Genomic DNA, 72,089 nt, shown 5'->3' on the forward strand with positions numbered 1-72,089 from the left:
GAATTAATTCAACAAAGTACTAGTAAATCTTGGCAGAAAATGTGATTGCCTCTGCTAGGAAGCTGAGACTTGGTCGTAGGTAGATTGTCCAGCAGGACTCCAAAAATACATGGAAATCTACTCAGAGAAAAAACAACTATGTTCTACAATGGCCATCTCAGTCTCCAGACTTAAACACCATGAAAGTGCCGTGGCTGAACTGTGCATCCCAAGGATATCAATGATTCTGAAAAGTTCTGCATGTAGGAATGGTCAAAAATCCCTTCAAATGTGTTCTCTAACATTAACGCAAATTATAGGAAAAGACTCATATACGTCATTTTTGCCAGAGGTGTTTGCACAAAGTATTAAACCAGGGGTACCAATAATTGTGGAACCTGTTTTTTAATAAATAAAGCACACTACTTTACACATGTTGGAAAATAAATCTTATGTCAATAACTATATTCTTTTTTTTAGTTTACAGCAATCTTTGTGCATATTTATATACATATTTGCCCACTGTATTTGCATTAACAAGCTGATATACATGTCTGCCTAATAACATTTTACCAAAATTAATGCATGAGAATTAATACATTAATAGGAATATTTATATTAGTTCAATTTTAAATTTTAAATTCAAAGGGGCATATTGGGCACTTTGGGAAAAAGTACTCAAACACCCCCCACACACACGCCTGATAATGGCCCTATGTCTACAAAAGACTAATCTGAGAAACCATAAGGTAATTTCAGTAAGTGATGCATATCAACCAATATATGAACCTTTCCATTTCATATTCCCATCGAGACACACTAGCAAACGTCTCTTATTTCAATCATTAAATGTTTTGTCGCGCACTATGTCGACACAATGGAGCCTGGCAGTCTTCTTTGGCTGGGTGGTCTCTTTGCCTGTTCACACTTCACAAAAGGCTACACATGTGAGAGAGGGTGGTCTGTGTTTCAGGAAAGAGTAGCCAGAACTCAACATGTAGCTCAGGTTTAATAGTGTATGTCACCCATGTAGGGCTCCAGCGATCTGGCTGTCAAACGCGATACCCAAACTGTGGGTTTTAAGTATCAATAAGTGCTGTCTCGGAATGCGCTGGGATCAGTTGAGCCTTTCTTCTTTCCTCCTCAGTGACAGAGAGGGCAGGATGAATGATGATTTAATGTTGCGTGGGCCATGGGCGGGCAGTGCAGTGGGTATGCTCATGTGGGGATGTGTTCTTTTACCGAAGCCATCCATCGGGGCATCATTATAAATAATATATTAAACCTCGGCAGGGGATATCTAATTTCAATTTCCCTCCCTGCCTCTTTTAAAATAAGCAGGGGAGCACCCTGCTGAGCGCACGTGTGTTTGTGTGTGCATTTGTCAGTGTGTGTGTACATGTGTGGCTGCTCTATGCTCTGGCTGTGTGTGCTATTGTGTGCCTTGCTTGGCCCAGCAGAGGGAGAGAGAAAACCCTGGCCTGTCCATCTTGTCTTGGGCACCTGTAGACCTGTCTATTGGCTGTATGTGGGTCACAGAACACGTGTGGATTGTATTTTAAATGCACGTCTGTGGTGTGTAGGGACAACTGTGGGTGTGGGTTTTGGTGGGGGGGGTGGGTTTCATAAAGGTACAGCTGATGTGAATTGTGTACCTTTACAAATATGCTACCAAATATGAACATTATGTGTTCCAATAAGCTCAACTATTAACAATATATTGCAGCAAATGTAATATTTATATAGAAGAAGGATTCAGTTCATAAATTGACAGTTCCAAACTATCCTCATTCCTGAAGTATTCGTAGGTGGTACAGTGCTTCCAGGTTAACATATTTGCCATATACAGTAAGGTCCAGAATTTTTGGCACCCTTGATAAATATGCCCGAAAGCTACTGTAAACTAAAAGATAATACAGTTATTGACATGAGCTTTATTTCCCAACATGTGTAAAGTAGTGTGCTCTTCAGTTCAGACCACAGGCTTTTGATGGGATTTAAGTCTAGAGACTGAGATGACCAAATCTCAGTTTCCTAACAGAGACAATCAGATTTTCACTTATGTCCTTTTCCTGCCAAGTTTGCTACAATTCTGTATGTTTTACATTTACATTGTTACTATTGAACCTTACAGTGCAAAATGGCATGTTTTCAGGGAATCTTGGTTTCTGTTGTGTATTAGTTTATTCTCTTTTTGTCTGCTTTTGGTTATCTCACCTTTATTAGTACACAGGAGTTAGATTGCGTAAATTTGTTCCTGAACTTTGCACTTTGAGTTGCACCAATGCAGTGCTCAACCCTCAGCAGGCTGTTTTGTGTGGCAGTCTACATAGTGAAATCTGAAATCTGATTGTCCAACTTAATCAGCAGAGCAACCTCAATCAAGCCACTACATTTCACACTGTTGCCATAACCCCACAGATTCAACGTGCCATTGCACTACCATCATAACACGTCAGAATATTGTTACATGATTAGTACGGTCGGGATGCTGATGAAGTGGGAGCCGTGTCTGGAATTGCTGAGAACCAGACACCATTTATCACTAGCAAATCAACACAATTTGTGTTTCTTCCTGTTCTGTAAAAGGAGTTCCAGCTGCTACAGCAGGGAACTTGGTTTCCTGCATGATTGTCTATATGTAAGAAGATAGAGTAAACAAGCCCTTGTGTTGCAAAACTTAGTTTATAGATTTCATTCAAACTTGACTAATTTGTTGAATAATTACATGAACAGCAAATTAGTGAACTGAATTTTGTGATAGCTTTGGAACATATACTCTCATGATTAGCCAGACCTTAAAGTAGCAATCACCAGTAATGTGCCTTCTATGCACGCCATGGTTATATGTAATGGTCTGTGCCTGGTTTAATCTTATTTGTTTATCTTTTATTAATCCAGGAGAGGACTAAGATTTGCCTGTATTTTTCATGGGGGCTGTTCAAGATGCCAGTTTTCATGCATATTTCATGCATGCTTACATATAAAAATATATAAAAATAAACAAGATGAGAAATGACAAGAGCAAAAAACTGTAACGTTAAAACAAATTACATTTTGTTAATATGTATGAAAAGATACATAGACACACAGAATACTTCTTTTTTTGTGAATTACCGTGGCTTCAGGAAGTAGCAGTAGATCCCTTCACTGCATACTTTTTTGTGTCAAATTTAATTGATAAAATTGCCATTTTTGCCCATTAATCTGCACTCACTAACTCACAATGACAAAGTAAAAACATGCTTTTAGAAATTATTGCAAATGTATTAAAAACTGACATCTCACATGTATATAAGTATTCAGGCCCTTAATTCAGTACATTGTAGAAGTGCCTTTGGCAGCAATTACAGCTTTGAGTCTTCTTGGGTAAGTCTCCACAAGCTCTGCACACCTAGGTTCATGCACAGTTTAACCCATTCTTCCTGGCAGGTCCTTTCAAGCTCAATCAGATTGGATGGAAAGCGTCTGTGAACTGCCATCTTCAGGTCTCCCCACAGATGTTCTATGGGCTGGTCTGGGCTTTGGCTGGGCCACTCAAGGAGAGTCATAGACTTGTACTGAAGCCACTCCAGCATTGTCTTGGCAGTATTCTTCAGATCATTGTCATACTGAAAGGTAAACCATCGCCCCAGTCTGAGGTTGTGTGCATTCTGGAGCAGGTTTTCCTCAAAGACCTCTCGGTATTTGGCTGCATTCATTCAGCTTGGAGTTCTGCCAGACCAGATAATCTTCTTCTCATGTTTTCAGAGTCCTTTAAATAAGGTTATATTTACTCAAAAGTGGCCTTCATCTAGCCACTCTAACATAAAGGCCTGATTACTGCTGAGATGGTCATCCTTCTGGCAGGTTCTCCCATCTCTGCAGAGGACTTCCAAAGCTCTGTTAAAGTGACTGTTGATTTCTTGGTAACCTCCTTTACCAAGGCCAATCTTGCGTGGTAACTCAGTTTGGCCAAACTGCTAACTCTAAGAAGACTCCTGTTGGTTCCAAACTTCTTCCATTTCACAATTATTGAGGCCACTGTGCTCCTGGGACAACTCAAAGCTTTACAAATTATTTTATACAATTGCCCTGATCTATGCCTCACCACAATTTTACTGTGGAGGTCTACAGAGGACTTCATGGCTTGGTTTTTGTCCTGACATGCTTTTCTAAGCTAAGTCCAATCAATTCAATTGACTCCAATACAATTGTAGACTCATCCCAAGGATAATTAAAGCAAACAGGATGCACCTGACCACAATTTAGAGTGCCACAGTAAAGGGTCTGCTCATCACCTGGCTAATACCATCCATATGGTGAAGCATGGTGGTGGCAGCATCATGCTATGGGGGTGCTTCTCAGCGGCAGGGACAGGGAGACCAGTCAGAATTGAGGAAAGGATGAATGCAGCCAGAGAGGTCCTTCTCCAGAGTGCACGCAACCTCAGACTGGGGCCAAGGTTCACCTTTCAGCACGACAATGACCAGAAGAATACTGCCAAGACAATGCTGGAGTGGCTTCGGGACAAGTCTCTGACAAGTCTCTGACTGTCCCAGCCAAAGCCGAGACTTAAACCTCATAAAACATCTGTTGGTTGGTTGTTTGGAATTATATATTCCCACAATCAGTGTCATCCCACTCGAAGTAGGCACAGGGAAAAGGCCCAAAGTGTTTGTCTTGTTATTTGATTGTTGTATGGGCATATTTCCACAATCACAGTGTTTTTTATTTTATTTCTGTATCATTTGTTTACAGCGTCTTCTACAAAGTACTGTATTAAGGGTCTGAATATAAAAATAAATGAGATTTCAGTATTTGATTTTTAATAAATTAGCAAAAACAAACAAACATGTTTTCACTTTGAGTGTGTGCAAAACGTCAATGGGTCTGTCTACTTTTTCATTTTATGAAGCCACTGTACATATTTTGAATTGAACCATAATAAAACAACCTACCTAGCTCATGCACATTATGTGACATTACATAATGTAAAATTCTATTTATTTTAAGTGTAATGACTGAATAAATGATGAATAAATAAAAAGATTTCAGCAATGTTTTAGACATACAGCTGAGTACACTGTTCCATTTGAATCAGGAATATGGTGCTGAAGTTGGCATTTGAACTTTCGTTATAAATGTCAATTATTTGTGATGCATATTTAATAGAAGAAAATCGTGGTTTGCAAATAAAATTTGAATTGAGCAAGTAATATCTGGATTGGTGATACCGTGCAAAATTATGATATGGCTAAGAACCAAATTAACGATAAAGTACTGTACCAGCCTTAGGCACGTTTAAAAAAATCTGTAAAATAAAGATGCTTTCAAAGATAATGAAATGTACTATAACTTAAATATTAATATTCGTCATATGAAAGCTTAATATAATACTCAGCAACACAAATTATAGGACCATTTTATATTTTTTCTGAATTCATTTAATATCCCGCTTTTTGTTAGCTGCTGTGTCTAGCATGTAAAATGGAGTCCGACAGTTGATCTGTCTGTCCTGTACTAACCCCCAACTGATAAAATGAATATAAATCATTCAAATATTTTAACCTAAAATTAATAATCTCATTACATGCACTATATGTCCCAGTGAATGACAACCAACATAACAGAAACACATGAACCATTAAAAAAATTCATACACTCACTGAGGACTATTGGGTAGACCTGTAGACCAGCTTGTTAATGCAAATATTTAATCAGTGAATAATGTAGCAGCAACTAAATGTATAAAAGCATGCAGACATGGTCAAGAGGTTCAACTGTTCAGACCAAATGTCAGAATGGGGAAGAAATGTGATCTAAGTGACTTTGACCGTGGAATTATTGTTGGTGCCAGACAGGGTGGTTTGCAGAGAATGGTGCAAAAAACAAAAAACATCCAGAGAGCAGCAGTTCTGTGGGCAAAAATGCGTTGTTAATGAGAGAGGTCAGAGGACAAGGGCCAGGCTGATCAAAGCTGACATGAACATGACAGTAAAGCCAATAACCACACAATAATGGTATGCAGAAAATCATCTCTATACACCTCTTAAGTAGATAGGCTACAACAGCAGAAGACCAATAAGTCTAATAAATACCTAATAAAGTGCTCAGTGGGTGTATCTCATGGCACTGATATAGAGTAATGCGAAATTGTTAATGCAATGGAAACATAAACGGCTTCATTTTAAATTATCTATGAATTGCGCGTCTACTCATAATGAATACATAAAGAAAAATAGTAGCTTCTTGTTGATCAAGTTCCTTCAAACTCAGATATCTTCCAACATTATGAGCAATTGGAAGCAGGGTTGACTCAAACAAGGAACCTGTTTTCTTAAGTGGACAAACCATATTATGCCCTGGGCCTCATGTTTGCAACTATCATGTTTACCTCACAAGTTTGTGGACTTGCAAGTTGGCAAGGATGAAGGATACCTAAGGAACTAACTGGCTGTTGGCCTGGCAGAGCTGTATCACTGAACAGATTAACACATGAGGTGAACTTTGCGACATTCTAGAGTGTTCTGCAGGTGGGAATTAGCAAGCTCACTGTGCATTCATATCAGGAATCAAACCCAATGTGTCAACATTCAAAGCAATAAAAAGTAGCTGAGAGCCCTGTTTTTGTACACATTAAACAGTGATTTATTTTTGATGAAAGCAACTTGAAACATGCTTTCATTAGATCAGAACATTTTTATCTGGTGCAACAACTCACATTAAAATCAATGCATGGTCAAGGGATGAAACAATATAGTCTCAAAACTTAACAAACTGGTGACTGTATTCTTAAGTGCCATCACACGTGCACAGTTTACACAATTAAACCTTTGGTTGTTTTGCAAGGTTTTAAACAAATGTTCTGAACTAAAATAATAAAAACCACATTTCCTGGGCCAATACTCTGCAGGGCATTGGTGAATAATTATATAGTGAAGCATGAATACCCACATGCTTTCCTGCTGTGGGGGTCAAAGGTCAGAGGCTGAAGGATGTTGTCCTCATGGTTAATTTGAGAACTGGCATGTGAGAATACTCTGGAAACTGGCTGTAAATGGACTGCAGCCCAGGGAGCCCTCTCAAATTTGGTCCTGCGTTCTTTTAACATCTCAACCAGGGCAATTGCAGCTAAAGGTCTATTACTACACTTCTGCAAAATATAGCTATGCCTGCTCCGCCAGATTGAAAACTGAGCTGGCCTAGCTGGGTAGGAGCTGGTTAACCAGCTACCAGCTGTTTCAAAGATTGATTGTTAACAGCAAGGAACCTCTTGGCAGCACATACAATAATGCTGTTGATGCATGCTTACAATCACAGCCTGCAATATCCTAAAAGGTGTAGTAGCATCATAGTTCAGTATTGTTCATGTAGCCTATTTCCTCTGAAATATTCCCTCAGACGAGAGATTCCTTGGTAGTCCTCCAAAGAAAGTGCTCTATTTAGAAAAAGAATCAACAAAACAGAATATTTTTTTGTTGTAAAACGTCAACCTTTTTGACATAAAATCTCATGGAACAAGTGCAACAGTCTCAGCGTGTGTATTGAAAATGGTACAGTTTCGTTACACAGGCAAATTAAGTACGTGTTGTTTTCTGTAAACCTAAAAACTATACATGTAATGTCATTAGCTATTCGTCACTTCAATAACATGCCCATAGCCAGTTCTTTGCTGAGCAGAAGTTATATTGTATTTTCTTACACACGGATGGGGGTAACACATTTGCTTTGCAACTGCATTACTGATACTGGTCAGAGAAGCTTGTATGTGGCCTCATCCTGTTCCAGAGAGCCTATACAAAACATAGATAATAGCATTAATATGTACAAGTATGGCAAAATGGACAAAAATGATAATTCCCCCAGAGAAATAAAAAAATGGACAGTCAATCGATGTAGCACGTTTTAGAATTAGAAACTATAAATTAGAAACCGTGAGTTCTAATGTTCTCAAACTGTATATCCTGTAACCATAGTGATTGGGGGGGTTAAGCTGCAATTTTCACCATGGAATGTCACATTGCTAACTTTTAGTCCAATTAAATGTCTTTAATAAGCAACTGATTATCAACTTGTGTCCCATTAATTAAACAAATTGAAGCACCTGTATAATAGCATTATTCAGCCCAAAACATTGCCACCCCTGCGCAGTGAAGAATAGGCTAAATTGCTATGTCTACACTTCAGAGAATCATACCAAAGGTGCAGTAATGTTGGAGAATAAATGTTGCAATCAGGGTCCACATTAATCCAGTAGACCACTTCAGAGGTTGGTAATTTTCCATAATTATTTAAACTATTATTCATGGTATATTTTCTTTTACTATGTACTGTATGTATGTACTGAAAAAAGACACTCAAATTCAAAATGGTTAGTTTAATCATAACATGATATTTTACATTTACATTTTAGTAATTTGGCGGACACTTTTCATCCAAAGCATAGGTTGCATAAGTGCATAGGTTCTTCCACAAGTTAAAGCATCGCTTCCATAACTAGTAAAATACATATGAAGTGCTGTTCTAAACATACAGTCATCATAAGTGCAATTTTTATTTTTTGTTATTATCATTATTATTTATTTTTTGGGGGGTTAGACAAGAGGGATAGGGATATCAGAAAAGGGGGGGTGGATCAGGAGGTAGGACTAAGGTACGGTTTGAAAAGGTGTGTTTTTAGTCTGCATCGAAATAGGGGGAGGGATTCTGCTGTCCTGACAGTGGTAGGCAGGTCAGATATGGTGTATAGAGACATGGTGTATAGAGAGAAGAGGAGAGGACCAAGAACTGAGCCTTGTGGGATTCCAGTTTGTAGGGGGTGAGGGTCAGAGACTGAGCCCCTCCAAGTCACCTGGTCGGAACGACCAGAGAGGTAGGAGGAAAACCATGCCAGTGCAAAAGTGCGATATGCTCTGACATATTAAGCACTACATTTTTCAGTGTTGATTGGCAAAAGGAGGTTTGGATGGATTGGCTACAACAGTGGTCAGCTGGGTTTGCGAGATAGGTGGCTAACCAAGTGGCTGGCTAATGTTTGTTAACATTAGGTAACTGCTGTTATTAGCAAACTAAATTCAGTTATGTATGTTAGCTGGTTGGCCATGATAGCAGAGACTTCCTGCACTATACTATCACATATTCCCAGGAGATTCTACCACATATTTCCAGGGCTTTTTTTTCATGCTGAAATCCAAAAGACTCCCTGATGTTCCACGAGATATCTGATTTTAAAAAATCAACTATGAATTGATGTGTTTTTGTATGCATGGTTATGTTAACCCTTTGCACTTTTACGCCCGTAGAGGGCAATTTCCACCTATTTTCTACTAGACCTATAAAAGTGTCAATACCTCAAAAACTATTTACTGCACACACATGGCTGAAGACTTAAATTAAAGAAGAGACTTGTACCACGACACTTGAGACAGAACAGATTTATGTCAGAGCATGTACATACAGTTTACACAAAAGTTCGTGTTTTCATAGTTTAGCAATGTATATCTCAAAGTCAAGGACCAACCCAGAACTATGCTATATTTCTGCACAAAATTGATGTCAACTTGTGTACAAAATCGACAGGCATTCAAATTCCACATGTTTGCCCAAACCTGCACCCATATGTCCTCAAGTGTCCCCAAACACAAAACATCTGCTTGTCCAGACACAAGAATGATCAGAAAAGCTATTTTTCCTATTAAAGGTACAATGGGAAATTTCGGACTCCTAACAGTCAAGAGAGGATTGCAACAACAAACAACCTCAGACCCCAAAACTGTTTAAGCTTCCCACAGTCTATGAATATAACGCAAAATATACACAGTTCATTGCTCTCGTGCGCTGTTTTGGAAAGCAGACAGTGATAAACGCAACAGAGCCTGCCATTTTTTCGTAGTGTTCCCGAAAGAAAATGTTTGCCGAACAGGTGACTTTGAGATTTTGATTTGGTGTGCTACACAACACCATTTATATTTTTTGTCACTTTAGCTAACCAACTATATTGTGAGCAAGGAAATTTTTTGGCTACGTAATTAGCTAGCTATATAACCAAGATATGATTGAGACGGGTGCATGGGGGGTTGGACCCAAAATGCACGACTCAGACAATAGGGATGTAATAAAGTCCCGTCAGGGCTTTATTCAGGGAATGTCCAGTGAGCGTAGTCAAAAAACAAGCAAGGTTCTTACACGTAAAATCCAGCCAAAACCAAAGTACAGTACTGAGGGAGAAAGCAGTCTTGTAATCAGTACACCATGCAAAAAGTCCAGTAGCCAGGAAAGCTGTCAGCGGGGCAGAAGTACAGGCGGACGGTAGGCGGGCTCAGGGTCGATGACGGCGCAAGAGTCAAGACCGAAGTCTGCTCCGCGGGGCAAAAGCACAAAGACAGCAGGCAAAGTTGAGGTACAGGCAGGCAATGGTCAACAAAACAGAAGTCAATAATCTTTGGTCAATAAACAGGCTTGGATCATAACGGGCAGACAATGGCTTGACAAAAACACTAAAGAGTGAACTGACAAACAGGAGGCAACAATTTCACCAAGACATGGAACTGAGCTTATATGCAGGTACAGGTGCAGACAATTAGATTGAGAGCAGAATCAGGTGTGGAGGATTGACAAGTTAACAAGATAATTAGTAATCGTTAGTAATAAACCTATCCTGCCCTAGCGTTAGTAAATTAGTAAATGACATGCACAAGAAACATAAGGTAAACATGAACACATGGTTAGAATGTTAGTATTACCCAATCCTGATCTAGCGTTAGTAGATTAGTAAGAAGACAAGGGAAATTGAAACAATTAGGGAAGCGTGAGTGACAGAAAGGGAGAGAGAGAAAGCATGAATGCAAGGTTTGCAGAAAGACACAAAAAAGTGTATGCTAATCAATGAACAGAACAACATAACATGAAACAAATGTGACATGAGAAGACTAACAATTAAATCGTAACAACTAAACATGAAACGTAACATGACATGAAAATTTAATGTAACAAGAAATAAAGCATAACAACATGGCAAGACTAGACTAACATAATACGTGACATGACAATAATGTAACTAAGACAATGACTAAACATGAAACATGACGTGACAAACATGAAACGTGACAATGATATTCCACCACAAACGATGCAACTGTAACTTCCAGTTTGAGAGAAATAAAGGTTTAACCAAACACGGATGATTGAACAAGTAAAGAGATTAAAGGAACGTGTAGCTGCCCAAATTGCACTCCAGACAAACATCACTGAAACTGTATACTATTGCTTATCCACTTAGAAAACAATACCAACAACAAGCAAATGAGCTATTACTAGTTAGCTTCCCGAATGTACAAATATCCACCAGAAGCACAACGCTTGTGTAATCGCTACTATGTGCATATTGCCTATATTTTATTGTAAGTTGATATTTGTAAATTTGTCAAGCTAACTACAGCTAATTTTCTTTTTGCGATAACAAACTGGTATGGTTTTATAATTAGATATGTAGTTTTCACTTGAATAATAAGCAATAATATCCAGAGGTTCAGTGATCGCTTGTCTGGAGTGCAATTTGGGCAGCGACACAAACAATATGATCCCCCCACATCATTGGCTGTGGCAATTAGAACCAATTTTCAATTAGAGATTGAATTCTTGTACAGTTTACAATGGTTTGATACAGTGACGGCCAACAAAATGTACACTTCGAAACCCGAATGTAAGGACTATAAACAAAGGCAGAGTGTGAGTCAACATGTCAGTGAGCCTTTTTCAATGATAGGAAGGGATTTACTCTTACCTATTGTACCATTTTGATACTAAATGTAAAGAAAATTAAACTTCATGTATATTCACATATATGAGAGTATGCCAAAGAACGGATTACAACCTTAGTCAGAAAACAGTCGTAGTTACCAGTATTTCCTAACAAGTATTTTGGCCGGACGTGGAATAAAAGTGAGGACAAAAAAAGAAGCGTTTATTCATGCAACTTCTGAATTGTATATATTTTTTTTTTACATTACATTACATTATTGGCATTTGGCAGACGCTCTTATCCAGAACGACGTACAACAAAGTGCATACCCATAACCAGGGATAAGTTTGCTGAAAGACCCTAGAGGGAAGTACATATTGGAACATGTTTTTTGATGTAGAGAAATGGTATCAAGGATTGTTAGAATATGCCTTTGTCTAAATCTCAGACTCGGTCCATGTGGTAAGGTGTTCATATTGCATGGAGGAACCTACTGTTTTATTGCCCTGATTTGCAAATAAGAGGTAGATATATGAACACAACACTAATTTGGTTGGTTTGACTAACTTCGACGTCTTAACAGTGTGGATGGGGTTAAAGAAGTGTGCCATGCTTCCAGGACCACTAGAGCAGACTGAAACTGGTGATGCGTTACCCATGGCTAGTGTAGGTCTATTCCATCACCAGTAGCGTTTAGTTAAAATGAGCTACCCCCAAACTTTGCTTTATATGGTTTTTGCTATTGGATATGTTGGCTAAGCATTTTGGCATACTTTCAACTGCCTAACTGGTATGAATGCACATATTACTAAACTGCAGTGGCAAGAAAAATAATGTGAATGTGTTTTTTTGCATTAATTGGTCATAAAATGTGATCTGATCTTCATCTAAGTCACATATATAGACAAACACAATGTACAGAAGCTAATAACATACAAGCAATTATAATATGTCATGTCTTTATTGAACACTCTCATGAAATATTCACAGTGTTGGTGGAAAAAGTGAACCCTCCTTTGGCAGCAATAACCTCAAACAAATGCTCCCGGTAGCTGCAGATCAGACCTGCACAACATTCAGGAGAAATTTTCAACCATTCATCCTTGCAAAAGTGCTTCAGCTCAGCCATATTCTTGGGATGTCTGGTGTGAAAAGCTCTGGAGGTCTTTCCACAGCATCGCTATTGGGTTATGGTCTGGGCTCTGACAAGGTCATTCCAAAAGCCACATTTTCTTTTTTTGAACCCATTCTGTAGTATATTTACTTTGATGTTCAGGGTCATTGTACTGCTACATCACCCAACTTCTGCTGAGTTTCATCTATAGGACAGCCACCCTGATATTATCCGATAGAATACCTTGATAAACTTGCTTATTAATTTCCCTCATGATAATGGCGAGCTGTCTAGGCAGCAAAGCAGTCACAAAGCATGATGTTTCCTCCCCCATACTTCACCTTAGAGATGATGGTTTCATGTTGGTATGTGGTGCCTAAACGTAGTGCTGCATGTTCTTCTCGGAACAATTCAACCTTAGTTTCATCAGTCCACAAAGCATTTTCCCCTGTAGCATTGTGGACTGTCAAGGTGTTCTTTGGCAAATTTCAGGTGCGCAGAGATGCATTTTCGAAGAGCACACACCATGCCTGTTCACATGTTGCACATGGTAGACTCATGAACAGAGCTCCAATGATTCCTTCAAGCCTTTCGCTGTTACTATTACATCCAGAGTACTATATTGTCTCCATTTATGGACAATTTGTCTAACTGTGGATTGATGAATAGCAAAACTCTTTGAGATTACTTTGTAACCTTTTCCTGCTTTATGCAAATCAACAATTCTTGATTGTATAGCAAATAGCAAACTAAAAATGTTTGAGTGTTTTTTATAAGTGAAAGTAGCTCTAACCCACACCTCCAGTCTTTGACTCCAGGTTTGCTAACCCCAGACTCCAATTAGCTTTCACATTAGCCTAGGGGTTCATATACTTTTTCCAACCTGTATTATGAATGTTTGAATGATGTATTCAATATGGAAAATAAAAATAATTTCTATGTTATTAGTTCAAACAGATTGTTTGTTCATTATTGTAACTTCGATGAATATTTGAAGAATGTATACATAAATGCAGGTAATTCTAAAAGGTTAACTTATTTTTTCTTGCCACTGTAGTTATTTCATTGGTGAGTGAGCTTCCATCTTCTTCGGGGTGTAGGTGGGGTTGAGAACATAGGAGTCTTTTGGATGGTACACATGGGGGTGTATGTATTAAGCAAAGAAATCCAGCATAGAATGCCTTTAAGAACCTCGAATACACACTTGTTAATCCTAAAATCCAACATTATAGGGAAACCCACCCGGATACTACTCTTCTAATCCATTTTACAGCGTTAGCTCATCAAATCACTGGGGTCACATAGCACAGATTTTGTGGGTTCCAGTGCTCAGTGTTATGGACTTAAAACCAGCATGGTGTAATTTCCACAGCTGTGCAAGTCATTTGCTGAATGTGTATTCTGTAAAAGTAACAGTTTTACTGCTTGTGACTGAGTCTCTCACAGACGTATCGTAAAGATGCACTAGATGTGTTGTGAAAAACACAATACAATTGGCACTAGTGAATTACCCAGTAAGGTTCCTGCTCCTTTCACCTCAGAAACTGAGAAGAAGTTAAATGAAAAATGTACAATGTACACTCAGTGAGCATTTTAGGCATTTATTAGACATATTCTTTAGACTTATTAAGTCTTCTGCTGCTGTAGCGTAGCCACTTAGAGGTTTGATGCTTTTTGTGTTCAGAGATGCTCTTCTGCATATCACTGTTGTAATGTGTAGTTATTTGCATTACTGTAACCTTCCTGTCAGCTTTGACCAGTCTGGCCATTCTCCTCCGACCTCTCTCAGTAACAACGTGTTTCTGCCCAAACTGTATAGATTGCACTGCTGCCACACAATTGGCTGATTAGATAATCACATGAATATGTAGGTGAACATAATATGTTCCAAATAAAGTGCTCAGTAAGTGTATAATGAGGTGGTTACATGCCAATTGGACCATTCTCTAGAAATTGGCTGTTGTTCCAGACTGAAGACTAGAGCAAGTTTTACAGAAATAGGAGACACTGTCTGTGAAAAGCAAAATATTTTTTAATTTGTAAGATCAGGATATTGTTTACAAAAACTAAGAAACAAAAGCTAGGCTTAGTTCATAGAGACCATGAAAGTACAACGTCAAATCTGAAATACATCAAAAATTGTGTAAGTAATGATCACATCACTGAGTTGCTATTGCACGGTCACATATCTCACCCACGCTCTAATCTTCTATATATAAAAATAAAAAATGGAACTAATCTTTGCAAAGGAACAGAGTTCATATGTATACCTATTGCTGACTGCACTTAACTCAGCCAGAGGACTAGGTGATAGCTCATGTCTACATTGAACCGAGCTGAAACTAGGCCTGATCAAGTAATAGTTGGAGTTATGCTCCAAAATAAAATGTCACGTTTTTCATCCAACCCTCAAGCAGGAAATTGTACTCTTAAGAATTTCAGAGCCAGTCTAAAACCTTAAAGGTCTGGACAGGGGTAGGAAATATTTTCCTTCTATGTTAAGTCGAACGTAACACTGCAATAACCCTATTGGTAGAGACCTGGTGCCAGTTGTAACATTGTAATTTTGTCATTATCAGGTGTGTTTGTATTCCTCCAAGCACCTGCTTGGTAGGGGATGAGAGGCAGGGATGAGTGTGGCTTATTCCAGGGCAGGCGGAGTCACCAGTTCTACACCCTGCTGTAAAATTTAGCTATGCCAGCTTGACAAGCTTCAAAATTGAGTTGGTCATTAGCTGGTCTAGCTGGGTATGAGCTGGTCAACCAGCTAGTGCTGGTGAGCTTCAAAAGCTAGCTTGAGCTGATCAATCCATGTCAAGCTGGGAGCTGGTCTGAACTGGTCAACCAGCTAAACCATGTCGAGTTGGGAGCTGGTCCGAACTGGTCAACCAGCTACCAGCTGTTTCAAAACCTAGCTTGAGCTGATTTTTTCAGCAGGGTGTGTACACACCCTCAGTCCCCGTGGGCTCCACATGAGCCTCCACCTTCACCGACAGCTGCGGCTTCCTCCGCAGCCTCTTGGCCTCGTTTTGCAGCTTCTGCCGGATGTAGCCCTTGATCTCTGCATCTGTCTTGCCGGGGAAGAAGTACTGCACCGTTCCTGGGAAGAGATTCACAAGACACACAAGCACTGAGCAAATCTATGATCCTTTCCACTTGCATAGATTTACGTCACGTTTAATCTTTAGGTCTCAGCTTCTGATTTTCATAAGTCATACCTGCAACATTTGTCACTATACCCATTTATATTTTCACAAAAAAGTGAAATACCTTATTTTCTGCAGTAGCCATCTCTGTTGTGGTTGCTGGCTAGAAGATTGCAACACATGTAGTGTAGGGAAGTATTAGAAAAGTGTTACCGTCCCATATTTAGATTCGAAGACATGTAAATGCTTGTCGAATGTGGAAGGAAGGAAACTGGCAGGAAAGAAGATTTCCATTTCATTTCTGGATTTCACCTAACAAAGCATGAAGTGATCCTTCTTAATAAGAAGTGAAAATATAATTTTGTTTGCATCTTTACCAAGTTGAAAGCAAGCACCACTTAGACCCAAAAGTCTGATGACCTGGATGTGCCTAAAATGCCTAAAACTCTGGAATCATTATCAGTCCGTTCAATTCAATAACTCATTCATCTTAAACAACTAATCTTACCAAAAGTAAACTAGGTAGGATAAGCACACCATAGAAGCTGTGGTTTCTTGACTTAATTATTTCGCAAAAAAATAGGGTATCAGAGATAATTTCCCTGTTCGGATATTCTAATGATTTTTTTAAGATACAAAAACAAAAAGCAAAAATTTGGCAGACATCAGAAAAACAATTAACCAGTGGTCACACTCGGCCATGGATTGTTGTACCTTTGAATGCAGCAGCTGGACAATTCAAAATCTGCATTTTACTAATTCACTTGCATTCTGATATAGAGTAAATAACTGTTTTGCCATAATATGTCAACTCGCAACAAAAACATAATGTATGCCATTCATAATTGTATTCTGACACTTGTTACAAAAGCAGAATGAAATAACTTGATGAAAGAGGCTACAAACAACGTGTGGGCATTCTGATCAAAACAAATTTTTGCCACACAGGCTAATATGCCTCTTTTAAGTAGTTGCCATTCATAGTTTCATTTTGTAAGCAATTATGAATGTCTTAGCCTAGCTAGTGTGTGACATTTTGCTTTCCCTTGAATCTTGCAATGTTACCAATAGCGATGTAAATATTATGATCAATAAACAAAAAGTCAATGACGATTGGCTCAAAGAAACAGGAGTATTTATTTTTCTGTGATTCAAGTCTAGGTCATCGGCTGATGTAACCTTTAAAAAAAAAAAAAGACCTCGGAATATCTTCCTTTATAGAATGCAGCATATATTTCCCCTGCATTTTGCCTCACACAGAATCCTGTTATCATGACCACTGTTAACCATTAAACATAAACACAAATTTTAGGTTGTTAAAATTATATTTTTGTTAAAATTGCTTAACTATGTCTGAGGTTTTATTTTTCCCAAAGATTTTTTGGGTTTAATATTTATCAAATATACAAAGTATATCTAAATCGCAAATAATGATAGCTAGCTAACACTCCCTAATGCTAATGGCTGCTACGCACCGCGTTGAAACTACTTGCGCAGCAATCCATCATGCTGGCTCATTGATATTGTTTTCGCTATCTCCTCTGAAATTGTATAGTTTTATTTGATAGCTATTTCGATATTTTACTCCACATCTCCATCAGATTCAGTCAAAACAATACATCTTAGACTAAGTCTAAGAAGAAATGAACTAAAATGACTCAGGCTTGATATGGGCTTATTCAAACTGGTCTCATAAGTTACTAAATTTGTAATATGTTGTTACAGCACAGGAGGGAATGAGGATGATCAATACACCCAGGTAGTGAGAGCAGTGAGGGGCAGATCCTCGAAAAGAGAGGGCAGATTTAGGTTGAAAGCAGCAGAGATACACAGGAGAGCCACAGCAAGACCCAGGAGAAGTGAAGAGAAGGAGAGTTCCGAGAGGGCAGAATCGAGTAAAAGCATGTAATTGTAACTGAATGCATTTTTTGTATAATGAATCCCTGAGAATATAATCTTACAATTAAGACCAAATGATTCCAGTTCTCCATTGGAACTGAGGGTTTCTCACAGTAAAACAGTCAGACCCTGTATACGTGATACATTCATAATTACGATTAATTTTCATATAATCAAATATCACATTATTTGTTGAATAGTGTCATTTCAGACAAATTATACTTTAAGAAAATAAATCAATAAAATGTATCGAGTTTTCACTCACAACTGAGCTATGTCACAAAGAAACTTTAGCAACCTTGGTCAAAACATTCCTTGAAGATGGCGCTACATATACCAGTAAGCCAGCTCCCCCCAAAAATAATAGACTTTATTTTCGGCAGCCTTACATTATGCAGTTGAACTCCTCAATTGGGCCTCCAATCCCAAAGTGCTTTGATGATGAAAACATACATTTCAATAGTGAATAAAAATAACAACTTGGAGGAAATGCAAAGTGAACAAAGTAACATTAAGGTAGAACTATAATGTTATCCACTAAACTTTTTTTTGTGTTGAAATGACGTCTTGGCTTTCAGGTGAAAAACCAGCTACAATGCAAGCTTTACTAGATGACTTGGACGTAGCGTAGATTGGGTTTATCAAGATATGATGTTAGTCTCTGTATGTCAAAACGGCTCTCAAGCCAGATATCCACCCCTCTAGACATGACGATTCTGGCTTTCGCTCACCAAGTAACCCAAGCTACCTACTGGGAAAGAGTATCTCTTGTCTTATATATTAACTCATTGTGTAGCAAGTTTCAGCGGAGTTTAGGATTGATCAATTATAAGGTTCTATCTACCTTTTGACCATCTTGAAGAGTCCCATTTGTCCTATGGTTTTGATATGTTACATCTGGGCTGCTAAACTTGTTGAGCAAAAAGATTAAATAAACTACATAAGTTCATTTTATAAAAGTTCTTTAATAGTTTTGCCAGCTGGAATGTAAAAACTTGATGCTCAATTCTCAGAACTGCACTCAATCCAGATAGAACCTTATAATACTAAACTCACAAAAAGGTAAACACCAAAGCTAGATTAAAATAAAATTAACCTGCTTGAAACTGCCATTGAAGATGCTGTCTCTTAGCCAGCCAGGAACACTGAGGGAGAGTTCAAGTGCTCAAGACTAAGCTTGGACATGGTGTCTCCTTGTGTAAAATAAAAGAATACGAACCTAATTAACCACATTTTTCAAATATGTGTTTTACTCAACATGTAAATAAACACTCACCCCCGTTCAGATATTCGGTTATTCGATTAAATGAGCACATTCCTAGCAAAAATTTATAACATCTGACATTTTGGGCAGCAGAATCCAAATACACCAGGTTTTTCTGTGTCACTATGGGCGAAGCGTGTATAAAAAGATTAGAGAGCCCCATACTCAGGATGGCCTGAACTTCATCTGCAGGTAGAGCAGGCTTCGGCTGACCCCTCTTGTTGTAGACAATGCCAGAGATGGAGTGTGAGGCCAGGCACTCCCTCTCGTAGAGCCCGCGCAGCAGGTCATTGGTCAACTTCTGGGCTGTGGTGCCAGTGTTACAGCGCTCCAGTAGTTCTGGAGTGATGAACTGAGGACAACAGGTGAAGGGGTCAGAGCACTCCCAGTCGTCAACATGAAAAAGACTAGCCATAATAATAATAACTACTGGCTAAACGAGGAGAAACTGTTAAGTCTGGGCCGGTGAGGGAATTTTGATTCCTTTTCTCACAGTGCAATTTTAAGTCACTGTGGTAACAGGTGTTTGAAAGCATTCATGGTTCCATCTGTATAACCTATTTTAAGATGCTATTGCGGTAGCAACAACAATGCTGCATGTGGGTGGCAAACAAGTATCAGGGGACCTTGCCTTCTCTGCATTTTGGAAATCCACATACTACAAAAAATAAGGTAATGTCAGAGCCCTTTTCAAAGCAAGGGTCCAGTGAACCAAATGCATAACAGTTTCTAATTCTAAAAACTTGGAGAAACATTGATAGAATGTCCACTGTTTACTTAAAATATCTCTGGAGGAATTTGTCACGATCCTGATTTCTGTCAGTTAGTTTATTTGTTATTCTTGTGAATTTATTATTTTTCATTATCATGTCTCTTGCACTCGTCTTTCCCTCTGATGTCTGTGTCTTAATGTATTCTCATACCCCTGAGTCTGCGACTGGTTCTTCTGTCCCCCAAAACCCGACAGAACTATCATTGTTGTCTCTATCACTTTCGCATAGTTCTACAAAAGTACTTGTACATATGAATGTTTTGTATTGGCTCTCTGGAACACAATGTAAAAAAAAGTATCTAAATACATTCTCTAAATATTTTATCATTCAGTATGCTTATAAATAAGGAGCCAGCCTGCTTTTGAATAAAGATTTTGAATTTGTGGAATGTGTTTGACTTGTTGATGGGGGGTTGAGTATTCAACAAAAACTTCAATCAATGGACCTCAAATGAATATATTAGCATACAAGGTGGTATCACTGTGCTTATTGTACTTCTGTTCTTCTTGACCTGTTGCTGTAGAGGAGAACGCAAGAAGAGGGAGATTGAGACAGAGAGGTAGGAGGAGGGTGACAGGCATTTTCAGAATAAAAAGTTTAGTAGACAAAATGCTGTATTTTGCACCTCATAAGACCCAAAATATAATTTAGTTTCCATCTGTCCTTTTGGAGTCTCCAAATTTCCTTTTTGGAAGACTGCCTAGACATAGCTTAGAAAAAACTATGTATAATTCTTGGTGATATTGTCGTCAAATTTGAAAGGGGATTTGTCCAGTACTGTGACTGTGGCTCCATTGTGTTTCTAAGCTTCCGATAAGGGTTCCAATTGTATCTGTATAGTCATACTAGGACCCGGAACCATACTGTCCTCTCAGGTCCTCTTCGCACTTGTACTGTGTTTGATCTGCACTTCGTTGTACGTCGCTCTGGATAAGAGCGTCTGCTAAATGTCTTGTAATATAATGTAAGCGCACCGGCCACAATAGTCTGTATCCAGTGAGAAAAACCTTCCACTTACACTGTGAGCTTCTGTAACTTCATTTTAGTAATATATGGAGTAATTCTGACTCTTAAGAGAACAACCCACAAAGGGTTACCTTTTAGAAGAGACCAGGATTATGTCTGTAGTGAAAAGGGTTCAAGAATAGTAAATATGTTATTTTGCATATGTCATTTTCAAGCTTGTTTCAAGGAAAAAGGTGGTAAAATTAAGGGGTTAACTACGGCATGTCTTTTCACCACTTGAAAATGATGTTGTAACTGAAATGGACAGCATAAATATAATATGTAATTAGCTTTACTTATTTTCTCAATATGTTTTTGGCATGTCAGTCAAGTGAGCAAGAGCAAGGACACAACAGTGTCCAAAAATCTGGGAGTCCATCAGACGTTCAGATATCCAACTGCTACTCAACGTAACTGGAGCCCCTTGGCCCTATAGATTCTTCACAAACTTTAAGTGGGGCATACCTCAGTGAAGAGGCCATTCCTCTGGGAATCCTCTGGCTGCTCAGGTTGGCGATCCCGGGACATAGCATACTGCCCATTCAGCACAGCCGGGGATGCCAGCAGACCAGGAATGAGGGCATCCCCCTCCAGTGGTACACCAGGCATGCTGGGAGATGGAGTCTTGCTGTTGCCACTGGACCACACCTGGGTCCTTTCAATCAGGGTTTCTAAGTTCCTGGCCAGCTTCCCACAAGCTGTCATTGGACGGTAAGGAGTCATCTATGATTTGAACATTTTTTTACATTTTAAAGCAAAATGCCTGGGCTCTGAATTGCAATCTGTGAACTGATATAAACCCAGTAATCTCCTGAAACATTTGTGAGAGGAAACATTCAACTGAAGAGCCCCAGTAAGTTTCTATAGCAATGCAATGCTACAGTGTTATGGAGGTTTGTATCTATCAGCATGTCTTTACCTTTGACTTGCAATTAAATAAACATGGTTTTGCTTTCAATTTTGGCAATTTATTAACTCATCAAACTGTGTGAGAGTAATCTAACACTGCAATACATGTGCCTTGTGTCAAGTCAGACCCAAGTCCCACGACTTACCTGTAAGGCACCGAATTTGCTCCTTCAAACTCTCCATCTCCCTTTGCATGCACAGCACCATAGCAATTAACTCCGCCTTTGAGCGTGACTGCAGGTAGTCCGATTCCTGCAACAACAGTGAGAGGGCTGTCTGTCAATATTGTCCAGTAAATATAAGATAAATTCCATCACAAACCCCAAGCCAATTTAAGAGTAAATTCAAGGCCTTACCTCAGGAGTCGAGTCACTGTCAGTGTACTGCTCTCCCATGGGACTGTCCAATTCAAATGCCTGCGAGGACCAAGATGACAGACACAGACTGTTATCTGGCTCATTGTGTACCTGCTGGTCCCTGGTCTCGAGGAGATGTCTGGGCATCCCTTTACTCAATACTCTTTTCTACCTCTTCATAGATGCTAGGGCATTACCAATAGGGGACAGTCTGTAGCCTTGTGGCTGAGGTACATGAGAAGGTTGGCGGTTCAAGCTCTGGTATAGCCACGATAAAATCTGCACAGCTGTTGGGCCCTTGAGCAAGCCCTTAACCCCGCATTGCTCCACGAGAGATTGTCCCCTACTTACTCTGTAAGTCGTTTGGATAAAAGTGTTTAATAAATTATTATTTATTTATCAAGTACGGTGGGAGAACAGCCATGATGAGACACTGGTAGCCAAGGAGCACTGAGGTAATCAAGAAATGCATGAGCAGTGGGCTAAGGGGCAGCATCTGAAAGACTGCTAAAAACCTTTCCCTCTGACATTTGTGCCCTTAAAACCCACACCAGTTTGCTTCCAGAAAGAAAAACTATTTTTAATTTGAATGATACTGCAAATATTGTCAATATATCACTATACTGTAAATACATCCTTATAAAACACAAAATGTAATTAAAAACCTAAATTTAATTTTCAAACCTTTCTCCAACAATGAAGTACTATTCAAATGAAGTCATTCAAATAATGATGGGCCTCATGAAAGAACCACTTGTTCAGACAGATTTGTTCTTAAATTGCATAAATCTCTTAAAAACAAATGATATAAGAGAACTTGGTGCATTCACCAATTTTCTCTTATTTAGATTTTTTTCTTAAGCAGGAACAACGTTTATGAGTGGTCCCAAACGGTCATACAAGTCATTGCAGTGCATGGCAGCTTTCAAACTCGGCGTTGCAGATCAAATATGAATGAATACAAGTCTGCCACTTATGTTTTTCCAAAAACAAAGGAACCACGGTCAACCGAATTAAGTATCTGTGGTCCCTTGTCCTTGTTAATCCCATTGCCCATCTATCTGACCGAACCCACCTACAGTACTGTATATACTGTATTATACCGGATATGTCTGAAGTTGTCTGAAGTCTGGTGTGTTTTTTTAATCTAACATGGCACACTCGTTTGAGGCCTTCATTCAAAAAAAGAGAAATGTATGATAAGAATACTAAATGTTCTTGCACAAGACTTATTGTGTCTTAATTAGAATGTGCTCATCTGTTTCACAGCGCATTTAACACCTGCAAAATGACATGGTATGCTGATGGGTCAACTCCAAAGTACTCCAAGGTTTTGTTTTAAAAAACCAATGCACCGTTAAAATTGCACATTTTGAGGGCCATTATGAAACAACAAGTTTTCAAGTGGATTTAGTTTTTGGCCTAATTAAATAAAAACAACAGCACATACTCACGCAGTGAGGCTATGCTATTTTCTGATCCCTCCTTGATTAGCTTTACAGTTATAGTCTGGCAAGTGTATGCTTCTAGCTGTTATTTTTAGTCATTATCTTTGAAGCTGTAACTGGGAAAATGCACTTTTAAAAGTCTGTGAATTAACATCACATTTTTCCAAATTGCACTCAAGATAAATGTGAATTTATGCTCTATAGCCTCTTAAAATAAAACACCAAAAATAATGTGTTAGCATGAGTGTGCACTTAAAATGCCATACTGCACAATACTTAAAAAGCCATACTGTTGTTCTGCATTTTGGAGTTTCCTGCTGTAGCAAAATATATGTGCATGCTTTGCACTATGAACTGTTTCATACAGTTTCTGAAAGGGACAGTCATATCTCTAATCTCTGTATCCCTGTCAGACCACTGTTTGAAGGGGTGTACACCAAAACATTGTCTGTTGAGTGCATTCTGCATCATTTGCATAGTACCAGATAGATACCCTCTTCCTCAAACCACACATTAATGAGGGATGTGCAACAACACTGATTTGTGATAGGAGTACCTCCAACCACTGAAAGGAAGCTTGAGTATAATTGTGCACACATCCTGAGGTATTTGGGATATCACAGCTTTGTACAATTGGTGTTTATGAACCACAAGCAGCAAATGTATAGCACAACTTACTGCTTGGGAATAGTAATTTTAAAATGCTTGGTTGGAAGAAGGCTAACTGAGCCATTTGTATGGGGGTATGGTACAGGGTACATTTTGGCCTTGTGCTCCAAAGAATAATGTATGTTTATATGTTTCTGTTGCTTACACCCAAGTGCCAACGATTACAGAATACTAAATGGACTCCTGCATCAAAACGAATGCACTAATTTCTTACTCAGCTGCCTATTCTATTTATGAAGTTGAAATACCACAATGTCCTAGAATACTATATCCCTCATCTACAAAGATTGTAATATATAATGAGAACTGTATACAGTTGATAGTTCGGGACTTTGTTTACTACAAACCAAAGTCTGAGGTTGCTATATCATCGGTTAGCTTCTGCTACCACACATTGTTATGCATTACGTCTATATTGATTAGAGCAGCATCATGAATTGGTGCACATAAATGTATGTTTCACAAAAGAACGATAATGCTGCTCAGATAGTGGCATGCCTGTAGTAGAGTAATACAAGTAGTGGTTATTTTAGCTTATATGGTGAACTTTAAATTACAGACCGAGTCGTCAGGAGCGTACGGTGGCCATACCAAAGTTCCCAACTTCGAGCAAAGTAACCAAACCGTAAAATTGTAGCCCGGATTCAATATACAGTAGCTACAATAACAACAGCCCTTCCTAACATTTGAAACATATGCGTTTGTGGATTAATTAACGGGGAGGCACATTCATGGTTAGGGATGTTTAGCAGCTATTCTACATATTTCCATATTCAGAAGACGAGCCGTCTGGTGATCTCGATCTATTTACCATGCTTTACCCTATTGTTCTTTCAAGCTGATCTAATGAACCAAAACAGCCATGCTACATACTGCTTTATTAATTTACATTATTATGCCATGCCTTGTTTTTGAACGCATATTTGGCATAACAATTAACTAGAAATGGTCGTAGCATATTCCAGTTTTAGACACGTTTCAGAATGATGCACGTAGAGCATATACAATTAGCTGCCCAGACGTGTTTGCTCCCTCTCAAAAACGTTGGTATTCAAATATAATAATAATAAGTCCAAACCCTCATTTTCAACTTCTGGAGGCCGGCAGTGGATGATGAATTTTCGTCTGCTTTCTCTTTGGCAGGGTACATTTGTTTCCTTCTTTTCTGCAACCCGTGCTGTAAGACAGTTGTTTGGTGTAATTGTAATTTATTTGTGCGACAAACACCCGTTTTCACAGAATTACAAAACCGCAACGACAACAAAAGGCAAAAGAGAAACACAGTTATATACACATAAGACCTTGCTGTTTAATGTTCTTACGTCGATTTCATCTTGGTTTTGGTCTTCTTCCTCTTCTTCATCATTTTCGTGATCGAGAACTCGCTTCGCTTTTGTTTTCCTTCTCATTTCTCTCCCATTATTTCATTTGCGCGCAGTAAACGGGCTGCTTCTTCAGCATATTGCACGCTTAAGCTCCCATACAAAGTCTCCTGACCTTTTCTGCTTCTTCTGTGCTACAGGGAGAATCGCGAATACGTTTCAAAGAAGAGGAGAAAACTATATTGGTCTCGGTTGTCCTACTTAGAACACTTCAGCGCTCCATGTAAAGACAGCTCTTCAGCAGTCCCCATACCGAGAAATTACAGGGAACGGATTTTGAACAAAATGCACCGTAGCGTAACGTGGCACAAGCTTGTACAGAACACAGTTAGTAAACCAACAAAATCTGTGGTTTATTTAAGGGAGGAGGGAAAGGATGTCGTTAAACAGATTTGATCTTTGTTGTTGCACTATGTAAAGAAGTTTTGTTTTATTGTTTATATTAAATATTTCATACTGCAGTTGTCCATTAAGCTATCGCTATTGTGTGCGACGTGTCTGTGCATTGGGAATGTTAGATTCGTCACTCGTTTGAAACACCGGCACAATGGAATGGATAGGGCCGGGATGATTCCTTTATTTTCATGAAGGGAACCCGTTTATGACTGTGAAGAGTGAGGTCGTTAAACTGAAGGATAACACAGTCGGAAGTGTTTGTGATGCAAACGTTTTGGTTTCCTTTAATCGCAGCGAAGTGTGTTGACTAAAACAAGTGTTTCAGACAACATGAAGATACTTAGTTATGGTATTCCACTATATATTTACGTTAAATTTAGCAGGTAAATACTGTATTATCAGCGTAACCTGTATAAACTATAGTTGACACATAGAAGACAAAGAATCCTTTGCAAGAGGGAGATTTTCTAGTGTTAAAGGTCGTATGCATATCTAAAATCCAGGGTGGAGAAACATGCAAGATATTAGGATGCTTCTTATTAATAGGCCTATTGGTTGTGGCAGTTTGTTATTTTTTTTATTAAGTATCATACAATGATTCAAATGGAATGCTGGAATCTTTTTAAAATAATAATATGAATAGTATATGAATAGCATAATATGTGTCCAGCTCTTACATACAGCAAGCATTGAATAGGAAGTTATATCAACCAATTGGGGCCAAGAGCCAGCCCATGTTATCAGGGATGAGTTATGGAGGCATGCCAGAGAGAGCCTTGCTCTCTGAACACAAAACAAAGGAAGACTGCGGGGAGATTTGATTGTGACCTAAAGAATCGTAAAACAAGGTCAACCCGAGTCAACCCCAATCAGCCTCTGCCGACCAGGTCCAAAGAACAGGGCCACAGGAACTGTTTGAGAGCTGAAAGTGGAAACAGCTTCAGGAGACAAATGTCAGTCCATTCATGAGTGTAGGCCCCAAGGTGTGTATGCAACATGTTTCATGTTTTTGTAATTCATTCTCATTGGTCTTGTGGGGGAAAAATAATTAAAGTTTTAGGATCAGTTTGCTACAACAGAATCCAAATGAGAAGTAGAATGGGGTCAAATGTTCTCTCTGGGTTTCTCTCGCATTTCATCAGATATTTTGCATTCTTGCAAGACGCAGTGGCATATTTCACTGAAACATACTGAAGCTCTTCCTTTGCATTGCTCAAAACACTACAACTGAAATACGTATAACAAGTCAGACAGGCCTAGATAGACAGTAATTTGTATTTTTTAGTTTCTAACACATATTGGATTAATTTCAGTGCAAAATGCCGTGTAAGTACCAGAAAACTGTCCCCTTCCCTTTCCTTGAATTAGTTACTGAACATTATGGATTGGAATTAGATTGAATTGGTTCCTCTGTTTACACTGTGCAATACCAATATCATTTGATATTATTGTGATTTCTAGCATCCTTTCAGCCTGTAGTAATTTACGGACACCCCATTTAAATAATATTAAGGTATAATAATGTTATTTAATAAATATTTGTCCTTACTTTGACTTATAAAGCATTACAAGTGTTTATCATTTAATTTTCATGTCTAATTACGTCTAGAGGGAAAACTATTTGATTGTTACAAAATTAGGCAGTGAGGTTATTTAGTTGCATTGTGGCACATATCTGTTGTGAGTGACATGGGGTAATTCCCAGAGATCTCATGTTTTTGTATGAATTTGAGTTTTGAGTTTGAATTCACATATTGAGATACATAAGTACAGTGATAAACTGAAAATGTGTTTTGTTCTACTGCTGAAGAGCCAAACAAAGATGAGGCCAATGTAAAAATATATGATATTAGCAGTACTGTAGGTAATGTTAAGTGTATGTTTCACCTTTATGAAGTGGGGATGAAACCTATCCCGTTGCTCTTCAAAAATAAAGCTGTTACAGCTAAGGGGATTTTTGTTATAGAGGAAGTTGTATGTTATAGAGTAAACAATAATTTAAAAATGGGGATGGGCTTAGGTGCTGAATGAGTTTTAATTGACCAGAAGGGACGACAGGGATGAACCTTGATCTCTCCGCCTCAAGAGAGTTGTAAATTACTGTTCTGCTGATGAACGGGCCAGATCACTGCGCGGGTGCAAACAGACTCTCCCACGGGAATAGCTAGTCCAGTCCAGACCAGACCTCACTCTCTCTCTGAAACATAGTTTTATAACCTAGTGTTGTGTATGCTTGTAAATGCATATGTGTGTCTTCGTTGTCTCGCAGTGTGCATGTACAAGTGTGTGTAAGAGAAAATGTGTGACTGCATGTGAGCGCACACTGTGTATCATGAATATATCACAGCTTTTGACTGACAGATTGAAGGCAAATATTTGGAGTGAGCAGCATAGTCTGTCACTCAAATCAACCCCCTGCCTGGAAACCCCTTTCTCTTGGTGTCTGATGCTGTTGTATCTCATGAATATGCAAAATTATATTGAACAAAAACACACAAAGATTCATATAATATGCATAACCTCTGCCTTAGGCTGATATTTGAGCAAAGAACAACGCTGAGATAGGTCATTCTTTGTGGCAAATGTTCCAAATGAACAGTAGCATAGACCTACAGAAATGTTTCCTATACTGCCAGACAATGAGAACTGTAAGAAATATATACATACTTGCTATATCAACTATGAATACATATGTTTTGTTTTAATGTCTTACTGCTATATTTTACTTTGTCATAACAACTTTATTAGGGTTTATGTGTTCAAATTTAGTTTTTTTATTTTAACGTCCTTATATGGGATCTTATATATTCTGCTATTGAACAATAATACTCATGACAATAATACTAATAATGCCCTGACTTTGACAAATGGGGTTGGGTGAGGAGGCTCGTAAAGTGACCCACACCCCAATCACTGCAGTTCCAGGTTAAATACAACCCCAGGCAGCCAACGGAAGGCCTTTCATAGTAGGGTTAAATGAAGGAGAGGGCTGCAGTACCCAGATTCCTTAGTCAGGAAATTGCATAATTGTCCAAAGAATTCCCAAAAATGGCAAAGAATCAGCAAATTCAGCAACGACACTCGTTGGGTTTGTCTGTCGAAGCAGCACCCCTCTCCTCCACCAAACCCTTTTGATATACATCTCTTTTTGTTCATTGAGCTACTTCCAAACTGCATCAGAAGCTATATTTCCATTCCAGCAATGGTTGATATCCTATGTGGGCGATGTTCTGGCTTTGAACCAAGCATATGGTTTACAGCCATTGCCTTCAAATGTTACTGCTGGAGCAGACCCATATCACATCATTGTGAGAACATTTTACGCAGACATGTGTTTGATATTAAACACAATCACTTCATATACTCTTGAGAGACGTTGGGCGCTTCTGATTGATAAATAGTCGGCCAGTTGTTATTCCTTTCTTTCAGAGTGAATGAAAATCAAAAGTCTCTGAGGCACGTTCGATTATTATTTATTTACACAGGCTGCCGGAGATAGAGATTGATTGTAATCATATCATGACACTCAATCAGGGGAATTAGAGTGTTTGCTTATTCAAAAAATGTTGAGAGTACAGAGGGTATTTACTCTGGGTAAACCTAATGGACGGTTTCAGAACAGAGCTGGATATCTGGGCTGAAGTGCACTTTGCTCACTTTGGGGGCGGAAGGACCAAATTCAGAAGGCAGTGAAGGCTAAATGAATAGTGCAACAAGACTGAATACCCAGTGAGAAAAAAATGGAATTCAGACCAATCTAGATGTTTAGAGGGCTGGAAATCTGGGAATGAGAACAGACTAACTTAGCCCCTATTTAGCTGGTTTTACCTTTCATGTTTCAACCAAATATAAGCTGATTTTCACCTGGCTAGATATGTAGGTGTGGAAACATCTAGATACATAGACATTCAGGTGAAACCTGGCTATGTGTAGTTGAAAAGTTGATGGTTTCTAGCAAACTAGGACAAACCCAACTCTGAATCATGGACCTGTGGTGCCTACACATGCAGTGCAGTGCTCATGCATACGGACAGATTTACGTACATGAAACTTGCAGCACAAAATGCAGCTTGCTGAGGGTGTGTTGGTGTGGTTGCAGTCTGCCTGAAATTAACGTCTTATTTGCAAAGGCTACAACTCATCACACAATCAGCGAATGGGACTGTCTACTTACCGCATTTTACAAAAGAGACAGATCTTAAACAGTGCAGTTAAAACAGGTGTTTAGTGCAGTGAATATCTTCGCTGTCTGTGTCGATATCCATGTATCGGCCGCCACATAAAAGCATACCCAGCGCGGGACAAAATGTGTACATATTCCAGCCGTGGTCGCTAGTGTCGTTTGCATTAAATGTTAGATGTAATGTTGCAATGAGCTTTCTTCCACAAGCATAATTATTTGTATAGCTGGGTGTGTTTGTCACAGAACTTGCAGGTGATTTTATCTTTTATGGCAATCCCTTTAATTCCCAGTTTTATTTCATGTTATTTCATGTTTCAGCATGTTATTTCAGTCACTTCCAATTGTTTCGCATGAGATATTGGTTAATTTGACACATTATTTTGTATATATGTTCTGTGACAAACACCCCACCTAAATTATTGCTTGGCTGCAATCTTTAATTAATATTTACTAGCCTATTAATAATCTGTTTGATGATTTCTTGCTTTGGGGGTTGAAATAGTATGATTGTTGTTGCAAAGATTATTTCAGTGCATCTTTGAAGCCTAGATCTGTTTGTGTCTTGCGCCTCGCTTTACACATGCTCTTTAGAGGCAGAGAAATTTCACGCAAAATTCGACCCTTGTTAATTGTGTGAACTTTAGTAAATTCAACGGAATACATAATCAGCCACACTTTTAATATCTCCGCCCATTATTTGCACGATCTACCCTTAAATGCATATGACACACATTTCCTGGGCAAAATGTGTCATATGTGTGCCTGGTCATGTATTATAGCAACGTGCTCCTCACGTGTGACTGGCAGGGCGATTAACTGACGATGTGTGAATACCACAGACTCCAAATATACATCATTTAAATCACTGTCTTGTGGGTTATAAAGCAGTATAGTTTTAGCCCATTTCACTAGCATGCAGAGACTGTAAGCCATGCAGGAGTACAGCTAGCACAGCTGGGGCATGTTGGAACGCTGTGTTCCAACATGCCCCCGCCTATTATAAATGCATCTGCCACAATAACTTTTCATGTAATGTTGTATATTCCATGTGTATCATGCACTTATTCTGTCCTATTTAGCACTCGCTCTTATCCATTTCTTCTCAGGCATTTATTACATGTTATATATGCGGTATGTGGTTAGTATAGACAGAATATAGACAATTATCAGATCAAAAATGTACACAGTAAGAAATGCTGGATTCAGCCATCTTTGAATTGCATTAAAACAAAGCATTTTCCAGTCTGTTTTCTGACATTTCCAGACACTGTTTAACCTTGCCCCAGAGTAGTTTAAACTTGCCCTGACTATTGTTGGGGCATGTTGGAACAGTTTCACTCCCACTACTTTCGATTGAACTGTAACCACCAGGAATGTCCCAGAACTCAAAATGGGCCTAGAAAGTCACTGCATGTGGAGAATATTGGATATGAAATAGTCTTGAGGGCCAACACCCAATCACATTAATGAAATTTTAACTGCTTGCATCTCTTGAAAGGCCTTACCCCAGCACAGCACTGCAGTCAACTGAAACAATGTAGTAAATAAGACATGCTGATCCATCCACCTGTACCTGTTTACGGTGCCATTCCATAAATGCAGTTGGGTCCAGAATGAACGGCTTCATTGATAAATGTGAACGAGAAATACAATCAGCTAAAAAATTTGTTGTGCCATTGATTTTAAATCGTGCCCCTGGACCACTTGCAGCAAAATGTTCCCAAAATATCAATGGCCCATCTCCATATTTGGTGTTTCTCTTTGTACGCATTCCTCTTTTGTTGCCAAACATGTCGATGGTGTGTATGGCCAAAACATTTTTGTTAATTCAATTCTGGTCTCATCTAACCATAGTCATAATTATAATGACCTTTAGCAAACTCCCAATGCTTGATTTTGTGTGTTTTGCTCAGTAAGGACTACCCTTCCAAAGAGTTGTAGGTATGGAGGTTATGATTCTTTTCATTTTATGATTCCTTTAAGACAAGATGCAACCAATTGCAATTTTTAAACTTTGATCCTTGGGTTCTTTATGGCCTCCATCACCATCTTCCTTACTGTCCGTGGCGGCAATATGCACTTGTGTCCTCTTCCTGGCAAGTTTACTGCTATTCCATATGTTTTACTTTTTGCATTATTGTCCTTACAGTGCTAAGTGGTATGTTTAACCATTTACATATTTTTTGTTCCCATTACCAGGTTTGTGAAGACCAATTACCATCTGTCTCTTTTGAATTGGCACTTTTTGGGCTTTTCCCATGTTGATGGATGGCAAAGGGATTTTGCATGCTTTATACTCTAGTGAAATAGGAAGTGATTACACAATATACACTCAGTGATCACTTTATTAGCTAGACATGTACACCAGCTTGTTATTGCAAATATATAAGCCAATCATGTGACAGCACCTAAATGCATTAAAGCATGCAGACGTGGTCAAGAGGTTAAGCTGTTTTTCCAACCAAATGTCAGAATGGGGAAGGAATGTGGTCTAAGTGACTTTGACTGTGGAATGATTGTTGGTGCCAGACAGGGTGGATTGAGTATCTCAGAAACTGCTGGTCTCCTGGGAGTTTGAAGCACAACCGCCAGAGTTATAGAATAGTGCGAAAAACAAAAAACATCCAGTGAGCAGATTTCTGCAGACAGAAACACGTTGTTAATGAGAGAGGTCAGAGGAGAAGAACCAGACTTGTCAAAGCTGACAGGTAGGTGACAGTAATGCAAAGAACCACGCATTACAACATTGGTATGCAGAAGAGTGTCTCTGAACACACAACACATCAAACCTCTAAGTGGATAGGCTACAGCAGCAGAAGACTTAGAAGTCGCCTAATAAAGTGCTCACTGAGTGTAGTTCTTTCAAACTGAGATTAACTAAATTAAGTAAAAGTTTATTGCCAGTTTTATTTATACAAGTAATTTTGACACCTATGTTTTTCATAAAATAATAGTTTACTAAATAATAAATAATATTAAGGATTAAGAGTCAATGTAAATGAGAGTAAATGTATTGAAATAAAAGTTAAATATAGTTTCCCATATGTTTGAACATAACATACAGATTATAATCTGTGTTGTTTACTACATGCAGCCTTTTTTCTTATTTTTTATGAAGGGTGCCAATAATTCTGGAGCTCACTGTATATGCTATGTGCTGTGATGCTTTTCTGGAATCTAATATTTTCTTCAAAAGCACACTGAAGGTTTGATTTGATTCGATTTGAGTCTGATCAAAAGAAAATAGAATAGAACCAGTCAGGCGAGACACATTGTCAATGGAAGCCTCATCATCACCATGGTGACAGGGCTAAGCAGCCCTGTGAGAGACACATGACTCTCATACATAGGCTTTTGCATTAGCTCACAGGAATGGAACTTTTGTGGATTCATAGCTTTCTGATCATAATTTAGCCACTGCCAGCTAATTTGAACAAACAGTTATATTTATCACAAATATTCAACTGGTTATTCAATTCAGCATGTAAGTTCCATGAGAAAACAAAACTTCTGTAGTGGCTTGTATTGTTTGTTTACATGCCTAGGGACATGAGCTCATTCTCTTTTTTTTTACAACTAAAGCACTATAAGCTGTGTATGAAATAATGCATGTACAATTTTGCATGTTCCATTCCATGTACTGCTCAAGCCAGCTCCACTATTGCTTTTCCATCTTTCCTTGTTCTATCTTTTCATCTGTCTATCTCCTGTCTGATGAAAAGCAAAAAAATATACAGTATATATATATATATTCCTATACATTGCCCAACATGTTGCATGTCACAAAAGATGTTGCAAAATGTATATGTAAATAGAACGTAAATAGAATGTAAATATCAGAGGACATTCTGCTAAACCACAAAATATGGGGTTCACTACCAGATTGAGCCAATTTTTATTTTAGATGATTTCTTGGATGGTCGTGGCCTTCCATATCTTTCAATAGCATCCAGCTGATTCTAGTGGTGGGGGGAAATCAAAGCAAATGGTTTTGAGGTAAGTTAATGTAGTATTTTGACAGTATGTTTTTTAAAGATGTACAAATACAAACATGTTTTACTGTCATAGAAGAATCATATGGACACTGATCCATTCATTTCAACAAAAAACTTTGAGGGTACCCCCCCCCTTCAGTGGGAGTAAGAAGCCCCCAATGGGAATCAGTGATTTTGAGAGAGAGATTTCTAATAGTCTATAGGTACATAATCAGCTTACAAATAAAATGATAGTGACCCTTTGGTGAGAAATAATTATTGGAAAGTATTATTAATAGTTTAAATAGTGAACGAGCTAACTGTAAGCATCCTGTCGTAATGCAATGTTGGATTTTGGTATATTTTAGTATATTTTTATTTGTTTACTATTTAAGTTCGCAAAGTTGTGATCTGTGTTTAAGAGCCACCATGTTCATCATGTTAATATCTGCAGTTTGAATACCTTTTTTCACATGTAAATCTCAGCCAACAGATGGCCCGAGACATAGGTGTCGAGTACCATCGGAAAAAAAACCTTGAATAGAAATTGTAATACGTGAGAAGTAGCCAGGAAGGAATGGCTTTGTTGGAGCGGTATATTACATTCCATTATTGGCATTTAGCAGACACTCTTATCCAGAGCGACGTACAGTTGATTAGACTAAGCAGGAAACAATCCTCCCCTGGAGCAATGCAGGGTTAAGGGCCTTGCTCAAGGGCCCAACGGCTGTGCGGATCTTATTGTGGCTACACCGGGGATTAGAACCACCAACCTTGCGTGTCCCAGTCATTTACCTTAACCACTACGATACAGGCCGCCCCATATAACCAAACTGTGGTATAATAGCCTATTATTCACAACGATCCTGTTAACCCTCCTGTTATGTTGCGGGTAAAATTGACCCGTTTCAAAGTTTTAAAAAAATGTTTGGAGCATGAAACCTTTTCTGCTGGGCTTAATTACTGTAATGAACATGGAAATGAAAAATTACTAATTTTACATGTTTGCAACCCCCCCCTGCATGTTTATATAACACACATACTGTTCGGGTCAATTTGACCTGGCAGTGATAATGGAGGATACAAAGGCTAAAATGATCAAATTTAGACCAAAACTGATTTGTTTTCTTTTCCAATATCAGAGACAACCCAACCACACACACAAACACATGCACACACACACCAACACACACACACCTGCACATGCACACACACAGAAGTGCGCACACATATACAGACAGACACACAGACAGACAGACAGACAGACAGAGAGACAGACAAACACACACACATAATTTGTTCCTGGACCCCAACTACACTCCTTCCCTCACATTCTGCAGGGAAAATGTGAAATGTATCAAATCATTCTACCTAAAATGAGATTGGGAAAACTCCGCCCACACTCAGGGAGGATGGGCAACATATAAAAGGGCCCCTGCATGTAGTCCTACCAACATTATGCATCTGCACTCTCTCAGAGGTTGAAAAGATGAGCAATATGAGCAGAAGAATGACAGCCCAGGAGGCTCTGGAATACATCTTTGGTCAGGATGGTGAAGTAGAGGAGGAAGTTTCTGAAAGTGAAGATTATCTTTAGATCAATTCTGATCATGATGATGAATTTTCAGATGATGAGGGTAATGTCTCACACCCATCAACTCCAAGAAAGTCATTCATATCAAAAAATGGTCAAATAGAATGGTTCTCACCCCCGAACAGGCGTCACGGAACAACATCAGCTCAAACATAATAAAGGCAGGGCCAGGGCCCACTAGGATGGCAGTGACTTGTCACGGATATAAAATCTGCTTTTGAGTTGGTCATTCCTGATTCAATCCGGAAAGTTGTTCCAGAAATGACTCATTTAGAAGGGCGGCGTGTTTTTGGGCAGGAGTGGAGAGAACTGGACAATAAGAACTTACATGCTTATTTGAGGCTTCTCATCCTGGCTGGGGTTTATAAGTCCAAAGGTGAATCGACAGCCAGCCTGTGGGATGCAGAGACAGGCAGGGCCATATTCCGAGCCACTATGTCTTTGGAGATCTTACATATTTTCTCAAGGGTCATCAGGTTTGATAATCAGGAGAAAAGAGCTGGCAGACGGGAGAGAGATAAGCTGGCAGCTATTAGGACAGTGTGGGACAAGTGGGTAGAGCGGCTGCCACTACTCTACAACCCAGGTCCTAATGTCACCGTGGATGAAAGCCTGGTGGCATTCAGAGGTCGCTGCCCCTTTAGGCAATACATGCCTTCAATGCCAGCAAAATATGGCATAAAGATCTGGGCAGCTTGTTCAAGCTAAGCATTGAATATGCAGGTGTACACTGGTAAGCCGATTGGAGGAGCACCATGCTTCAAGTGCAAAAAATTAATTTGCCCAAAACATGTGGTGACCTACTGCCACTCATGTGCTTCATAGACACACACACACACACAAACAAATTGATCTCTCCTTCTTGTTCAGGTTTCCTGTTGTAAACATTGTAAACATTGTCAAAAATTCAATGTAGTTTCAACATGTAAATTTGAATTTAAAGGGACAGTTTGACACCTAGAGAGATGTATTGTTTGAATTAATCAACATGCCCCCATAACAAAAACTATTTCAAAAATGATGGAAAAAAACAAAGTAAAATAAGAATGTGTTGAAGCAAATGTGGTGAATGACAAATTTGACCCGGGAGCATTATTGCTGTTCCCTAAATTTGAACATAACAGGAGGGAAAAAAAGAAAAAAAAGAATATTGGAATTTTGAATGGGAACATTCATTAAAGTACTTATTTTTTAATGAAGTATTCATCTTTATTGTCTTTATTTTTAGTTACCACATGCCTAAAACAACCTCAAACTAAATTTAAAAGCTGATGGCTAAATAAGAGCCATTGACTGATTGTGCTATTCATAATCATCATAGTCGATTATTAATTTCAATAATCGATAGATTATTCGACTATCAATATAGTCGTTAATTTCAGCCGTATTCTTCACCACATGACTGTGGCATGGACCTCCTGCCTGGCACCTGTTTGCCTCAAGGACGTCTCTTCTCCCTCTCAGCCATGAGAGGAGTATATTTAGGATGCGCATACCCCAGGCATCATCTGCCCATCCACCTCTCCAGCAGGGGTGGGCCTCTTCTTTGATGGCAAGAATGATGGCAGTCTATACCCCTGCATTGGCTACCGTGGTCTTAACAAGATCACCATCAAGAAGTGCTAGCCTCTCCTGATCATGTCCACAGTGTTTATGCAACCCCAAGGGGTCAGCATCTTTACCAAACTCGACAGTGTTTACAATCTCATCCAGGGCCATGAGGGGGATAAGAGGAAGACCACCTCAACATCACCACTACAAATACCTGGTGATGCCCTTCGGATTAGATAACACCCCCTCCATATTCTCATGAATGCCCTCCATGATTGTTGATGGCTGCTGTAGAGCCATGCCCTTAGAGGACGAGCTTTTCGATTTTGATGAAGAAATACAACCTTACAATTTTAAACCGGAATTTACAGAGGAAGAATTGTGTGATCCAGAGAGACAAGGGGTCCAGCAGGGCAACTAAGCAACAAGTAAGTAAATATCTTGTGGGAGCTCATGCAATTCCGGTTCAAAACTGTATGGTTGTATTTCTTCGTCAAAATCCAAAAGCTTGTCCACTAACTCTGCGAATTAAGAGCTGTCCGTCATATCGCTCAGGCTCGCCAAGGTAGGTTCCGTAATATTTGTATGCTAACGCTACCGTATTTTTCTGGGAGTGTCATGTTATAGCCTGGATGGGTAGCCGTCTATTTGAGCGCCCATTACCTTCTGGGAAACACAGGCTGAAAATTCAAGCCAAACATGTCCAGTAACGTCACTGGACATGTTAGTTTCAGAGGTTTTACCCCATATTTAGTAAACAGTGATTTTAAAAATGCCTACACACATAATTCATAATTTAAGCATTTAATCCAAATAAGCTCAACTAAAAAAGGTGTGACAGTGCTTCTTTTTTTACACATTTTTCCTCATACAAACCCCTTGCAAGCCATTCAATTAAATATAGGGATAAAGATCTATCCACTAGTAACAGTTAATCCTGACCATCAGCTCATATGCTACAACTTTCTTCACAGAACATACACCGAAGAAATATAACATCATGACACTCAAGTTCGTTCTCCAAACTGAGAATTGTGTCCACAGGGGTCAGTCAGTCAGCACCATCTTTCTTCAGTATAAAAGCTGTGACATATTGAGCACATGTTCAAAAATGTAATTAACGGTGAAAGGTCTGCTTTTAAACTTCCCTTCTTGAATATTTTACTTTTCAGTAAATGACAGAACACATGAGGATAGCTACAGTAAATGGTAAATGGTTGGCATTTATATAGCACCTTTATCCAAAGCGCTGTATAATTGATGCTTCTTATTCACCCATTCATACACACACTCATACACCAACGGCAATTGGCTGCCATGCAAGGCACCAACCAGCTCATCAGGAGCATTTGGGGGTTAGGTGTCTTGCTCAGGGACACTTCGACACAGCCCGGGCGGGGGATCGAACCGGCAACCCTCCGACTGCCAGACGACTGCTCTTACTGCCTGAGCCATGTCACCCCGAGTACAGTAAACCATGTTAGAAAATGTTCCCGTTTTGAAAAATGTCCACATCTTAGAGTAGTTCTTACTACGCAAAATTCACATGTTCCAACATGCCCCGGTCAAATGCTGGTAGACCTATTGGTCTACACCCGATTGCTTCCGTGAATTTAAAACGCCTGTTGCATGTGATTAATTTAGGCCTACTTTGAATGTAGGTCTAATCCCGAAATGTTGCTTAATATAACTTAATATAACTTGCTTGAAATAATGTTGCTTAATATAACACAGAAAATGTGGTCGCGTGTATTATTTTGAGACGCAATACTTATGCGCGGCATACACATGCCTGATAGTGTGCTGCTTTGCTAATTTCTGCACATTCCGTTTTTGTAAACCTGACGCATCTAGCTGCAGCCATGGATTTTTTTTTTTTCGTTTCGAAAACTTAACATAGCCTACAGAATGTTGATGAGGAGCATAAGATCACAACAGACGTCCGGGGCGCCATTAAAGCAATTAGAGCCTGTTTTCACCGATAGCCATTAATAACAGGATTGTTCGCTACTCGTCCTGCACTTGCCATTGATCCCTTGGCGATAACTGGTCTCTGTTAATCACCATAATGGTTCTGCCTACGATATAAAGTGAAATAAAACACACCTTGTCAAATTTGTGGCGCAAAATTAATTGAATTTCAAAAATAAAGTTTGTGGGTAGAAAAGTGAATGGCTAATCTCGCACCCGCAGGCTGCGAATGTGTCATAATTCAGTGCCTAAGAGCGACAGGCTCCGGGCTAAGGACAGTATCTTAATTGATTTTGTATAATTCTTAGGTTTCGCCCTTCCATATATTCGCTGGCTTATTAAGTGCATCGATAAGCTAAAACGTGTCGGTCATGTGTCGGTCTATCCAAATTCCTCCATGTTTTCTAACTTTAGTTACGATATTGTCATTCTTTTGCAGGAAATTCTTTCTTTGGTGCTAATTGTTAGATGGGTGACGTCAGTTCAATACAAACAGACAAGTGTGTACTGTGTAAAAAATTACGTTCGTATGTAGGTCATGCGGAATCAAGGAGAAATTAATTTCCTTGTATCCATCAGCCGCACAGTGCAGTGCTAGAAGGAGAAATTATTGCCTGAAGCAAGGGCTGATACTGAAAGCTGGAGTCTTCATTGCTAATGCCAATGCATTTATTCTTACATGTGCCCGAAGGAGATATTTATTTTGTTCTACACCAAAGTAAAATGCCATACAAGTGTATCGTTTTCATAATTCCAAAAACAGGTCTACTTCCAGTCAGTCATTAAAGAAACGGGCGTCCTTAACATTATTGCATTACTCTCTTCTTAGAATATTTGGTGCATTTTTCTACATGTGGATTTTATGATACATGATGTAGGCCTACATATGTCAATTGTTATAGTCATTATGAATAACACGACTTTAGAGACAAACATATTTCTTTAAAAAAATTGTTTTATTGTTTTGATAACATGATTATCAAAACATTTTTTCAGTCTTTCTACAATTTGTCTGAAAATCATATGGTGTTTTTTTTTCTTTGATGATTCAGACTTTTCATTAGATCAGTGTTCGTTGTAATTATTCAACATTGCATCATGCAATGTTGTTGCATGTAATTGTTTACATTAACAGCTGTTATTGAGCATTTACTTAGCGTAGAGTGTGAGGTCAGCACATGATGAGAATGCAAGTGAGTGCACTCTCATAAGCAGACAGGGTGGATCTAATTCACATTCATGAGAGAGGCACCCTGCACAGTGGCAGAAATTGCCAGCCTTCTGTATGCTGAAAGACATCTTGTCACAAGTGCCCAAGCCATACAATGGCAGCCCGACTCCCCCTTCAACTGTATGACCCAGAATGCTGTCCCCTCATTCCCTTGTGGTCCCCTCACAGTAGCTCGGAGGTACTGAGATGGCCCTGAAATTCCTTTTGGTGGACAATGCCTGACCTCACGCACCGTCAGATGCAGCTGTCACCATTGCATTATTGTGTCACTTGCTACCATGTGACACGTCGTTTTTGGCCCGCTGTTCATTCATGACCCCAAACCTTCTTCTCCAAACCAGTGGGTCCCAAGTCAGCTCCATAAGATGAAGTTATGCCATGGCACCACCCTTTTTTTCGTCCACTTTAATGATAGTGAGGTTTGTCTGTCTCACACTGGTATAACTCTCATTATGTTCCCCAAGTGAATGAAAGCAATGCATGAATAGCCTAATGTTTTCCATTACATTACATTACATTACAGGCATTTGGCAGACACTCTTATCCAGAGCGACGTACAATAAAGTTCATTCAAGTTTTCCATGAATGAAGACCATCCTGCAGAAAACCATGTCACTTAACATATATCAGTGTACAACAAAACTATAAATCTGACTGGCTAGGTAACTTGTAGGAGTGTTCGATGCTATATGAGGAGTGCTCCGTGCTATATGAGCCAAAGAACAAAGCTGAAGGGTAAATAGAACTTGTTTCTCTGTTCTGCCGTTATGCCATGTTATGCCACCATCTAGTGGCAAACATGGAGTAATACATATAATTCTGTCGAGGGATAGATAACTTTCTGTGTTTCGTAATGGCTTGCTATTTACTGCGGGTTTAGTGTACGTTTTCGATAGGCCCACATATTTTTTCGTGCGATGAGGGATAGGCTGTTTTAGATATCTGGAGACGCTTCTGATTACCCGCCGGCTTTACAATTGCATTTTTACAAAAAGGCTTTCGGTGTTCTTTGGTCCTAAGGAAAAAGCAGCCTGAACGTTGCTCGAGGGCCGCGGTCTCAGATTAATTGCGTCAATAAATTGTCCCAATTGAAAATAATATTAAACACAATTTTTTAAGAACAACAAGGCAATATTGGCCGACATGCGTACAGCGTCCGGAGGCATAGGATCCATATTCAAGCTGCTTTGGAGTTGGTGTTGGATACACCTGAAGTGTATTTTAATATTTTGACCACGAACCCCAGACTTGCGTATCGACTACCTGCCATTGTAAATCCGACATAAAAACCGTGCGTGAGAAACTTACTATAGGCCTATCCTTAATCGCACGCATGACAGGTCTGGACCTGAACTAATGTAGTTAAGTAACTACCTCTATCGCAGTTTCTCTGTTTCAATAAATATTTATTAGAAAAGGTGCAATACTGATAATATGTATGCAGCCTTGGCTTGGTTGCTTCTTCCACTTATATTAGTTGCATTTTCTAAGATTCAAATCTGTTTTCAGTGAATATAAATGGGAAAAAAAAGACATTAAAATGATTTAAGCCTGAAGAATATACCTTCATAATACACATGCATGTGTTTGTGAGTGTGTTGACATATAAAAATATGTTTGACATGAGTCTATACAGGTATGTGAAGCAGGCTAATAAATGTATTAAACAATCACTACCGTTAAAGCAAAACTTTTTACAGTATGGAACAGGAACATCACCCCCCCCCCCCTCTCTCTCTCTCTCTCTCTCTCTCTCTCACACACACACACACACACACACTCTCTCTCTTTCTCTCTCCCTCACAGGCACACACACAATTAGAGAACACCATTTAGTTTACAACATTTATGAGTTAACAAAAGGGACAAAATATGAGCATTACTGAATGGGCCATTAAATACCTATATGAGTACCTTTTTACAGCATTTAATCACAGAAACAGTGATATATTGCCTCATTTCATATATAAAAAAGCAACTGAACTGAGAATATGGTTTTCATTTCAGTTTATTTCTGGAATAGGCCTGCATCTCAGAGCTACTAACAATGCAAATAAATAAAGTGCAGCCTACTTTTGCTTATGCTGTTGAACAAGGTATTCAAAAGCTAATTTTAAAAAGCTGTTGGTAATTTCCTACATCCATTGTTCACTATCTTTATATTTTACAGTTAAAAATAATAATATTGCCTATTCTTTTTTTATATATCTCAAAATGTATCCATTGGTTTCTCTAAAGATAAAACAAATATAATGGAAAGAGAAATAGCAAAATGTGTGTACGGTAATAGGGCATTCCCGTAGGTCTGTGTGTAGGGGGAAGCAAATGTTTTATTTAAACTAATGGAATCTTGTACGCTCTCACAAAGGATGTGATCCAGCACACTTTTTGTTTTACTACTTTTGTGTCACTTTCAAGACATTTGTGTCAAAGTTACAAATATACAATGTATGTGTTACAACGGGAGAGATCTGTATTGAAAGTAACCCGGGATGCATTGTCCTTAACTAGACATGGAGAAATGTCACGTTATATGCTGTTTTTAACACATCTATTTTAAGAGTGAAGTATAGGCCTACTGTGTCGCTAAATTGTGCGTAATGGAACATAGTACCCTATATTCAAAATCAAATGAATGTACAATCGTTTCTCCATTTGCGATTTAGCATTTTATGGAAATTTGCTGTCGTTTGTCTGTTTAGTCAAAGTAACTGACACAATTTAAAACAAACAACATATTTTACGTAAACTTTTTCGGATGTAACTGTAATGCTCGTAGGCTATTAGAGCGTACCACGGGCGTTTAAACAGACAAGCAAATATCCACTGTACAGGATAGCATCTTATGGTAAATTGTATGTCGTGGTAACCCAGTGGCCTATCACCGGTGTCCGTGAATGTAATCTTCAATTAAATTTAATTTGTATAGGCTAGCGCTTTTCACATAATAGCCTACTGTCCCTAAGACGCTTTACATAGTAGCATCTGTAGTCAATTTTTTTTCAACAAAAGTCGCAACTTTAGAACTGGCCTATTGATTGTTGTTCCTCACAATATCTGAAAATCAACCGCATTTTACTAAAACTTTAGTCTCCGCGTGTCAACAAGACAGATAGAACGAGAAGACCCTTTCGATGTCTGAGAATCACTTTATTAATCGGGAAAATTACTTTGAGAGCTTTGTTTAATTAATCTACATTATGTTTACATTAACTGAGCGGCATGTTCGTAAACCAAGCCAGAGGATGTGTTTTCATTATAAAGGGTATAATTTATAATCAGGCGTCTCTTCTGGGCAGATGGCGGCACTGCACTTGTGTGTTTATTTGAAACGGTGCCTTGTACTGCGCAAAGGAAAGGCCCGAAGGCCAAGTGTTCTCGGCGCTGATTGCGGGAGGCATTAACACAGCACGCCATTGAGGCTGACAAGATGCAGGAGAAACAGAGTGGTGTCTTATAGTCAGGAACAGGCATGAGTGTTTAAAGGGGTTTACATTTAGGTAAGGCCCGACGCGAGCGTGGGGTCTACCCCTGGTGATCATTAATGGAGAAACCTGCTCCTCCAGCCGTTTTCGTTTTTGTGGGGTGCTGACAGAACGCCAGCTGCTCATTTCCGAAATATAGCCTAGGCAACTACTGCGAGACGAATGGTCTACAGCAAAAAAGACATCCTAGCCTCGATTTTTGCGGTATATGCTGTAAATATAGTGGAATAACTAAATGCAGGCGTAAGACAATATTAGGCAGGGTCGAAAGTTAAGTTTCAGTTCCGCTCTTTTTATATCGATAAAAATATATATTCCATAAAAGTATAAGTATATCATATTTTACATTACGGCTATTGGAATTGTAGGCTAACAGACTAGCAGTTGTAGACTCTGAATAGGGGAAGCAGTTGTAGGTTATTACAAATGTATTTTTAAGTTTAACAGATCATACAGCATCTATGTTAGTTAAATTGACGTTATAGCCTATGTGTAATGACGCTCCATCAGTTATAGCTAATGGATTATGTCAAATAATCCAGAGAAGTGGGCTATATTTAAACTTCCACTAATTATATTCAGCAGCACATTTTTTTGTAATAAAAGGAATCGCGTTGTTGAATTGCTTTACAAATTCAGTGTATATTAAAAGCAATTCAGCAGCCTAAATACATTATCTAAAACCAACGTGACTTGTATAGTGAGTTTATAATTATACTTGAGCAGTATAAGGAAATATGTTATTGTATGCTAGTAAAGCTTGTGTTGTCTGTCTTCGGTGACTGAGAATTCCCCCTCACACCCACTGCTAAATTCCATGTATTATTTCAAGCGCACACACAGTGACATCATTTGTTGAATAGCCAATCAATCGAATGGCCATTCGTCAATGTCATAGTAAACACCAATCAAATGGAACCAAGGGAATGGTTCTAGCCAATAGCAGTTTATTAACCTTTGCTTGGCCGTATATAACCCACTGAATCGACCTGCTTGCATTCATATGCGGAGCAGGCGTGTAAGCGTGATCGCGAAATGAAGAATCTGGGAATTTAGAGTTCCGTGAATAACAGAGATGGCTATTCCCAATTTAGCCTACTTTCTTTATTGTAACATATGCCTTAATAATTAAAATGGGCGCTGTGACTTATTTAAATAATCGAACGCAACGGCTCCGTATCATTTTGAAATTCCAAGATGGTCATATTTGTCAGATTTTACGTGTTGTTGTTTTTTTGTGGAGTCTTGGTCTTATATTCAATTAAAACATTTTAGACAGCCAGAGCGATGCCCAACTGGTCTCCGCCCAACCAACTGACAGTATCATCTCTGAACTGATATCCCGTTAAATTGTATCATAGCCATATTTATTTGCATGCATGATCTTTTCATCGATCTGTCACCATGCATTACAAAAGCCCTCTATGCAACTACTTTTCCCGCAGCATGCTCGCATCTGGTCTGCTCAGAACGGAGAAGCAAGTTAACTTTTAAGCAAAATTGCTTAAAAAAAAAAAGCTGGGCTGAACATAGGTTATTACTCTTTCTAGAACTTTCTGTGTCTTTTAATAAAATGATAATCTGTCAAAAACCATTACGCAGCATATGGGGCCAAGTGAACTGAAAATAAAATCCCGAAATGGCTTAACAAAAGTAAAAATATTAAACAAAGGGTCAACACACTCTATAATGTTAAAAGTAATCTATCAGACTTGATTTCACACTAATCAGTCATTACACTGTATGCCTGATGCTGAAAATGGATACTGTCTTATTTATGAGAAAACTAATTATTTGATGTGCCCAGGGTTTTTCCATTGGAAATCAGTATACCCCCTATATTCCATATGGCTTTCGCAGAAGAATGTTTTGCTTTGATTGATGACATTATACTCTGATCTAGATTAGCCACACAAAGGCAAGTACATTTTAATTTATTCAGTGATAACAATAAAATAAATAATAATGTGCCATACGTTTTCAGCATATTATTCATGATCACGTGTAAGAAAGCTGAAGACATGTTTTTTCTCTTAAACTCTTAAAGGCATCCTTAGTTAAAGCATACACTTAGAGTTTCAGCATACAGAGTACATCTCACAGAGTACACTGTCACTGAAACATTTTTTTATTTCACTCAGTGAGCACTTTATTAGGTATTGATTAGACTTTAAAAGAAAATTATTATTATGCTGCTGTAGCCCATCCACTCGATGTATTGTGTTTTCAGAGATGCTCATCTGCATACCACTTTTGTAATGCATGGTCATTTCAGTTACTGTCGCCTTCCTGTCAGCTTGAAACAGTCTGACGCTTCTCCTCTGACCTGAACAGACGTTTCTTCTGAACAGGAGATTTGCAGCATGAATGTCCAGCGGACAACTGTGCAGCAACTCTGTGTGATGCTATCATGCCAACATGTACCCGAATCTCTTTCCAGGAATGTTTCCAGCACCTTGTCAAATCCATGCCACAAAGAATTCAGGCTGTTCAGGCTGTGTTAACAACTTGTCTTCTCAAGTTCACTTAACTTACATTTCTAATGCAGCATGTACAGTTACTTTTTTTAGGTGAAATTAATTTTACAGTGTAGCAGTTAGATGCATACTTATACATTCAGTGAGCACTTTATCAGGTATTTATTTGACGTTTTGGTCTTCTGCTGCTGTAGCCTATCCACTTAAGAGGTTTGATGCATTGTGTGTTCAGAGATGCTCTTCTGTATGCCACTATTGTAATGTGTGGTTTTCATGTCACTATCAGCTTCAACCCCTCTGGGCCCTCTCTACTGACCTCTCTCATTAACAAGGCATTTTTGCCCACAGAACTGCTGCTCACTGGATGTTTTTTTGTTTTTCACACCATTCTCTGTAAATTCTAGAGACTGTTGGACATAAAAATCCCAGGACATTAGCAGTTTCTGAGATATTCAAACCACTCTGTCTGGCACCAACAATCATTCCATGGTCAAAGTCACTTAGATCACATTTCTTCCCAATTCTGACATTTGGTCTGAAAAACAGCTGAACCTCTTGACCATGTCTGCATGCTTTTATGCATTTAGTTGCTGAAACATGATTGGCTGATTAAATATTTGCATTAACAAGCTGATGTCATGGATGTCATCCATCCATCCATTATCTTAACCCGCTTATCCTGAACAGGGTCGCAGGGGGGCTGGAGCCTATCCCAGCATACATGGGGCGAAAGGCAAGAATACACCCTGGACAGGTCGCCAGTCCATCACAGGGCACACACACCATTCACTTACACACTCATACCTATGGGCAATTTAGACTCTCCAATCAGCCTAACCTGTATGTCTTTGGACTGTGTAAGGAAACCGGAGTACCCGGAGGAAACCCACGCAAACACGGGGAGAACATGCAAACTCCACACAGAGAGGCCCCAGCCGATGGGGATTCGAACCCAGGACCTCCTTGCTGTGAGGCGGCAGTGCTACCCACTGCACCATCCGTGCCGCCGAGCTGGTGTACAGGTCTACCTAATAAAGTGCTCAGTGAGTGTATGTTTGGACAGTGACACAAACGTTTTTGGCTCTGTACTCCAGCACATAGGATAAGAAATGAAACTGTGAACAAGATGTTAAAGTACAGACTGCCTGCACTTTTTACACTTTACATAGAGTTCCCTGATTTTAGAGAACTAATAGTAATTGGACAGCTGCCTTGTGTTGTTGTATCATTAGTTCATGTACTAGAAAGCTAACAGAAGGTCTAGAGTGGATTCTAGGTGTGACATTTTTGTGTCTGTTATGGTGCTTACTCAACATGAGGATTAAAGAAGTGTCATGCCAGTAAAGCAGGTCATTGGGTGTGTCAAAATCAACTGTCGGATACATTGTTAGGAACACACTGGTGAGCTGACTAAATAACAAACAACCTGGTAGACGATGGAAGACCACTGTATTGGATGACTAAAGAATTCTTGTAATTGCAAACCACTGGTAAGGTTCAATAGCAGAATGGCCAGGTTAAGGAAAAAACTTACATAAAAAAGGTAGAATTCTGAAACAGTCTTATGGTCAGATGGGACATGTATTAACCTGTGTGATGGATGGAAAGAGGAATGTGTGCAGAAAAGGGATCGTTCATGATTCCAAGCCTACCCCACCCCCAAATCTGTGAAACACGGTGCAGGTACTGTGAAAACTTGGGCATGTATGGCTGCTACTGGAACTGGTTCTTCATTGAGTGGTGTGACTGCTGATGGCAGCAGCAGAAATAATTCCCAAGTGTACAAAAAAATCTTACCATATTACCAAATGCCTCAAAACTCATTGACAGTTTTTCAGTTTCAAAAGGTGGACTGTTCTAGACTGGCCAAGTCAATCACCCAACCTGAATCTAACTGAACATGCTTTCAGGTTTGTGCTTCAGCTTTGAACATGCTGAAAACAAAACAAAAACCTATGAAACATACAAGAAACAAATATGACTGCAGTCCAGGCCTGGCAAAGAGTCACCAGGTAATGTCTTTGGGTTGCAGACCTCAGGCAATCATAAAATGCAAAGTATTTGCAACCAAGTAATAAGTATGACCACTTTATTTATGATTATCTTAATTTACCTGATTACGTTTGCTACCCAATATGAATGCATATACCATGGAATTAAAGCTCCTCTGCACTTTAACCTTGTATTCATTGTTTAATTTCAAATCCAAAGTGCTGGAGTATAGAACCAAAACAACAATAAAATTCTGTCACTGTTTAAATACTTATAGGGTGTACTTGTACACAACATATAACACGACCAAGACTTTTGCACCTTGTTAGTTGGTGGACTTGTCTTAGTTGTCTTGTCCTGCACTTCTGCCCATTCCTGCTCTTTGAGAAAGAAGCCCTGTGGTGCATGCTAGTCATTTGTATGGGAACGCGGCAGTCCACTCTATAGCTTTGTTGTTAAATTGGCACAAGAATCATTGTGATTCTTTAAGTTTCCAGGAAGTTTCATTCATTGGTAATCTTTAGTCTGGCTTCTTTTAATCTCAGTGGTATATGTATGGAAAAGCATCTATTATTAATCCAGCATAAACCCATTTTATACATTTTAAGCAGGTCTAAGACTACTGCTAATGAGTATAATGAAAATGATTGTATAATAACTCGTATAATAAGTTACGTGTTTCCACCCTACATTTTTTCTCACATCTGTCTCCTATAGCCTATGGAATTATATGACCACAAGATGGCGCATTTTCCTTTGTTTGGAGTTCCAGGAGTACACTTCATAAAATGTATTTAAAAACTCAAAAGGTTTATTGCATAAAATAAACTTTTTAATAAAACGTAATACGATTTAGGTTAAGACCGTTCCATTCACATGTTGATTACCTTAAATTTTTCCAAAAACATTGGAATTTAAAGAGAGGGTTCTTTTTTATGTTGAAATTTCAAAAAGAACGAAATGTGATTGAACTAATCCAAGTCTGCATGGTTTGATCCGGTTTGTTATACAACATTAACGAATAAACCAGTAAGTGTTTATGCCATGGTGCATCTCACCACTAGGTGGCACCCAGAGTCTTAGACAAAAATAGAACATCGCAATTAAAGTGATCAGATATGATCTGATTAAAAAATATATATGAAATAATATTGATTGATTTATTTATTTAAGTGCACTCCCTTCATGTGAGGACTAAAACGCAAAAGGCTTTATGTTGCATTAAAGCTCCATTCTGCTAAATCACAAACACTGACGGATTGCCGAAAGTTTTGAGTCGTTACAACGCATGCATATAAATTCTCATGAATTACATTTTCAAACATAATTAAGCGAAAGGGTGGTATGCATTTAAAATTTATATATGCATACATCCAATAGTGAATAAAAAAGTCATTTTTATCTATACTGAATTTGTGCAGAACTACTACTAAAGACTTAAGTTTCATATTTAGTCTGGCATAGCGTATTCCTTTTTTGCAGAAGCCAAAGTTCTCTCTTTGCCTAACCCTCTACATTTAGGCCACTACTACTGCGGCTATTATTATTATTATTATTATTATTATTATTATTATTATTATTATTTATATACATTTTTTATTATTATTATTATTATTATTATTATTATTATTATTATTATTATTATTATTATTTATTTATTATAAGATACAATCTGATTATAACGTTTTGATTGCTTATCAAAAATGTAATTTATCGTTTGAGCGGGTAATTCCACATAACGTCCATCATACAATGGTTTATGTGGATAATTCGTGCCAAGCAACTGTGTGAATTAGACTGTCATGACTTTTTTTAACGTGTCACAAAAGCAAAACGAATAAGATAGTAAATGTATAAATATTGGAATTTGGTTTATTTTAATTGCCGATTTTCATTACCAGGCTACACTGAGCATATCCATGAATGGAAGTTAGTTGTTGTGAAAACGGTTTAACAACAAAAATTCGCTGCAGTTATAATCTTGTGACAGAAATTTGGCTAGACCCATGTTTCAACAATTTCAACGTTTTACGTTTCAGGTCTACCATACAAACATATCGTAACGCATACTAAAATGGAAACAGATAAATGACATAAATTGGTAAAGTAGTTTTGACACTATTCCAAAATCCCCTACTGCATTGTGTCATGGACATCTGAAAAAAACGAAAAGGCTATTGGATATCGGACTGTACAGTCGCATTGCCAAAACTCCTCCCAACATCATGTGTGCCCTATCAGCTATCGCGATCATATGTGCGACGGGTCCCAAAGGACAGCGAATTGAACCCATAGGCCTTTCCCAAAGTAGGCGGGAAGTCTCCACCTTCATATGTGACGTATATCATTGTCTGCAAATCATGAGAGACCATCGATTTCCCTTGCCCCCAACGTACTTAATATTACATGAGCTAACTAAATATGAATGAATTGCACGATGTGATCTTACTACTCGTTGAATAATTTAATATTCGTAAAACAAGAATGTAACTTATAAATTGAGAGCAAACACAGTCATAGTCAACCAGTATTTAATCGTCGACAGTAAAATACCCTATAGTATGCACAATGAATGATCTTTTACATTATTTTACTGAGTAAAAATAGGCTACCTGTTCCATAGTAGGCCGAAACAAACAAAAACAAAAAAACATTTTCAGTGCTTTGAAATAGGCTAAGCATACTTACAATAAAATGTAACGAAACAGTTTAACATAAACACAAGTTTACGACAAAACATAGCTATTGAAATTCATCTGGCGTCAGAATTTCCCCTGATTAGACGCGAATTTCATTACAAATGTCCAACAGGCGTTATTGAGCAATACAACCGACCGAAATCTTACATTACTTTCAATGTCAAAAATTTAGACCGAATAATGAAGCTGTTTAAAAACCTGTTGGCAATTATAATATATAAGTAAAATGACCCAAATCCCTTCTGACTTCTGGATTTAACTTTGCGTCATTCAGCATTACAAGGCCGCTGAGAATGTCAGAATCATTGACATCTTCACATGCAGTTGAATCTAAAGTGACAAGACAGCTTTTCCATATGGACATGGAATTGACGAGGGGTAAAATGTAGGCTATTTCTTTTCAAGTTGACCACGACGTTACGACCGTCTAAACATCTTACAATCTTTGTGGCGCTATTAATAACCTATACTATGAGAATAAATGTAAAGATATCTGGTGAGACAATGTAATGCATAACCTACTTATTTAAGTATTCCCTTCATCTTATATCTACTGGTCAATATTTACTTTCATGAAAAGCTGTTTACCAAATAAATTAAACGGTACAAATTTGGTGTTCAAGCAGGCTTTAATGCCGTATCCGACATTAGCAACAATACCACGTGCGGTTTTCTCAGGATAGTTTCGTAACTATGCTATTTGTTTAGGCCTATATCATTCTGTTAGCCATATTAAATAAAACGCTAATTATTTTGTTTGTCAATTGCCACAGGAAGTAAATATGTTGCATCTTTGGCATTACAAAAATAGGCCTACATTATGAAAAACTGTACATATAAAGAGGACATGGAGGCTACCCGTTATTATTAAAGATTTAAAGGTTAAATCTGCCAACAATAGCTGAATATCTTGGAATGTTGCTCTAAAATATTTAATGGTAAATGGTTGGCATTTATATAGCGCCTTTATCCAAAGCGCTGTACAATTGATGCTTCTCATTCACCCATACATACACACACTCACACACCGACGGCGATTGGCTGCCATGCAAGGTGCCGATCAGCTCGTCAGGAGCATTTGGGGGTTAGGTGTCTTGCTCAGGGACACTTCGACACAGCCCGGGCGGGGGATCGAACCGGCAACCCTCCGACTGCCAGACGATTGCTCCTACTGCCTGAGCCATGTCGCCCCGTAATGTGTCACGCGTCGCAGAAAACAAACACGGCACGGCATTACTTTGTAACTTCCAGCTTCCAAAACCACCCTTATATAATGCATTATTATTATTATTATTATTATTATTATTATTATTATTATTATTATTATTGTAAACGTGTAAAATCCCTCTGAAGTAGGCCTATACAGCGGCACAATGACGCAAGAATGTAGGCTATATACTGTATATTATGTTAAACTGAACGATGACGTTGAGGTTTCCCCTTTTGCTCCAAAGCTTTTTCCATTTTTTTATTTTAGTATTGACCATTTGATTTGCTCCTTTGCAGACTGAAGAACCTGAAGGAAACAAAAGAAACAGAAGTTCAATAGAGAACATTTTAATTTTGAAATGCAATTAAAAAATGTTTTAAAATACAAAGCCATATGGAAAATATGGAAATCTTATAATGTCATGAAACGTGATGCAATCCTAGCGGTGTACCAACAGTGCCCATAGACTCCATGAAATACTAATTAAAGGAGATTCACATCTGTAATTGTGGTTCCCGCAAGCGTCAAACAAAATGGCCAGGCTATAAACATGCCAGCAGATGTCGCTGTGCATCTAATAATCGACACAGTCATCCAAAACTTGCCGGTTCTCGAAGAGAACGAGCCATTGTACTGTAGGGAAGATTTAATCGGTGTAAAAATCATTATAGAACTATAATTATATTTAAGAAAAACGAGACTTTCCATAATGGCAGGTAAAAATACAAAATGTGGCACTGCATTGCAATATGAAGCTATCAAACAAACATTTTATTAGCAGGGTATGCTATGACATTTTCACGTGTTCACCCTTCAAATGGTCTACTTGTGGCATCATATCTGTCACTACTACAGTAATAAATTTTTTTTTAAAAAGAATTAATTTACAACAATAATGTTACATTTTCATTGATATTGCTCTTAGATTTAACTTTTGAAAAATAGTTATATACATAAAAGGGTCTTATTCATTACAATAGACAATGTATCTACCCCAGTCTAAATGTGAATGGCTTGTGTCAAGCAGACATCATCAAGAAGTAATGGATTTCAAAACCAGTAAAACTACAAATCGCAGCACCCAGCTGCAGGGAAAACCAGTTGAAGAAACATTTAGTTGGTAAGGATTATACAAAAAAATGTTATCTTTCACCATTAAGTTGAAAGTGAAACATAAAGGTGCACGATTATATTTAATGACAAAAACATTTGAAGCCATATTTCAAATAACATTAGAGCTAGCTGAATGACAAATATTGTATCATATCACATTTCCAAGTGTGAAATCCCTTCTGTGATTGGGCTTCAGCAACATCTAATGGAAGCAAAATAAATGTAAGTTTTATCAATAAAGTGTCTACTAGCTACTACTACTAGCTAGCTACATGAGTAATGTCTTAATAGCAAGTGCTAGTGCAAGAAACCTTGGAGTGGTGATGGACAACAGGCTATCCTTCTCCAAGAACATTGCTACGGTGACCCGGGCGTGCAGGTTCTTCCTGTACAACATCCGGAGAATCCGACCCTTTCTTACCACCTACTCCACTCAGCTCCTTGTTCAAGCAATGGTCCTGTCCCGCCTGGACTATTGCAATTCTCTGCTGGCTGGCCTTCCAGCATCTGCCATCAGACCCCTACAACTCATCCAGAATGCTGCAGCCCGTCTGGTATTCAATGTTCCCAGACATTCACATGTCACCCCCCTGCTCACCAACCTCCACTGGCTGCCTGTTATGGCTCGCATCAAATTTAAAACTTAGGTGCTCGCATACCAGGCAGTTAAAGGATCAGCCCCCGTGTATATTCAATCCCTTATCAAGACCTATACACCAACAAGACCCCTCCGTTCTGCCACTTCGTGCCGTCTGGCGCCTCCCCCTCGCCACACCTGCACCTCACGCTCACGACTGCTGTCTGTCCTGGTCCCACGGTGGTGGAATGACCTCCCGGTGAATGTCAGAACAGCAGAGTCTCTGACCTCCTTCAAGCGCAGACTGAGGACCCATCTCTTCAGGCTACACCTTTCCCTCCCCAACTCACAATCACTGTGATTAGCCTTAAACCGTAATGGCACTTATGTATAGATATCGTTACTTGTATAGGTATTGTTGTTTTTATTGGCTGTTGTTGTATTCTAGCTGCCAACAGTGGTACGCTAGTTTGAAAGCTGATTGTACTCTTCAAGGGTTCTGAATTTCTGTATGTTTACACTAGGACTCGGAACTGTACTGTCCTCTCATGTCTACTTTTGCACTTGTTCTTGTGATTGATTTGCACTTTGTTGTACATCGCTCTGGATAAGAGCGTCTGCTAAATGCCACGTAATGTAATGTAATGTAAAAAAAAAAGACATAACGCTGTATGCTCTGATATACTGATGTGTCTGGAGCGTCCTGTGGCACGTATATACTGTAAAGGAAGACTTACTGTTGAGGTCTTGGCCAGTTTCTGTGAGATGTGCTGTGTGGGAGTTAGAGCACAGGGTTAGTAGCAGAAGGCTTGCATGCTGTTTTAGGGAGGGTTAGGGTTAGACTTGAAAGCCAGACATCAGGTGTATTCCAGGTGTATACCAGGACAGGAACTGGCACACATACCTCAAAAAGGTATACTACCAACATGAGCACTGTCCAGCAACTGTGCTGAAGTGACTCATTACATTAGTTATTTGCCAGACAATTGGGCCGACATTGGCTCAGGCAGTGAGAGCAGTCGTCTGGCAGTCGGAGGGTTGCCCGTTTGATCCCGACCTGGGACGTAATGCCACGTAATGTAATGTAATGTAATGTAATGTAATGGGTGTGTCGAAGTGTCCCTGAGCAAGAACCTAGCCCCCAAATGCTTCTGACAAGCTGGATGGTGCCTTGCAGCCAATCGCCGTGTGTGTGTGTATGAATGGGTGAATGAGAAGCATCAATTGTACAGCACTTTGGATAAAGGTGCTATATAAATTCCAACCATTTACAATTATTAGAGACAATTCATCCTGGAGCAATGCAGGGTTAAAGGCTGTGCTCCAGGGCCCTACATATCTTATCGTGGCTTAATCTTATCTACACCGGTGCTTGAACCACCAACCTTCCATTAGGCTACAGGCTGCCTCTATGACTCTATCTCTACTTCTGAATCTTGCAATTATTAACTACAGAAGCAGTGGAAGCTCAAAATAAATGGGATCAAACTTTTCCAATGATCATATTCATATGCATACTCAATATATGTAAATAAACAAAATTGGAGGGTTGGATGTACAGGGAGCCTATGATGTAACTTGAATTATTTTTTTAAATTTTATTTTCCAATTTTTTCCCCTTTTGGTAGCCAATTGTACCTAATCCAATTAGTGTTAGCTGGGGCTTACAACCCTGTCCCTCGCCGGCCCAGATGGATCTAGCGATCCTGAGAAGAACACGCCTTCTTCAAGCTGTCTCGTCTCACAGCCGATGCAACCGGGGTGCTGTTGTACGCGGCGATCCTACTGGTCCCTGCTGAGTCCCACCCTCGGAGCAGCGACCCAATTATGCCGCTCCATGTGAGCCGGCCAAACTCAGCTTGCACAACTCAGTTGCAGACTGAAATGCCTGCATCAAGGTCCGTTACTTTAGCCATGTGTCACCGCGGCCCTATGAATATTCTTTGTATGAATATGAAATTTGCAGGAGGCCTTATTTCTCTCTAATTGTTGCACATGCGTTTCACCAAATCCAGATGCATAACTAACCTTCCGATATGGCACATACAACTATTTCTTCTTATTAGTCTGTATATAAACATACAGAAAAATATATACAATCTTAAAAATATATGTATATATTTACTAAATAATAAAAATAATTACTGAAAGCATTCCCAGTCCAGGCGCAGGCAAGAATTAATAGCAAGGACATTAATTAAGTGCGTGTGTATGCATGTGTGTGTCATGCGAGACGGCAGGGGCCACAGGCATAGGAGGGTCTTACCTGAGCCACACTCTGTTCAGACAGGGGGTTATCATCCGCCTGAGAGACAAGAGATAAAGGACACTAAAGGCTTATCCATACCAAGAAGTCCACAACACGACTATACTTGCATGAACAATAAAACTGACAGCCATTCAAAATCCATCCGAATTTACAGGGCGTCCCATTCAAAATGGCAGCTGACATAGACGAGAGGCTATTTACAGAACGTTATCGTTCATCAATGTGGACGCGCACATCGTTATTGTTATAGTTATAGTTCTCGGTGTGGATGGGACTTAATGCAGGGAAATCCAACAGAAAATGGACCAGTCCAACTTCAGGCATTCTGTTCTACAGCCAGAGGGAGCAAAGGCAACCGTTATCTTAACTGAGTAGCTCACTGACCCACTGGCAGCCACCACAGGACATGATACACAGACTTTTGCACTACATATACTGTGCAAAAGTCTTGGGCACCCTAGATTTTAGTCTTTGATGGCTTAGGGGCCTGTAGCCTTGGATATCACTTTGGATAAAAGCATGAGCCAAATAATACATTATTATTATGATTATTATTATTATGTTTATTATTTTTATTTGCTGTCTGCATTTGAGTGCCAGTCAAAAAACGCAAATATGAGATTTTCAAACATTCATTTTCCAAATAATTAAACGTTATAGAGAATGTATTGTATTTTGTTAAATAAAGCAACATATTAAGTAATGGACCACTCTGTGTTGCAGATCCCATCATGGTTCAGTAATAATTCTTAGGTCTTCTTGGACACACTGCATCTTTCAAGTGTCCCCCACTGATTTACAATAATATTCACATCTGGAGACTGGGAAGGCCATTGCCAAACTTTTCTAGTCTGTTTTTTGAAGTAGTTTATGATTTATTTTGAGGCACGTTTTGAGGATCATTGTCTTGCCAAAATATATTTTTTATATATAAAATGCACAAATACAGCCAAACAAATATATGGTCACACATAGAGGGAGGATTTGTGTCATGAAGCATTTCAAAGAGCCAGCTCCCTTCATCCTGGCTGTCTGTGTTAACCCATTATAGACTAAGGTGCCCTATAGAAAACCCATAGAAAGGGCTAGGAATAACAGTGCATTTCAACAGTCATGTGTCTTGAAAAACGGTCATCAACGATCAAACACAACGCTGGAGTCGCATCCATCTGTAAAGGGAGGTGTAAAGTGCAGGTTGCATCCGCCCATATGGGGTTAATAAGTGCTCTTGCTGACTGCTATGTTCCAATATATGGGCTCCTTCTCTCCCAAGCTCAAGAAAGTTTATGACATAGGAAGTACAAGGTGAATACTACACAATAATACATAGCTGACTAATACAATCAATCACATTTTTATTATTCAGAAAGATACCACACAGATTTGTGATCTGTCAACATTGTCACTCTCTCTAGGCCTATCAATGCTATGTCTGGATCACTTTGATGGGTTTCAGAATTTTAAACAACTGGGCCCTGAAATGAAGGGGTTTCAGAATTTTAAACAACTGGGCCCTGAAATGAAGGCAGTATTTAAGGAACAGACACAAACATTTCAAAAAATTTTCACAGAGACAAATGATTTAAACAGGATTGATATCACAAATCCTGTATAAACAAACATCATTGTGAATATGTCTGTAAGAACCTTCCATTTCTGGTCAAGCTCCCTTACCTTGTAGTTGACTTTCTGAATGACTTGCTGGGGGTCACTCTCCAAAATCACCCTAACAACAAAGAAATGGTGTCATCAGTAAGACAAAAGAATCTGGAAAAACAGCTATCATGAATTATGCAGTATTTTACTAAAATTGCATTCTCTCACACATTCTCTCCAATACTTTCTCTATCATACACCCTTAGTCTTTTCTATACCCTCCTAAACACACAATCTCTCTCAAGTACTCACCCTCCGTCTATGATTTCGTCCACTACCAGAAAGACTCCATCTAGGTTTTCCAGCAAACATCTCTTCTCCACATTCTTCCTGTAGACAGGTACAGTATATGATGCAGTGGGACCAGAAATCAACATGACTGACATAGCATAATACAACATAACAAGGAGAACAGGCCTTTCAGCCCAGCAATGCTCACCTTTTCCTACAACTAAAGTTTACCTACTGCTTTCTTTGCCTAAAAGTTAAATAGTATCTAGCACCTTATCAAGCCTGGTCTTGAAACCCCCCAGTGTTTCATCTTCCAGTACATGTCCTGGCAAGCTATTCCACATAGTGACCATTCTCTGAGTGAAAAAATACTTCCTTTTATCTGTGTGGAATTTATCTTTAATGATTACAATGATTAAAGTTGATTATTGCAGTGCATAACAATGTCATTCATCATCATATGTATATCAGTTTATATTAGGGCTGGGTATTGGCAGGTACTTCAGGATACAATACATATCCCGATATGATGCAATGCACAGAGGAAAGTGAGTTGTTCTATTCTAGTTGTTTCTAAAAAAACAAATCTCATACAAGCTGTTTGAGTAGTAAACAAGCTCAGTAGTTTATTCTAGAATATACTATATAGAGCTATTTACAAAATGAATAAAATAGAAAATAATGACATAGCTCTTTGACCTTTTAACATAAAATATAATTTTAACATAAAATCTGTTAGGCTATTCTGACTTTCTAAAATATCATTTTAACAGCAAAGCTATGAACAGGCTCAGACAAAACACAAATGCTGGCATTTTACATTTTAAAAAATGAAATATGCCTATATACGGCCATCACTGTATCAATACATGGATCGTTGAGAAGTTCATTCTGATATATTGTTGTATTGATATTTTGAGCACAGCCCTAGTTCCTATGTAATACATTACCATGGAAAATAGTAATACAATCATCCTCACATGCATGCACATGCACACACTACCAGTACTGGTGTTATAACAGTACTGAGAAGTAAAGAGAGTGATTGAGAAGTAAAGAGGGACTATTTGTGCCATGCGCTGGTTACTATGGAAACAATATCAGCACCAAAAGCTCCTCTGAGTAGCTCTGAGATTCCAAGAATACACTAGTAAGCAGAGAAATAAACTGGCTGTTTGCTGTACAGCAAAGCACAAGAGGTTTTTTCAGCTCTCTGGATTTTCCGAAGAACTCTATCAAGATCATAAACCCATATGTGCGCAAACTATGATGTAGGCTTGGGAAAAAACATCACATGACAAGCCTGTGACACACCACACTACTACTGCAAACACAGTAGATACCCCTCGTGTTTGCTAATTGATTGTAGTTATAGCTATGAAACATGTACATGTCACAACTGTACAACACTTCCTTCATCCTGGAGGAAGTTGATTTTAAATCAAAATCCACTAGCATTAATACCTGTTATTTCACTACAGTGATACATGACTTTCAAATTGGGTGTATTCATGTTATACTTTGCATTATTTGCGTAGACCTAGAGCTAGTAGAACTCCTATGACTTGAGCACAAAGTGAGTGAGCATTTCCCTTCATGTACAGTTGCACAATTAGGTAGCTAGGATGCTAATAAAGTAGTCACAACCACTGAGTAGTATCAGTTCACTGTATTTATGAACAGCAAGTATAGGATACAAGCAAAACCTGGGAAAATACAACACTTACCTCAGAATCTGGCTGAGCGAGTCAAACAGGCAGTTTAAAACCACCATCAGCATAAGCTAAAAGGCCAGAAAAAAGTGCCCGTTTATTGAAACGCAAAGCACAAAATTAGGGCTCCTCTAAAAACTGTAGCTTTCCAGCCACCTACATGTATATTATTACCTAGGGGCCATCATCCGCACATTTGCTATCATCATTTAAATTTTACCTCATTTTCCTGAGCGCTGCCCACCACATAGAAAACGAGGTCAATGCTGCTTTTGTAAACAATGGTCATCCCCTCTACGAACGCTATTTCATCTGTCCAATGGAAGAAACAGTAATAAAGGGAGAGAGGAAAAAGAGCAAACCATTTGTTTATCCATGTGTTGCATTGAGATACCACTACATTTGTAAGCATGCAACTGGAAGCAGATGAGTTAGAGACCCTGAAAATACAGGTATGACATTTTTTGGTGATTTTTTCCTGTCAAATTTTTCCTAATAGAGTAAAAGACAGAATTTTAACAGACAACTGGGGGGTATTTGACAATGTAGGATTATTGAGTTAGCTGGATAACAGTGCTGATTAAAACCCGGAACAGAACATGTTTTAGGTTTGGGAGGGTTCTGGGTTTTACATTTACTCAGCTAACTCAGCAATCCTGCTTATTGATACAGGGCCCTGAACGTCAAACTCAAAGAGTAATAATAGCTGGCGCTTTTGTTCTAAAAAAAAAACGTGTGTAGTGCAATTTAATATGCCCATTGTCAGAAGTTTTATTTGATTTTTGTTCTCACATGAGTCTTGTTTTTGAGTATTTTGATCATCTTTGTGAATCTACATGAGAGCCTAACAGTGGTTTATAAGAAGAACGCAAAAGGAGAGATGGATACATACTGTCAGCTTTGTGTGTTTTGTTGAAGACATTCCTCTCAAAGTTCTTCTGTTCTTTCATGGAGGGGTAGAGCTCAGTGTCATAATACTGCAAACATAAAAAAAGTATTGGAAATGCAACCTGCAGAAGCATTGTCTGCTTGTAACATGAGGAAAGTGATGATGATGGCTTTAAAACCAAAACACAATGTTCGTAGGTTGTTTTAGAGCCAAGTGAAACTCAACGCACAAAACAAATAAGATATACACTCATCGACCACTTTATTAGGTATTTATTAGACACATTTTTAGACTTGGTCATCTGCTGCTGTAGCCCATCCACTTCAAGGTTTGACATGTTGTATGTTCAGAGATGGTCTTCTGCCACTGTTGTAAGGCATGCTTATTTGAGGAAGTGTTGCCTTCCTGCCAGCTTTAGAACCAGTCACAACCAGTCTGTCCATTCTCATCTGACCTTTCTCATTAACAAGGCGTTTTCCCAGGACCAATTTCTTCCCCATTCTGTTGTTTGGTCAGAACAACAACTGAACCTCTTGACAATGTCTGCATGCTTTTATGCATTGAGTTGTAGCCACATGAATGGCTGAATAGATCATTGTATTAATAAGCTTGTGCCCAGGTCTACCTAATAAAGTGATCACTGAGTGTAAAGGTAAAGTGTGATCACAATACAATGTTTTCATTTAGTTTCTAACTGTGTTCGCTACCTTTGAAAAGAGTCGGTTTCCATCATTGTCAAGAATGAAGACTGATTTTACTGTATAGAGAGAAGGTTCCTGAAAAACAGATAACGATAACTGTGATTATAATTGGTATATAAATATTTGTTACAGATGTTTAATTGACATCTTTTAACAATGTACAACTTATGTCATGAAACAAAATGGCAAATAATGGATAAATCATTATGATGATAAAGTTGATGATACTACGATGACTGTCACAATCGGGTCACACTTTCATGAGCTTGACTTCTCTCCAGAAGCTGGGCCATCCTGAGCCAAAGTTCTGTTATGCACTGACCGCCTCAAATGCACAGCCAAAGTGTATTACAGAACTTGGGCCTGGGGAAACTTTTGTGGAGGACAGGTGGGCACTTTTCCATCTGTATGTTTGCTGCTTCTACACACATTCTATAGCTTGATTCAAGAAACATTAATCTCTTCTTTCTCATTTGATACAATAACTGGTTATTTTTTTATGTAGGCTATCATCATAAATCGTTTTGATGTACGGAACACTGCTGAAAGTTGTTGAGTTATGCGAAACAAGCATATGTTGTTATAGCAATTTGTTAAATCAAGGACATTTTACTAAAAAGCTGTTAAGAAGCATCTAAAACGTTCCAATTGAGCGGAGCCCATCGATAATAACGCAAAACATATGGCCTCGTTAGTGAAAAGCATGCACGTATGTTAAAAGTATATATTTAAATTTTCCGCTATAACGTGTTGTATATCAATCACTATAACGTGAATGGAAATAAAAATTTGGTTATGTGATCCATGCCAAGGCAACCTGTGGAATGTTAAATCCACGACAGCTGTAGGATAAGGCAACAAAATGTGTGCCTGCGACATCGTCAAACAAGACGTGGCACCCACAATTCTCAGCAGTAGGCTTGCATACGATTGGAAACAGTCACCAGCCTCAGTGCCATACGCTATTGCGCTAAAGTTGACAAAAGTTTTCTTTAACTAAATAAATAATTCTTAAAAATGACAAAATATCTTTAAATTCAGCGAACACAGACTGAACCAAAGTCACTTTCGGAGCAGGGAACGTCATAGTTTAAGATTTTCCACAATATATTATTTTTAACCATTTAACAACACAGTATATTCGCTTTTTTACTTCCTTGGATCTCCTTTCATTATCTTCGAGAAAATAAAAGTTCCAATGATAATGGTAACTGTTGCTACACATTTCAAAAGCTAAACCTTGCTGTTTTTCGGGTTTATGTAGCTAAATCCATACAAACGAAATGGAATTTTGAAAACGCCGCTCGTGCGTAAAGTGCATGCAACTGAAGTAGTTAATAGTATAAAACATGTAGCTACTGCATCTCTAAAAACTGTCAACCCAGAAAACTGACATGCGAACCTAAAAAGATTCATTTCCAGCGCATCCCAGACCGGCTGTTAAATCCGCCACAAAACGAGAAGATGAAAATACAATATAGATAACAGCAAGGACTTCCTACCAGAGCCATGAAGTCCATGGTGGTGTATTTCTATGTTGACGTGGACAGGGTTGAGCTGTCATTTTAATAGACCTCACGGATCCTTCTGACTCATACGTGGGCGGGTCTTCGGCTTTCAGGCTGTTTTGAAACTGTGTTGCTATAACGGCCATTTTGTTTCTACGTGTATAGTATTTTGTAATGCGCAGTGCCACTACAAGGTAGAGCCACAATGGTATCAGTATCTAGCTAGGCGTTTACAATGTACAGTGTCCCATTATCTTCCTGTAGCGGCCTGCGTGGCACCGTGGAGGTGCGTACAAAAAAGACTCGTGTCTGTTGCAGACTATCTTTCACTCCATCTGATATTTTCGATAAAATGAAATTGAGACTTTCAAGCAATTTGTGTCATTTCTCACATGTAAAGAGCAGCGCATGATGAACGAATTATAGTTGATGGGTGAATCGCTGTGCGTTTAGCTGGAGTTTAAAAGGTTTAGAATTGCGTTACAACATAAACAGCTATCCAAAACTGTAGAATAAGAATGAGGTTTTCCACATTGATACTTTGCTTATTGAAGTTGTGAATATATGGGTAAATTGTAAAGACTGTCATTTATGTGATTTATGTTATGTTGGAAATTAAATCAATATGGTCCATGAGGGAAAGCAAGATTTTAAACAATCTTGAAGTGCAAATTTAGTTTTTGCTGGTTAGGCTGAAATCTAACGCAGTAGTTAAGATTCCATTCTACCTAAACCCTCCTATTATGTGAAGAGTTTATGACAGCTTTTATGTTTAGGGTCAATTATCCATAAATATGAAACATCTGAGATAAACATCTCATTTTAGAGCCTGAGGTACAGGAAGTGAAAGTTTGACACCTGTATGGGAAAGTGGCAACAGAATCATCAACAAAGAAATCTGAGTTGTGTGGTTGTATGGTTGTATATTTGTACATTTTATACAGTTAGAGAGGGTTAAAATGCAAAGTTGGTACAGGACTTATGAAAACATAGCATTGTGTTTATTGCATGTTTAGCCCTACTATTTAATCCCACCAAAATAGAAAAAAAAATTGACCCCAAACATAATAGGAGGGTTAAATTACCAGGAACGGTCAATTTGACCGCAACATGTAAATAGTCTAAAACATTACACCTAAACATTAAGATAATTGTTTAGTTGTGTTAGCACAGGTCATATGAAACATGAAGACTCCATATTTGTATTTATTTATTCAAAACTTAATAACAGACACTCTTGAAGGTAGCATCAGCTTTTTTTCTTTTCTTTTTTTTCTCCCTCAGCCTGTTTTTCTGGCTCACCGTCCTCACTAGACTATAACTTCCAGAAACCCACAACAGATTTCAGATTTCCTCCCTGGCAGCTTCACAAACATCTTGTAACATTGCAAACACTTCGCAGTCAGTTTTGCTTTGTTATTTTCAGTCTTTGTACAATTTTATATGACTGATCTATACCTAACTGAATATTATACTACATAACTAACATAAATCATACAGTAATAACTGTAAAGAATGATGAGATTTACTTTGCAGCACAAGTGCTTATGGCACCCTTACCAATTCACAGCAACACATGGTGATCAAAATGATCAAGTATACAGGCAAGAGAAATGGCGGTCAGTTTAACCGTTCCTGGCCAGAAGTAAGTGTTTATATCTTTATTTCCTTATGAAATATTGATATTCAAATTATATCAGAAAGTTCAATACATACAATACAATAGGAAGGGGGAGCCTTATAAATTTCACAACAGCAGAGTAATAAATGTTCTAGTGACAACGGACAAATTGATCGCTGTGGCATTTTTAGTGTTAACAGAGTGGTGTATGTTTTTTCAAAAACATGTATGTTTTTTTTGTATTTAGTGATTAAAACAGATTTTCTCCATAACATGATGTGGAAAAAGTTGTGTGGTATTTGCTAGTTCATTAATCAGATTGTTGGCAGGCTTGTTAATCAAAGAAAATTAAAGGCATACTAGCTACTGTATGCAGAATTATGTCTTTATGTGGCCCTGTATTTACAATCAAAGAAGTCTCCTCGTGTATCCTCAACCCTGGCAATTCACCTCCATTTTTTTATTTCAAATCCATTTAGCCTTTTTTGTCTTTATGCACTCAGCGAGCACTTTATTAGGAACATATTTACTTTATTACACCTACTTATTCATGCGATTATCTAATCAGCCAATTGTGTGGGAGCAGTGCAATGCATAAAATCATGTAGATACGGGTTGGGAGCTTCAGTTAATGTTCACATCAACCATCAGAATGGGGAAAAAATGTGATCTAAGTGACTAACCATGGAATGATTGTTGGGGGCAGACAGAGTGGTTTGAGTATCTCAGAAACTGCTGATCTCCTGGAAACTACTATAGAGTTTGCAAATAATGGTTCAAAAAAACTGTTATGTGACTGACAGGTGTTTTTTATTGTTAGGATGTATCCTGTTAAATTGTTTGGTGAAACATCTTGGGTTTTGCCTGTGAAGACTGCATTTGTGTTAGGAAAAATAAATCAACATGAAGACCAGAGAGCTGTCTTTGGGAGAAAAACAAACTATTTTGAAGCTTAGAAAAGAGGGGAAGAAAGAAACCGCTGGTGTACAGAGCATCGAACAGGTCGACCAAGGAAAACAACAGCAGTTGTTGCCATGGCTTGGGTTTGCATCTTGCCTCTGGAGTGGGCTCACTAATCTTTATTGATGATGTAACTCATGATGGTAGCAGCAGGATGAATTCAGAAGTCTACAAAAAATAAAGGTCAACTTACAGCAAAATGTGCCCAAACTAGTAGGGAGGAACTTCATTATGCAGCAATACAATGGCTCAGACAATGCCAACACAAAAAAAAGCTTTAACCCAATTGAGCATGCATTTCACCTCCAGAAGAGGAGATCAAAGGAAATTTACATTTAAATTCATATTGCGCTCTGTTATGTAAACAATACGCAGATGCCTTTGAAATACGTGATATGAACATGACAAACAATTAAAAATATAACACATTTAGTTAAATTAGTTGGCAATTAGCAGGTTTAAGATCCAGATTAGGTTCATGATTGTGAATTATCTATGTAAATCAACTCTCAGAATAGATTACACATTCTTTGTGATGCATTTGCTTACATAAACCGGAAAAACTTTCATTCCGTTAATGTGCAACTGATCTGTGATGCAAAGTGTATGTTGTTAAACGTTGTGGCACGGTGGCCTGGTGGGACACATGATGCATTTATCCTGCATAATAGCGCAGTTGGCACGCGTTTGGAGGATGGAGCTGTGAGGAACGGCTGGCTCATTGGTAAGAATATAGCCTGCCTATACAGTTGCATGTGTGTTTTATATATGGACTTGCCCTTCTATATCAATAGGGGATAGGGGTTACCCACTGACGCCGTGGCTTATGACCCCACTGACCAACCCGCAGACACCACAGGAGCTGGCATAGAATGAGGCACATGCTGCTACTCAGGCCGTTGTGGAGCGCACAAACGGGGTCTTGAAGGCAAGATGGATCTGCCTGGACAATAAAGGTAGTACTCTTCTTTATGCACCCGGGAAGGTGTGCAAAATAATATTAGCCTGCTGTGTCCTGCACAATGTGGCCATTAAACAGGGCCTTCCCTTGCCTGAAGTCCCCAATGCAGAGGAACGACTGCCTCCGGAACCAGCTCTTGGGCCTCGAAATGCAGCTGCTATACAGACATGCCAGCGACTTGTAGAGCAATTTTAAGGTAAGTGTTGCTAAGACTGAATAAACTGTGCACATTTTAGGCCGACAAGCTTTGCAAAAAGTTAGTTTCATTTGTATTTTGTTTTATATTTATATACAACATCCTGTTTCAGTAGGCTACCTCAGTTCATTTTCATGTCATGCTCTTTAAAATGTATACAAATAGGCTATATTTAATTATCAGAGTAAAAGAGAGTAGCTTGATTATCTTGTAGTAAATAAGTGTTTTCCCAGGATAAACACAGACATCACACAATACTGACAACATAACACTTTATTGTTGAGGACGCAAAAGTGCCTTGCAGATTTCCTTCAAGCTGGTGTTAATTTCTTGGAGGGACGTGTTGATTTGGTTGACTGCTGTAAGTAGACTTTCTTGATTCCTCAGGAGCTCATCCTTAAGGACAGCCTCATCCATAAGGACAGCCGGATCACCTCTTCGGCCTCGGTACCTGGGTGCAGCAGGAGCAGCAGCAGCAGGTGGTGGAGCCACATCATGGGAGGAGCACTCGCCAGCTAGAAATATGAGACAACGTTTGTTTTTTTTCATTTTATATGTGGCTCTTTTTTCATTTGAAAGAAACATTAAATAAGTCTTATTTGAAAAATGGCGGCACGGATGGTGCAGTGGGTAGCACTGCCGCCTCACAGCAAGGAGGTCCTGGGTTCGAATCCCCGTCGGCCGGGGCCTCTCTGTGCGGAGTTTGCATGTTCTCCCCGTGTTTGCGTGGGTTTCCTCCGGGTACTCCGGTTTCCTCCCACAGTCTCAAAGACATGCAGGTTAGGCTGATTGGAGAGTCTAAATTGCCCGTAGGTATGAGTGTGTGAGTGAATGGTGTGTGTGCCCTGCGATGGACTGGCGACCTGTCCAGGGTGTATTCCTGCCTTTCGCCCAATGTATGCTGGGATAGGTTCCAGCCCCCCTGCGACCCTGTTCAGGATAAGCTGGTTCAGATAATGGATGGATGGATGGATTATTTGAAAAATGTATCCTTTCTTGAAATGAATATTAAATAGCTCTACATTCCGACACTGATATCCATTACGCACCATTACGCACAATATAACATTACTGGTTTCCCGTTTCCACTTCATTCAATCCGAAGAGAAACCCCCACAAATGTTCTGTTTGTTTGGTGGGACTGTACGACCTAGGTTAAACTATACTAACCACTAAGCTATCAGTGATGGTTTTCAGAATGTATTATGATACAACAATTATCACCTTACCATCTGGGTTTGATGTTGTCTCCAGTGGAGGCATGTCGGTGTCTCCATCAGGTATAATTCCTGACAGAGAGGTCTCCCCAATAATGCCAGCGATGCGCTCGTCAGCAGGTGATATTTGTGCCTGTGAGCCTCCTCCTCCTGTGGCTGATGCATGTTTTTTTGTGCGCTTATGCGTTTCTTTTGCCTCCAGTTTTTCATGTCAAACCATTTACGTTTAACCTCGGATATGGTTCTATTGTCTACAGAGGCAACATTAACAGCATCTGTCACCTCCTTCCAGGCCTTTGCTTTGCCTGTCCCTGTCACAACACCACTACTGATAGAAGAAAGCGCGCTTTCACTTTACGATGCATTGGCATTCATGATCATACACACATGTTTAGGATCAGATCTGAGTTTCCTGCGGCGTTCATGAATCCGGAGTAGGTTTTTAGTAGCGTGGACGTTTATGTGCAAATCTGCACATAGATTTACTAACGTTTCATGAATTAGACCCCATGTCTCTTGGTTCTGTTATCGCTTCCCATGGCTTTTCTTATCATTCTTACGCTGATGACACCCAACTCTTTATTTCCTTCCCCCCCGACACCCAAGTCACCACACAGATCTCTGCCTGCTTGGCTGATATCTCTGCGTGGATGACTTCCCGTCACCTGAAGCTCAACCTTGCCAGAACTGAGCTTCTCTACATCCCTGCTAAGTCCTCTCCATCAATCGACCTCTCACTGACTGTTGAGGACTTTGTAGTTTCCTCCTCCTGTACGGCAAAGAATCTTGGGGTGACTCTTGATAACTGCCTCACCCTGGCTCCACAAGTATCCTCCACTGCCAGAACCTGCAGGTTCTTTCTGTATAATATATGCCGTATCCGTCATCTCCTGACGGAGAAAGCCACCCAGCTCCTAGTCCAGGCGCTCGTCATTTCCCGCCTGGATTACTGCAACTCCCTCCTAGCCGGTCTCCCAGCGTGTGCCATCAAGCCCCTCCAGCTGGTCCAGAATGCTGCAGCCCGCCTGATCACCAGTCAGCCCAGGTCGGCTCATGTCACCCCGCTTCTCATTGGCCTCCACTGGCTTCCTATTGCCGCACGCATCCGTTTCAAGGCCCTAGTGTTGGCATTTCAGGCTGCTAAGGGGACTGGCCCACCTTACATACAATCCTTGATCACTCCCTGAACTCCCCAGCTAGACCACTCCGGTCTGCCAGCTCTGGTCGCCTTATGGTTCCCTCTCTGCGTGCACCTGGCTGTCGAGCTGCACGTTCACGCCTGTTTTCCATTCTGGTTCCTCAGTTGTGGAATGACTTGCCTACCACTGTCAGAACAGCAGAATCCCTCACCCTATTTCGAAGCAGACTCAAAACCCACCTTTTCAAACTCTACCTTAGTCCTCCCTCCTGATCTCCCCCGCCCCTCCTTTCTGATATCCCGATCCTTGTCTAACCCCCCCCCAAAAAAAAAAATTTTTTTGCACTTATGATGATGACTATGTTTACAACAGCATTCCATGTGTTTTTTCCTAGTTCTGGATGTGATGCTTTGACTTATGGTAGAACCTATGCACTTGAAGTCGCTTTGGATTAATGACAAATGACAAAAATGTAAATGTAAAAATGTAAATGTAAATGTTTGCTCACCTAAAAATTGAGGAAAAAATTAATAGTTAAAATAGTTTAAACAGAATTGCTTTTAATCTCAGCAAATAGCTTACTCTAGGGTGCTGGAAAGGAGGCTCTGACCGACGGTCGAACCTCGGATTCAGGAGGAACGATGTGGCTTCCGTTCTGGTCGTGGCCTTTACCTTGGCGGGGTTGCCCATCCAGTCCGCATGTGCTTTGTGGACTTGGAGAAGGCTTTTGACCGTGTCTCCCGGAGAACCCTGTGGGGGGTACTGCAGGAGTATGGGGTACCGGACCGTTGTTACGAGCCATCTGGTCCCTGTATAACCAAAGTGAGAGCTGTGTCCGCATCCTCGGCACAAAGTCAAACACGTTTCCAGTGGGTGTTGGACTCCGCCAAGGTTGCCCCTTGTCACCGGTCCTGTTTGTGATATTCATGGACAGGATCTCATTTCATAGTACAAAAGTCATCCATTTAAATATTATTTTGTGTCAAAACGTTTTTTCAGAAACTTAGGCTAAGTAATTAATGGGAAGCAAATTGAACACTTTCATTCCATAGGATAATATTCAGGAAATATATAGTAGCTCCAAACATCCAATATGGACCAACTTCATCCTGATAATTAGGAGGAAACCAAATAATGGGTTAAAATACACCTGCAAGTCCCTTAAACCTGATACCACCCTTTTGGACAGTATAGAATGTAATTTCTCTATCTGGGGCAGGAGGTATGAAATTGTGACTCTTCATTCTTTGTAATGTAATTAACCTAATTCATTCATTCTGTAATTCATTATTTGGTAATAATGAATTCACCATGTTCACGTAAATTAATTTCTGAAGTTCTTCATGTCACATGGAATTACCTGTTCCAGGCCACTAGATGGAGTACAGTTTCTTTATCCTGTGTATTTAATGTATTCAAAATGCATTTTGGAATTTACGGATCCATGGTTAAATGATTAAGATTATTATTATATGACTCAATTACAAGACCAGGTACACAATGTTGAGTAAATTTATTTTATGTAGAAGCTTTTGATCTGTGCCATGGATCTTGTCAGTATCAACTAAGATTCTTAAACCTTGTTTTTCAATAATCCGATCAAAAATTGTGTGTAAAAGCTGAATTTTAATTTCCTTTCCTCAACAGCTTTATTTTTTCAGGCATTGACACAATTGTTGTTTTATCTTGTTCATAATGTTGTGCCCTTGTGACCAATGACTGACTGTAATTTATGGTAGGTCTACTGATTAATTTGCATGTAGGACAGCTGTTGATATAATGTAGGACCTTTGCCTTTTCAAACTTGTCAGCGAACAGTACATACCAAATATTTAGTTGGACTTACAGTGCATGAGAAGAGGACCTTTAAATGGTGGAAAATTTGGTGGCTCGCATCTTTTAGATTTTTACTTGATTTTGTTAGTCAAAAGGAGACAGCTCTGGCAGCATTGTTTCAGGTCTCTACAACAAATGCTTCAAAAGTATTGGCTCTCAATATTCTCATTTCATATAGTGCCCATTTTTTTTGCCCATCAGACATTTTCAGGTTGTATTATGAATACAATTTCTGAAGACAGTTCCTGTTGAAATTAATTATTGAGTTACTTATTATGTATTTTGACTTTGCATCATAGCAAAATGAGAAACAGTCAATTGGATGAATACTATCTGCCACAGTATGGTCCTGTATGGTCCTCATCAACAAGGCCCAGGGGACCCCCCACTGTCACAGAACCGTTACAACCGTTACAGACACGTTACATCTCCCTGTGATTAATGTCAACTAGGCCCGGAACCCCCCATTGTCACAGACTCTTAGCCTGCCCCCATAGACTTTATATTTTATATTTTGCACTTTAATAATACTTCACATACCCTGCTTCAGCATCATGTTGTATTGTACATTTTTATTTCTATTTTTAATTTATATTCTACATTGCATTCCACCTTATTTTATATCTATGTTTCTATTTTTGGTATTATTCTTTATGTTGTCTGCATGCACCCACAAATCACAGCAAATTCCTTGTCCATAAAAACTACATGGCGAATAAAGTGATTCTGATTCAGATTCTGTATATAGTATTTATACTATACATATATGATCTTGTGGCACACATTTTGATTTCATTGTGACTTTACTCTAACACTTTATTTTAGGGAAACCAGGACCAGTAGTAGTTTTTTTTAGCCAAGTTAAATGCACCTTTTGTAAGTTGCCTTGGATAAAATAATTAATTTGGTGTCACAAAGAAACAGTAGTTTTGTATCTTTCAAAGTACACCTGAATTCAAAATTACCCTACAAAAGGGAATTTGTATTTAAACAAATGGAAATCTTCTCATTTTCTGTGACAATCTGATTTTAAATTTCACATTAAATTCACATTAAATATCACATTTATTTAAG

The 72,089-nt window shown here is 39.0% G+C and overlaps 2 protein-coding genes across 3 annotated transcripts; both read right to left on the reverse strand.

The window, feature by feature from the left end:
- Positions 1 to 14,829: 14,829 nt before the first annotated feature.
- Positions 14,830 to 26,155, reverse strand: si:ch211-194k22.8 (uncharacterized). Its single transcript, XM_061232907.1, has 7 exons — positions 25,607 to 26,155; positions 25,363 to 25,461; positions 22,168 to 22,227; positions 21,958 to 22,063; positions 21,368 to 21,600; positions 19,290 to 19,476; positions 14,830 to 15,915 (listed from the first exon to the last, which is right to left on the reverse strand). Exons 1-7 carry the CDS (start codon positions 25,691 to 25,693, stop codon positions 15,746 to 15,748), a joined length of 942 nt encoding a protein of 313 aa, XP_061088891.1. The 5' UTR covers positions 25,694 to 26,155; the 3' UTR covers positions 14,830 to 15,745.
- A 24,879-nt stretch (positions 26,156 to 51,034) lies between these two features.
- copz2 (COPI coat complex subunit zeta 2) lies at positions 51,035 to 63,135 on the reverse strand. Of its 2 annotated transcripts, XM_061230914.1 has the most exons (10): positions 63,080 to 63,135; positions 61,584 to 61,652; positions 60,880 to 60,964; positions 60,208 to 60,299; positions 60,003 to 60,058; positions 58,297 to 58,374; positions 58,063 to 58,114; positions 56,386 to 56,424; positions 54,857 to 54,889; positions 51,035 to 52,735 (listed from the first exon to the last, which is right to left on the reverse strand). In XM_061230914.1, the coding sequence occupies exons 1-10, from the start codon at positions 63,095 to 63,097 to the stop codon at positions 52,688 to 52,690; spliced, it is 570 nt and encodes a 189-aa protein (XP_061086898.1). In that variant the 5' UTR covers positions 63,098 to 63,135; the 3' UTR covers positions 51,035 to 52,687. The 2 variants fall into 2 exon arrangements, with proteins under 2 accessions (XP_061086898.1, XP_061086899.1); XM_061230915.1 differs by lacking the exon at positions 54,857 to 54,889.
- Between the last annotated feature and the right edge of the window lie 8,954 nt (positions 63,136 to 72,089).

Source organism: Conger conger, chromosome 2, assembly GCF_963514075.1.
Source record: "Conger conger chromosome 2, fConCon1.1, whole genome shotgun sequence".
NCBI lineage: Eukaryota > Metazoa > Chordata > Actinopteri > Anguilliformes > Congridae > Conger > Conger conger.

Coding starts and splice junctions, on each gene's coding strand:
- si:ch211-194k22.8 (XM_061232907.1), bottom strand. CDS start 25,693: ATGAGAAGGAAAACAAAAGCGAAGCGAGTTCTCGATCACGAAAATGAT. Junction 21,601..21,957: donor GCAAATTCGGTGCCTTACAG/GTAAGTCGTGGG, acceptor GTCCAATGACAG/CTTGTGGGAAGCTGGCCAGG. Junction 15,916..19,289: donor TGAAGTTCAGGCCATCCTGA/GTATGGGGCTCT, acceptor ATCTCTTCCCAG/GAACGGTGCAGTACTTCTTC.
- copz2 (XM_061230914.1), bottom strand. Junction 60,059..60,207: donor GCAGCGCTCAGGAAAATGAG/GTAAAATTTAAA, acceptor CTGGCCTTTTAG/CTTATGCTGATGGTGGTTTT. Junction 56,425..58,062: donor TTCAGAAAGTCAACTACAAG/GTAAGGGAGCTT, acceptor CTTGTCTCTCAG/GCGGATGATAACCCCCTGTC.